At 43.0% G+C, this 72,089-nt stretch overlaps 2 long non-coding RNA genes across 3 annotated transcripts; one reads left to right on the top strand and one right to left on the bottom strand.

Annotated features, from left to right (window-relative positions):
* Positions 1 to 14,137: 14,137 nt before the first annotated feature.
* On the bottom strand, positions 14,138 to 47,766 carry LOC308584506. Of its 2 annotated transcripts, XR_014006855.1 has the most exons (5): positions 47,631 to 47,766; positions 46,901 to 46,960; positions 37,976 to 38,121; positions 15,722 to 16,509; positions 14,138 to 14,848 (listed from the first exon to the last, which is right to left on the bottom strand). It is a non-coding gene; the product is annotated as an uncharacterized lncRNA (long non-coding RNA). The 2 variants fall into 2 exon arrangements; XR_014006856.1 differs by lacking the exons at positions 37,976 to 38,121; positions 46,901 to 46,960; positions 47,631 to 47,766 and adding an exon at positions 31,789 to 32,126.
* Positions 18,490 to 28,835, top strand: LOC308584533. Its single transcript, XR_014006895.1, has 3 exons — positions 18,490 to 19,370; positions 23,183 to 23,260; positions 25,547 to 28,835. It is a non-coding gene; the product is annotated as an uncharacterized lncRNA (long non-coding RNA).
* Positions 47,767 to 72,089: the final 24,323 nt, after the last annotated feature.

Below are 72,089 nucleotides of genomic sequence, written 5' to 3' on the forward strand. Positions count from 1 at the left end.
GACTGGTTACACTATTTTCAAATAAGAGAGGTTTATAACTTGGATAAAAAAAAATGGTTTCCAGGTGGAAAAATCAAAGTTGGAAACAGAACTGTTAGAACCCAATGTAAAGATACTTTCGAGAATGTATAATCTGCTGTTGAAATGGAATACTGAGGAAGAAACAGTAAAATCGGCAATGATAAAATGGGCACAAGACATAGGTCATAACATTATGTTTGCTGACTGGGAGAAGTTGTGGACCACCGGGATTAAATTTACGGCATGTAATGCCTTAAGAGAGAATATTATGAAAATGATGTATAGGTGGTACATGACCCCAGTCAAGCTTGCAAAAATATATCATTTGCCCGATAACAAATGTTGGAAATGCAAAGAGATTGAAGGTACATTCTTTCACCTTTGGTGGACGTGCCCAAGGATCAAGGCCTTCTGGGAAATGGTATATAATGAACTGAAAAAGGTATTTAAATATACTTTCCCGAAGAAACCAGAGGCCTTCCTCCTGGACATAGTGGACCAATCGGTGTTAAAGAAGGATAGAACTTTTTTTATGTATGCTACAGCAGCAGCAAGAATTCTCATCGCAAAGCATTGGAAGACACAAGATCTACCCACCTTGGAAGATTGGCAGAGGCAACTAATGGACTATATGGAGATGGCGGAAATGACTGGCAGAATCTGAGACCAGGGAGAGGAGACGGTGGAGGAAGATTGGAAGAAATTTAAAATTTATTTGCAGAAATACTGTAAAATTTTTGAATGTTAAGGACATTGAAATGAGTCGCAGGGGCTTTAGCAACAAAGTAAAATGTAAGATTGGATTAACAATAGATAAATTAATAGGATATGAATTTGCTGAATTAATTTTTAAAAAGAGATCCAAGAAAGGGAGACGTGAGGAAGTCGGGAAAATAAGTTTATTGAAGATGAGAAATTAAGAAAGAGGGAATTTTTGGTTTTTGTTACTATATGTGTTTTTACTTCTTTTTTCTTCTTCCTTTGATGTGTTTAATGTTTGTATTTTTGTATTGTATTGTTTTTTGTGAATTTGTACTTTCTTTGTCTTTGTATGCTTTTTATTGTGAAAACTGAATAAAATATTTATATATATAAAAAAAGAAATAGTAACAGTGCCAGTGAGGCAAGGATTTCCTGATGGAGAGGCAAGATTGTGCAGCTGAATACCAGCTGCAGTTTCTTTTCCATTCACCAATTCATGTTTTAGGATTTCCTATCCCACTTTAGACTGACCTAGTACTAGTCCAATATCGGTTTTCGTAAAGAAGCTGGGTGTATGGATCATTCTTTCCTCAGCAACTTGGTGGCTTTGGAGGAAGGCTGGAACTAGGCAACTGTTTTATCCCTTTGCAAAGTTTCCCAGCATTTAAAAAGCCTGTGAGAAAATATCTCCCTATCTTCTCTTTTGGTGGGCAGTGCATCAGAGAAGAGAATTGATTTCTGGAGAACCCAGCAGCTGAATTGCACAGTCCCATCTTAAGTAATTTAAAAAAATTATTTACATTGTTTCACAAAGTGGGTGGTGTCATTCCCAAATCAGCTGCTGAATGCGCACAGAACTGTCTAATAGATGGTGTAGCTTGATTGATGCAGGGAGTCAAGTAACTCCCTGGGAGGAGAAGCCTGCCCTTAGACAGAAAGCTGGTCTGCAGACCAATAATCCAAGATTTTAAGGGAAGCAGATGACCCTTTTGACAGCATACACTGTCCAAGCTGCTCAAGTCTGGAGCTTTTCTGAGCAGGAAGCTATAAAGAGTATCAGCAGCCCTGAAAGAAAGCACCACTGTGTTAAAAGTGAGCTGAGCAGCCATAAACTGTGTGGCTTGCACCTTGTTAAGGGCAGCGCTTGAAGGGGTTCCCCGGCTCAGCCAGACAGAGGCTGGAATCATGGAAGCTAGTATCTGATCTTTTCTGTTCCGAACAAAAAATAGTAATAAAAGATCCAGAAGTTAGTCTATTTCTGAATCTTTCTTCATAACATCAACGAGAACTGGATTTGAAGTTTCTGCATCACTCGCTGGAGTAAAAAGGGGTTTTCCATTCCATCTGAACAAATAGCAATTAAGACAATGAGGGGAAACAAGAAATTCCTGGAAGTGTTGAGGAATTACATATCAATAGTGACACAGCAGAGGCAGAAAACTTAAACGCAAAGGTTTGCATCATAAAAGATCAACGCTAACATTTAAATGTAAGGTCGTCAAGAACTGTAGAAACGTAGAAAGCCAAATTTAAAGGACAGTAAGAAATTAGGAACCTGATAAGGAAGGGCTATTTTAATATTTTCTTTGTAATGCAGTTGATTATAATAAAAACAAAGCAATTTTGAAAACAGAAAAACTCAACAAAGCTTCCCCTTTCTCATCAACCCTTACACATAGCCAAAACTACCCCTTTCTGGTTGTTGTTGTTTAGTCATTTAGTCGTGTCTGACTCTTCGTGACCCCATGGACCAGAGCACGCCAGGCACTCCTGTCTTCCACTGCCTCCCGCAGTTTGGTGAAACTCATGCTGGTAGCTTCGAGAACACTGTCCAACCATCTCATCCTCTGTCGTCCCCTTCTCCTTGTGCCCTCCATCTTTCCCAACATCAGGGTCTTTTCCAGGGAGTCTTCTCTTCTCATGAGGTGGCCAAAGTATTGGAGTCTCAGCTTCAGGATCTCTCCTTCTTCCTTGCCAAAGGTGCCTCCTTCCCTTACACCAATCCACTTCTGTTATACCTCAAAACAAGCCACTCTCCCCAGAGCTCAGCAAAACTCCTCTTCTTCTCCTTAGATTTTCATTGAACCTCTGCTCACTGGCATGTGACATTCAGCTGTCTGTCTCCTGGACAGCTGATCACTCACTTGCTTGGATCCTCTGGCCTGTCATCCACTGGTTGGCCTCAACTGCCCACCTGATTCCATCTAGGAAATTGAATGCACCAGCGGATGTGGAGGAAATTAAAGCTGCAAATGGAGGACGTTCAAGTGACAGAGCACCAGGAACGGGTGGAATTCTACCAGAACTCTATAAAATAAAATAAAAATCTAATGGAGCAGCTTGCAAATCTTTAAACTTATATGATTAATTTAATTAAAATGTATTTTAAAATGCCAAAAAGCTGGGAGCGAGCCAAAATAGTAGTCCTGCCAAAAGAAAGTAAGGATCTATCTAAAACTCCTCCACATAGATCAGCGGTGTCCAACCTGTTGACCGCGATTGACAGGTAGATCGCCGGGTGATCCTTATCGATCGCGGGAATAGAAGCAAAGTATTTAGAATGTTTCCGCGCGCCTCGCTCTGTCCCTACATAGCATCAAAAGGGTGATATTTTGTAGTCTGCTGCCAACTTCTGTTGGCTTTATTGATTTGTGCGCTTGTTGTCATCGTAGTTAATAGTTGGCTGCTCCCCCCTTTAAAAAAGCTGGGAAACTCTCGCGTCGTACCCCCGCTTAGAAAAGCTCAACTCTCCCCTCCCAAAAAAAGCTCAACAACAACTCTGGCCTTTCCCCCCTGAAAAAAGCTCTGGGCAATCCTACACACTCACCCACCCCACGCACGCTCCTCCTCCCTCCAATGGCAATGGGTAGATCACTGCCAGTTTTTTTATATACAGTGGTACCTCGGGTTACATACGCTTCAGGTTACTGACTCCGCTAACCCAGAAATAGTACCTCGGGTTAAGAACTTTGCTTCGGGATGAGAACAGAAATCGTTCTCCAGTGGCGTAGCAGCAGCAGGAGGCCCCATTAGCTAAAATGGTGCTTCAGGTTAAGAACAGTTTCAGGTTAAGAATGGACCTCCGGAACGAATTAAGTTCTTAACCCAAGGTACCACTGTACTGGGAGTAGATTGCAATCTCGTGGGACTTGGATGTGCCTGATATAGACCATATAGTTGCTTCACTGTTATCTAAACATATGAGCTAAAGACAAAGCTAACCATCTAAATAGGGTATCAATATATGGAAAAAGAACAATCAAGCTTTCTAAAGAGTGCAAGGAAATTAATGTTATTTATAAGGTTAAAAATTAAAAAGAACCAGAAGCATTCTTTTTATGGATGCTGAGAAACTTACCACACTGAATGGCCATTTTTAAAAGCAGTATTGGAATTTTAGGGATTTGGTCCCATACAAAGACAAATGATAAATATAATCTGTAACACTCTTCAGCTATTATCTTAGTCAATGGATGTTTCTCAGATGAATTTATTCTCTCTAGAGGTATGCTATTATTTATATTATGATAGAGCCTTTAAGCTATACCTTTAAGATCTAAAATTGGAGTTAAGTTGCATACAGAACCATCTAAATTATTATTATACGTGGACAACATAGTTTTGACATTACAAATTTCTCAAGACAGGGAAAAAAATATTCCTGGCCCTAAAATCGGATTGAGATAGACATATAAGAGGCTCAAAAGGTGGAGGGATGAAAAAATAGCTGACTATTTTTAAAGTTTATTGACAAGATATCCCTGAAACTTAAGAAGTGGACTGACTTAAGATTGTCTTGGGTGAGTTGAATATGAACTACAAAGTTGAAGCTGTTTCCCAAAATGTTATTTCTGTTTATGAATCTTCCATTAGCTGTAAAGAAAAATATGTTGAACAAATGGCAAGATTTATGTTTAAAATTTGTATGGAACAGTAAAAAAAAATGAAGAATTGCTCTAAATAATATATGCACTCCTGCAAAAAGAGGAAGCCTGTCAGTGCCTAATATTTACTTATATTATGCATGCCGAATTAACAATCTATCAGAGTACATGACATCAGATGAAATGGAAGAATTTGAAAGAAGATCATATCCAGGGTTGAAGGATTTGATTTCGTATACAGGGGGGAAATCAATTATCCAAGAAGAACAAAAACCAGGTTTACAATCCATTTTGATGTATGGCTGAGGCATAAAAGGAATGCTCCTGGATTGTCCCCTTGTACGTCATGAAATTATAACAATCAAATAAGACAAATGGAGAAACTGGGAGATATGAGAGAATGGGGAAGACAAGATATCTATACTCTGTCAGACTTTTTGAATCTTAATAATGAGGTTATATCACTGAAGCAATTAAGAAATAGAATGTTACCTTTTGTCCCTCAAAAAGGTTTAAATATTTCCAGAGGAAGCCTGCCATACATTTTTTCAAAAGCAAGTATGGAGCCTAGAGGAAGCTATTGAAAAAGGGAAATTATAATTATAATAAATGACTAAGAGAAGAGGGAAGGTCAGTAAAATTGACAGACTGCTTTTTGAACTTTAAGGGAGAGAAAAAAGGGCATCATGGAAAGCATGAGAGAAAGCTCTTGGAAGCAAAAAGGCCGGAGTTTGAAAATGGAGTACAATGGTACCTCAGGTTAAGAACTTAATTTGTTCTGGAGGTCCATTCTTAACCTGAAACTGTTCTTAACCTGAGGTACCACTTTAGCTAATGGGGCTTCCCGCTGCTGCTGCACCGCCGCACGATTTCTATTCTCATCCTGAAGCAAAGTTCTTAACCCGAGGTACTATTTCTGGGTTAGCGGAGTCTGTAACCTGAAGCGTCTGTAACCTGAAGTGTCTGTAACCCACTGTATAAAGTGGGTATAGAGTGAACAAAGTATTACTAACAAATTTTAAAGAAAATTGCAAAAAGACCTTATATCTATGCTATGCAACACCTTACAAACCAATTTTTTAATGTTTATAATAAATAATAAAAGTAGCCACAGTTCAGCTTTCATCCCTATGACCAAGGCAACCACCTCAACCAGGTTATGCAATCTGTCTATTCATCTATGTCCATTTCTGTCTTGATCTGGGACATACACTGATGGTACAGTGTATCCCCAAATCACTACCTCACCTGGCTGACAGCTCTGCACCATCTCATGATCAATCTGCCTATTCACAATTTCATGGATGGAAAGGAAATCCATTAGGTGGCTGTAGAGGCCATAGCAGTTTGTGTTGTCCAGGTTTATAGGGCTCTGATAGATGTGGCCAGCTTTGTTGCCATTGGTGGGTGTAATGTATCGGCTGTAAAGCAACCTTGTCCCAATAGAATATTGACCTTGAGGATGATGATGGTGATGATTTATATTTCCATGCCACTTTTCAATCACGAGTCACAAAGCAGCTTACATATCATAAATAATAAGATAGTACAGTGGTGCCCCGCAAGACGAATGCCTTGCAAGACGGAAAACCCGCTAGACGAAAGGGTTTTCCGTTTTTGAGCTGCTTCGCAAGACGATTTTCCCCATGGGCTTGCTTTGCAAGACGAAAACGTCTCGCGAGTGTTCTGATTTTTTTTTGCTTCCCCCCCTTTTTCTAAGCTGCTAAGCCGCTAATAGCCTTTTAGCCGCTAATCCGCTAAGCCTTTAATAGCCGCTAAGCCTTTAATAGCCGCTAAACTGCTAATAGCGCTAAGCCGCTAATAGGGTTGCTTCGCAAGACGAAAAAGACCGCTAGACGAAGAGACTCGCAGAACGGATTAATTTCGTCTTGCGAGGCACCACTGTACAACATCACAACCACAACATATATCTTATAAAATAACGTAATAAACAAATTATCAATAAAACACCGTTGACAAAACAACTTTAAAAAGAGGCTAAACAGCACAGCCATAAGAAAAGTCATATTAAAAAATTCACAAAGCATTACAGTACTCAAATCCACAAAACAGTATTAATAACATTAACAAACTAACAGCCAAAAACAAGCACTGCTTAAATCACGCACACACACACACACACACACACACACACACACATACTTCCCTTCCCCATGACTCATACAGTTGCAATCAAAATTATTCAGCACACCCACCCCTGTTGCAAATAAGGTTATTATCAAAATTTACAGACTTTTCAGCTGTTTGCAATGAACAAATCAAACAAAAGCAATTTGAATAGCTCAACACAACGGATGCTTCAAGTGGTTTCCTCAAACTTAGCTGAAAATGCAATTTATATTAGCTTCTCCGGTCCCACTATTATTCAACCTTGTGAATAGAATCCCTCACAACAGCACAAATACAACACGCCTTCTTCAGCGCCACTCATGGCAGATGCGTTGTCTTCGTCGTCACTCAGTCTGTCATCTTCAGATCCATCTCGTGCGTTCGAAATTCCCATCTTCTTGAAGCTTTTGATGACTGCTTCTTGTGGTATGAGGTCCCAACTCAGAATTACCCACATGCATATCAGTGGGTAATATTAAGCACCTATATTTTGATAGCACGCCCGGTCTTATGTTCCACATGGTTTTCATCCAGTCAGCCATGAGTTCTAAGTCCATCCAACCCTTTGCTTGCACCTGCACAATAATTCCGCAGGGGAATTGTACTTACCCTGAGGGGTTGCTTTCCTCTTGAAAAAAATGTAAGCCGGTAACTTCCTTCCATCAACTGTAATGGCAAGCATTACTGTACACCAGGCATGTCCAATTTCAAGTAGGCTGTGATCTACTATCCAGAAACAAAGACTGGTAGTGATCTAAAACACTCTCCCATTGTCATTATTCAACTTTAACATACTATATTTGGCCAAGCTTATGATAAAAAAACAAACAAAAACAAGGGACACGGGTGGTGCCTTGGGTAAAACGTCAGCGCCTAGGACTTGCCGATCGCATGGTCAGCGGTTCGAATCCCCGCGACGGGGTGCGCTCCCGCCGTTCGGTCCCAGCGCCTGCCAACCTAGCAGTTCGAAAGCACCCCCGGGTGCAAGTAGATAAATAGGGACCGCTTACCAGCGGGAAGGTAAACGACGTTCCGTGTGCTGCGCTGGCTCGCCAGATGCAGCTTGTCACGCTGGCCACGTGACCCGGAAGTGTCTGCGGACAGCGCTGGCTCCCGGCCTATAGAGTGAGATGAGCACACAACTCTAGAGTCTGTCAAGACTGGCCCGTACGGGCAGGGGTACCTTTACCTTCATGATAAAAATAATAAATGATCATCGCTTCCATAAAACCTGAAAGGTTTGTTATAAATCAATATATTTTAAAAAAATACATGCTTACCTCTGTCATTGGTGTGTCACTTGGGTCTGGATTTTGTTCACCATCTGTTGAATATCAAGTGATTACTGGGTGAGGGCCAGATTCAGAGCCCTTAAGGTGTTCATCTGTCATGTTGGAACATTCCTTACTCTTTGTCATTTTTAGATGTGAAAATGCAGATTCACACCAATAATTTGAATCGAAACATGAGTAGAATTTCAATGCATCTTCTCAAATTTGGAAATTTTTGTCTAGGCACAAACTTTCAAAATGATTCTCCTGCATGGGCCTTCAGAAAAATGTCATTTTTCAGAGTTAATATCTCATTTTCAAGAGATGGTTTGCTCAATGAGTAATATTAACAGAAAATGACTGTAATTTCATATGTCCAAATCAGATTTGAATGGAAATGACATGTACTCTACAACTGATTCAGTTTTGGGAAAGTCACCAAATCTCTTTTCAAACTCCCGAATAACAGAACAAATTTCGGCCACATACTTCTCTATTTAGAAAACAAAGTCAGGATTTTTTTCCAGATGGTCCCGCATATTGGGAAAGTTAATTGTAAGGTCAGTCATCACTAGCTTAAATTTTGTTTTGTAGGATGAAACTATGCTCACCGTCTCTCCATTGCATTTACCTTTACCTTGTAGCGTTAGGTTCATATCACTAAGCTTACCTGTGAAATCGGCAAGGAAAGCCTGATCAAACAACCACTCCTCATCTTCTGAGCGTAATCATCTCCCCTCTTCTTCAAAAAGGATATTATTTCTGTCAACAAACTGCAAAATCTGAGCAAAAATTTGTGCCTACTGAGCCACCTTACATCTGTGTGTAAAATTACTTCCTCAAGTTGCCCTTTCTCAAGAGTGAGGTTGAAAAGCAGCCTTTGAAGTGATTTTCCACAAATTGAGTTTACAATTTTAAAAGCTATGTCCATGACATTCTTTGTGTTCGGTCTCTTGCTTGCCAAAACTTGCTGGTGAATGATACAGTGGTATGCAAGGAAGTCAGGGAAATCACCATGCTGTCGGCAAAGGGCAATAAATCCATTAGCGTGACCTGTCATGGCTTTTGCTTCATCAGTAGTGATGGCAACAAGGTTGTGTAATGGTACATTAAGCTTACATTAAGGAATAGAAAGAATTAAATATTTCTGGACCTGTAGTTCTTTCTTTTAAAGAAACCATTCCAAATAGTTCTTCTTTGGTGCTGAAATCTTCAATAATCATATGAATAAAAACTAGTATATGAGCCATGTCACTGATGTCTGTAGATTTGTCCAGTTGAACTGAGAAAGCAGCACAATTGGACACATCTTTCAACAGCTGTTCATTTATATATTTACACATTTTCCCCATTCGCCGCACGACCATGTTTCTTGATAGTTGAAGATCTTGGATAGCAGCTGTGATCTTTTTTATTTTTAAAGCTTTCAAAAAAGATTATCGGCTATTGCAAGAAAACACTCTTTTACAAACTTTCCTTCAGTGAAAGGTTTGCAATTTTTAGCGATCAGGTTGTTCACCTTGAAGGATAAGATGGCTGCATTGTTGGAATGTGAGCTGGATTTTGCCCGTAATTGTTGCTGAGCAGCTAATTTTGATTTAAGTTCTTTGAGCTTAAGTTTACGGATTTCACTTTTGAGTGGAAAATCAACATCAAATTTATTACAATGAAGAGCATTATAATGGCGTTCCAAGTTACCGTTTTTGGTAAGGACACAGAGACGTCACAAATTAAACAGCAACACTTGTCTTTCACCATCACTAAGAAATACTCAATTTCCCATTTGTTGTGAAGAGAATAAGTTTTGGGCATCTTTTGGGCACTCATTTTTGTACAATAGGGCCAATAATTAAATAATTGATTTAAAAGCTATGGCTGCACAAAGAGCCTACTGTGCGACGGTAACAGGAAACTACGCCTCAGTTTAAAGCTCAGGGAATCACATCTTCCCTTTCTGGGTTTCGGAAATGAGAACGGTGTGTATTAGTTCCCGAGTCAAGCAGTTGCGGGTTTAAAGTAAACTTGCAGCGCCATAATTACGGCTCAAAAAATTTCAGCTTTAAATATTACTTTTAAAATCACTCAAAAGTTGTGTGCTTGACCGAAAGCCGTAAATCTTTACAGAATGGAATGGAGCCCTAACTGCAGTGAAAAAAGACACTCACAACTGATTTCCGAGTGTAACGCAATTGCGGCCTTGGAATTGGAATACGGCTTTCAATTCCTATGATCCATAGTGTGATTGACCAAAATCCATCCAGCGATCGACCAGTCGATTGCGATCGACACGTTGGACATGTCTGACATAATTGATTTGTATGCTGTCAGTGGGTTCTTCTTTTCTTGTTGGGCTGTGTATGTAATGAAGGAGAGCAGTGGCGTAGTGTGGGGGTGCAGGGGGGGCCGGCCACACCGGGCGCAACATCTGGGGGTTAGGGTTGCAAATCCACGGGTTAGGGGTGCAAATCCACGGGTTAGGGGGCGCAAATCCACGGGTTAGGGGGCGCAAATCCATGGGTTAGGGGGCGCAAATTACTTGCCTTGCCCCGGGTGCTGACAACCCACGCTACGCCACTGAAGGAGAGCCACACTGGGGTGAAGGCATTCTTTGCCCCCATACTAGTTTCAACTAGCTTATCTAGTAGGGCTGTTTCCCCTTACACACGCATGTGAAACTCACTTTAGCTAACTAAAATCAACTAGCCATGCCCTGGGGCCCCCAACCTCTTGCACCACCAATGAAAATAACAAATGAATAGAAATAGAAATGAAAAGCAATAATAAATGAATAGAAAGAGAGCCCAACCACATGACGCAGACAGATACATCACACATACACTACATAAGAGATTGAAAATGTACTACCCCAACCTTCTCTTCCACTTCTCCACATAAATCATTGTGCAATTGCTGAACCTGCAACCAGTAAAGTCCCCGCCCCCTGGAAGTGATTTCTTAAGAGCTAATTTTGGGACACACAAGTGAAGACAATGAAATGAATAAAATTGCCAGAAGCTAAAATCTGGCATCCTTCACTTTTTAAAGCCTCCCTTAGCGTGATGGTCACAACTGTGGACCTCAAGTGTCCTGCTGCTTTTTCTCTCTCCGTTGCTCTCTTCTGGAATAGTTCAGGAACTCAACTGCCAGGTTTTCTGCTGTTGCATTTTAATAAAAACACCAGCTCTGGCATACTTCTGAAGTCACAGTTCTTATTTCTCACTTGGAAAACTTATGCAGTTGCTCTGCTATCCAGAGGAAAGCCTCTACCTTCTCAGTGCTGTGTCCCTGTTCATTTCACCCAGCTGTGCTTTTTTCTGGGCTGGCTCTCCTTTACTGACACAGACATAGAGCCAGCAGGAAGGAAAAGGTTCCCCTACTACCCTTCTTAGTTTTCCCAAGCATCCATTGTCTCCAAATAGATTGTTATTTTTCTGAACTTTGAGATAGGCCTCAGACAGTTGGCTGAAATACCTTTCCTAAGCAACCTTAGTGGCTAATACTACTATAGAAGGAACATCAGCATGCTGAAAGGTTTTGTACCTTGGCTGTCCTTTGAAAGATGGGTGTGGCGTTCGTACAGAGCCCCCGGTCATTTCACGGACTATTGACCTGTACACCACGCCACATCCCTCCCCCCTTAAAGAACTTGGGTTCAGGATGGATAACTGAACAGAGTCACACTCCTAACCAAACTGCATCTGACATGCACAGCAAAACAACACATTAATACTTACATTATACATGCTTAATGTATCCTTGTCAAACCATTGACCCTTCTGAACTTTTCCCTTAGCTGCTCTGAGGTGATTCCAAATCGTGTATAGATTAAATGTTTAAACATGTCAAAGTTTCTGGACTGGTCTTCTGGCATTTGTGCATATCTTTCTGCTAAGGTTCTAGCCCTTAATATTACCATTAATATTCTAGACCTTAATATTACCATTTTTCCCTCATCCTTTGCTTGGAAATCATTGCATGCTCTTTCAAACAAGATGAGGAAAGCCTCTGGATTATCTTTCTCTTTGAATTCAGGGAACTACTTGAGATCTACCCTAAACTGGCTTTGGTCACTTGCACTATTACTATTATTTTGGTTTTCCCCAGCGGCTAGTTCCAGTCTCCGCATTTCTAACTGGAATTCCATCTCTTTTTCCCTCAGACGGTACTGCTCCCTTTCTTGTTCTGCTTTGTCTCTCTTTCCAATTTAAATTTGTATTCCTGTTCCAATTTCCATTTTTAAAATTCTAAAGAGTTTAAAGCTCTACTGCCTCAGAGGGAATTTCTAATATTTCTTCTAAAATCTGCCCCTCTTCCTGAGGATTCCCATCCCACCCCCCCCACCCCCCTTCAGAGTTTTCATATGGAGTTTCCCTAACAGGATTTCTAGGCTTTTGGGATGGCATTTTGAGTGAGATTTGACAGCAAAACAGGGTCAGATAGATTTTTTTTTTTAACCCACTGCTATTCCCTCCAGCGCATGTGGCGCTGTGGGTAAAACCTCAGCACCTAGGACTTGCCGATCGCATGGTCGGCGGTTCGAATCCTCGCGGCAGGGTGAGCTCCCGTCGTTCGGTCCCAGCTCCTGCCCACCTAGCAGTTCGAAAGCACCCCTAAGTGCAAGTAGATAAATAGGTACCGCTTTATAGCGGGAAGGTAAACGGCGTTTCTGTGTGCTGCACTGGTGCTGGCTCGCCAGAGCAGCTTTGTCACGCTGGCCACGTGACCCAGAAGTGTCTGCGGACAGCGCTGGCTTCCGGCCTCTAGAGTGAGATGAGCGCACAACCCTAGAGTCTGCCAAGACTGGCCCGTACGGGCAGGGGTACCTTTACCTTATTCCCTCCAGCTAGGTTTCCTTTTAGACTCTGGCCCAGAAGTCCTGCACTGGGTCTTCACACTGACCCTGCAAGCTCACTTCACCCAACCACAAGTCTAAACCTCTGCCAGAATAGCTTCAAGTTCTCTTTTCGATTTATTACTTTGGCCTCACTTCACACACTGGGTTTTCCACAAATACACCAGTATGTCTTCTCACCCAGGATAAGGTGGTCATTCCTCAATCTACCTTTCCCCTCACAGGTGTATTTATCCCACCGCTGCTGCCAATTTTGTGGTGTTTGTACAGAGCCCCTGGTCATTCCACAGACTATTGACCTGTACACCACTGCTTTATTCTTCCGCTGCCACCAACTAGGTTTCTTCTGGTGCAATACTGAGTCTCAGTCAGGTTGTAAAGTCAACAATGAAGATTAAAGTTTATTGAAGAAAGAACAAGTTTTAAATATGTTCAGAATGGTTTCTCAAATGTGTGCCCTTAACTAGATGTGGCACTATCTCACACTGTCACACTCTTCTCCTTCAGTTCTATCCCTGTTTCCCACTAACTCTCACAACTGCTAAGTTCGACTTTTACTGGCTTTGTCTCCCCTATCTCCCAATGGTAAAACCCCTGGGCTGAGCCTCAAAACCAGGTAGGCTGCGCCTCTGAGCCTTCTCATTGGTCAATCTACATTAATCATTTCCATCCCCCTGTACAAACATAATCACAAGGAATGGGCAAACGCCACATCGGGCCCTGGGAGGCAGGAAGGGGAGGGAGAATGGGAGGGGAAGGTCTCTGGGAGGGGTGAGACCTTACTTCTTTTCCCAAAGTGGGATAAGACTTTTTGCAATCTTGAGAGCCTGGAAAAGAAAGAGACAAATGGGACCCAGAGCACTCTCCTGATCTGTATCCCAAGAGGAATCCACCATCTTATTCATGGATCGTTCCTGAAACATTTGTAGACATTTTCAATTCTAACACAAAGTTGTCCACTTTTATGCCACTGGAGGGGGGACGTTAGAGCAGTCTCCAGATTGCAGCACAGAAATTTACAAGAGAAGGACGGTACATCCATGGCAATATTTCTCTTCAGAAGCACTTACTTGTCTACCAATGTTGGAATTACTGCTAGTGTGTCAAGTACTATTCCATCCATATTACTTTTTTTCCTTCTTTATGTGGCCCCTGCCAGAGGTGCCTCACTGGGTCCCTCGGGTGGCTTCTGGAGTCTGATACAGGCACTCTGCTGTAGAGGGGTGCAGGTGTCGTGTGGAGAGCCACACCCGATCACCAACATGGAGTTCCGGCCTGGGTCTTATAGGTGTCCTTGGCCTGGCGTAGTTGCTCCATCAGAAGTTGCTGTTGGGATTGGAGCTCCAGCAGCCAGTCCGTCACTGCGGGAACTGCAGACACCGCCAGCACGCTTGGGAACAAATGCGGGTGGTACCCATAATTGTCCTGGAACAGGGGCTGTTGGGTGGAAGCGTTCACTGCATTGTTGTAGGCAAACTCGGCCAATGCCAGATAGTCGACCCAATCGTCCTGGTGGAAACTGCAGTAGCACCGGAGGTACTGCTCCAACTCCACATTTGCCCATTCGGTCTGTTCGTTGCTCTGTGGATGGTAGGCCGATGATAGACAGACCTCTGTCCCAAGAGCCTGATGTAGGCCATGCCAGAAACGGGAGGTGAACTGAGCGCCACAATCAGAAATCGTTCTGAATGCTACCAGCATTCTGGTAGGCCAGGCAGGCAAAAAACGTCAGTGGGTTATTAGACCCAGGGGCTGCCTCAGCCTCCCCTGACCAAACTGGTAGTGGAGCAGCTGTAAGTGATTACCCAGCTGAAGGCAATGAGGTAATCCCTGCATCTGGAGCCAGGGCAAGCTCAGGCCCCTGACTCGGCCCGCTGGTGTTTGTTGCAGGGGAACCTGTGCAGACTGTGACTCTTCAGGAACAGGCCCCAGACTTGGTTCAGAGGCAAAGGATCTGGTGCAGACTGAGACTCCTCTGGTTCCGATATCTATGAATTTCAATAAAGTATATATATTAAAAAGGACATGTCTAGTAACCAATGAGCTGGCAGAGGGAGGTGTCACAATGGAAGGCATGTCACAATGACCTTCACAACCTAGCAGCTCCTCTGACACTAGTAAGTTTGCTTATATGGCTTTTAATGCATGTTCAGCTTTTTAAAAATATGTAAAATGTGCCTGTTCCTTTATATTCAAGCTGCAGTTATCCCTGCACCTACTGAGCATTAATGTCATTCTGTATTGCTGTATGTGTCATTGGAAACAAAGAAATTGCCCCTTGCATATTATTCATTTTATTACCGTCCTTCACTAGCTGGTCCCAGGGCAGGTTACAACCATCTAAAATTATGCATTGAAATAGTTAAGACCAATTACAGTCACCAGAACAGTTTGAATCCTAAAAACACATATCTCAGATGCCAAAGGCCAGGTAAAGAGGTGTGTCTTCAGCATATGCTAGAAACTATATAATGAAGGTGTCAGATGCACCTCTGGAAAGGGAATTCCTCAACCAAGGCGCTGCCACAGGGAATGCTCTCTCCTGGGCCACACACACCAAAGCTTCTAAGGTTGAGTAAGGGTGGCTGTGGGGAAGGAGGCTTTCATTCAATGGTGTACAGTGACATTTTTTGTAAGGGGACAGTTATGGCTAGTTGCCTTGGGAAAACCACACCACTGGATAGTATCCAGCAATTACAAGCTCCACCCAACTGTTGGCATACAGTGGAACTGCTTTTACACTATTCAGTGTGTCCAATATTTGGCAGGTAAAAGTATTAGAACAGAGTGATCACACCTTCCCAGCACTCAATCACTTAAATATGATAACATGCTAATAAAACAAATGCAGTTGATCTTACCTTCATTCATAAGTTAATGCAATTCTCCTGTCTCCTTTCTGTGCATCATAGAAGCTTCCTTGACTTTGCAGTTCAGTTATAAGAGACTTTTCGGTGGATATGAGAGAAAGTTGGGAAAGCCGGTCTTCACTCTGCATGTTTCGAATGTAACTTTTTACCCGTTTTAGGCAGCGCTCTACAGTTCCATATACCCTGATAAAAAAAAGTTAAAGAAGCACAAATATCTGAACATGTATGTATGTATGTATGTATGTATGTATGTATGTAAGCATGACTGAAGTAACCGTCTTCCCTTTATGGAGGTGGGATAAATTGACAATTGATGGCCTTGGGCAGATCGTGGTGAGGAATAAAAAACGAAGGCTCCAGAGTCTAGGAGAATTGGCCAGAGAACAGGAAATTGACAGAAAAGCATCCAGGATTCTCTCTACATTGACAGGGATTGTGGAAGTACATGTGTGACAGGAGTGTGGCTCTAAGATTGTTTTTATTTTTATTTTTATTTTTTTAAAAGCTGGCTATTTCATTTGAGCTTTGGTTGCCCTAATGAACCAGCCTCTATTGGAGACACCTGTCTATTTTTCTAGAAAACTATTGTCTATTCCCTAATCCATATAAGACTGGTTAACATGGGCAGCAATCCTTACCCCACTTACCTGGGAATAAGCACCACTGAATTCAATAGGACTTCCTTCTGAGCAGACATGACTAGAATTACGCTGTTAATCATAGTAGCTATATCCTGGACTCTGATAGATTTCTACAATCTATCAGTTGCCAGTTTGTACCTGTCAATAAATTGGTTATGTTCTTTTATCATCCTCCTTACTAGCAAAATAAGCCAAATTAACAGCAGGACACACATTAATTAATGCAGGAGGGTGTATGTGCATTTGTCAAAATACCCAACCTGTTTCATAAATATTATTGTCTGTCTTTGTGTGCTGTGTTTCCTATGTACAGCTAGTTCTTTTTCACCCTCCCACTCTTAAAAACAAATCTTTGGTTTGGAATTATAGTTTCAGCATGTTGTTGGGTTATCTTTCTTTTCTTGCTTATCCTTCTTATACGTATATTTTACTTTGTATTATACTTAAATCATTTTAGCAGTAGGAAAAGGTCAAGTCAGGAGTTCAGATGCCATGTTTTCCCGCCATTTCAAAAATCCCACAGGCTGGGCCAAATCTGGCACTACTTTCAGTATAGCTAGTCCATTTGCAGGGAATACAGTGGTGCCTCGCAAGACGAAATTAATTCGTTCCGCAAGTTTTTTCTTCTTGCGAGTTTTTTGTCTTGCGAAGCACGGTTTCCTATAGGAATGCATTGAAAATCAATCAATGCGTTCCTATGGAGACCGTCCGGGGACAGAGGGGAAGCGCCGCTCTGTCCCCTCTTTTGAAGCAAGGGGCTGCGGGGAGAATATAGCTTCTCCCTGCAGCCCCTTGCTTCAAAAGAGGCCCGGGGACAGCGGGGAAGAAGCACTGCGCTTCCCGCTGTCCCCGGACCTGGGGCTGTGGGGAGAAGATCGCTTCTCCCTGCAGCCCCTTGCTTCAAAAGAGGTCCGGGGACAGCAGGGAAGACCCGCTGTCCCCGGAGCTTGCGGGGCAATCTTCGTTTTGCGAAGCAAGCCCATAAGGAAATTCGTCTTGCGAGGCAACTCGAAAACGAAAAAACCTTTTGTTTTGCGAGTTTTTCGTCTCGCGAGGCGTTCGTCTTGCGGGGCACCACTGTACCTTTCTGTAGCTTTCTCTGTCTATAAAGCATGCTATTATTAGGTGCTGTTAGAGCTAGAAGTAGAAATCCCTGGCTCTTGTGAGCCCCTGAGCTTCAGATTGGTGATTCTCTCTAGGCATCAAAGAATTCACAGGTACCAGATCGATTCCACTTGCCCAGTTTCATCATTGGCTCTCTTCAATAGGAAAAGCTATAAAGTCTTCAGGCTGGGACAGATTAACCTGGGCAGTCAACAGAAGGAAACGACTGGCTTTGGGGTTGCTCACTGATCTGATCTCTCCATGTTCACTCGTGGATCCCACCCCACAGTACAACTCAACTTTAAGGGTAGAACAGAAATTTGATTTGGTTCAAATTTAAGCACAAATCTACCTAATTCACACTAGAGCACAATACAACCATCCTTTGACATTCTTGCTTCTCTGAATTTTTGCAGTCAGTACAGTTCTCCAGCCAAGTAATGTGTGTGAAAATGCATGTATTAGTCAAAGTACTGTACAAACAAGTGTTCCTTTAGCTGTTGCTTTAGTGGAAACTGCTTTGCAAAAATGTATATATGTTAGGCAGAATTGCAGACAAGCATTTATATATTAGGAGAAATCAACCCTAAAATGCCAATGTATCTTCATAAGGATTTTTTAAAAACAAAAAAACCTGATGTGGAAATGTGGAGAACTGAATTTAAGGTTATAAAAACAAAACACTAAGATAAATTGAAATTGACAGGAGCTAGCTAGGGCTGGGGGGGGGTTATACTCTTGCCCCTGCAGCCAGGGGGGCCTGGCTTAATAGACTACATTATAGTATGAAAATAACTTTTATATGCACTGGGAAACAAACAAAAAAATGTGTGACTCTGTTGTGATAATCACTTTATTGTGGTGGTCTGGAACCCAACCTCCAATATATCTGAGGTATGTTTGTATATGTAAATGAAATTTGTAAATGTTAGAGTAATTTTGTTAAACCTGTATGTGATAGTATGTATTGTGTTAAATATGTAGGTAATTATGTTAGATTAGAGTTAGGTTGGGAGTGGAAATGTGCAGAAACAATATTATTAGCGGAGCACTTTGTTTTACAGTAGCATCGCTGATATTCTTGGCTACACTCAACCATTGCAGCTGTGCTATTTCCTTCAGAATTCCCTACATCTTTCATCTGCTAATATCTTTTCAGAAAATATTGAAAACCAGTTGTGAGTGGAAAGCTAATTCACTTTGGTGCCTAGTTGAAAATACTGTCCTTCTTCAGCTGACACAATCTCAGCCAGCCTATTTCTTGAATCATTTTAGCCCTGAACAACTCTGGTACATGGAACGCTTTTGTAGCACCAACATTACCAGGTTGAAAGTAATACTCTCAAACAATCATATTTTTGCCTGCTTCGCCCAAAACGTGTATGGTATTTTATTTAAGAATTGAGGGGGCTTTTAGTTTCCAACCCTGTAAAAAGCACCCTCTAGACAGATTTTTCTTTTCTCAGGAGAGTGGCAAACAAACACAAAACTGTTCACATATTCAAAGTGAGGGGAATGATTTATGCTGTCACTCTGAATTGGCTTTGCGACATTGTCACATGTCCAAATCTAATTGGCTACATGGTACCAGGGCATACTACTTAATTCCTCATTGGCTGGGCTCACAAAGACAGCATGAAGAAAATGACAGTGTTTTTAAAATTGCACTAAAGCTGATGTCAAGGTGGGGGTGAGCACTGAGACAGAGGATTGGGGAACATTCAAACTCCTTCCAAACTCCTTGACTGCTACAAAAATATTTCCTGGTGAATATTTAGGTCAGCAGTAATAATTTCCCCCTTTTACCCACTTGTGACTATCCCAGGGCCAGTCCAAGATATTTTGGTACCTGAGGTGAACCACAAAATGGTGCCTCCTTCCCCAGGGAAGAAAGGGTAAGTGAAGATCTACATCAGGAACATGGGGGGAGGGGGATAAAAATCTACATCAGAATCTGTTGCCCCTGTGAATCTTGCCACCTGAGGCAGTCCCCTCACCTTGCCTCATGGGTGAGACTATCCTATGCATCCATACTCTTATTACATATGATGTTCACTATAAACAAATACTGTCATACTGTGAGCACTGATGGGTATTTCCACACATATATACATATATCCACATGTTGTGTTCATTCACCCGATTCCCCTGTCCAATGACCATTTGTAGATTCTCTTCCATTTCATTCTATCATCCTTATCAATATAGACATTATAAAACTGTCTTCTGTTCACTGGCATCAAAACAGTAGTCAGGTGAATTTTTGCCTTAAGAATTATTTAATAAGTAACATATGTAAATCAGTTGGCTCCATCACATACAATATGCAGCCAATACTAATTGAAAAGACAGCTTTCATCTGATTCTTTCCTTCTTTTTGGGCAAGAAATGTGGGTTTCCCCCCCTCCCCCTCATTTCCATTTTTTTGGCAGCTCTTCGGCAGCAGTTAATATCAGTGAACATCTGTCCAGCAGGCAAGTGATTATTGACTCCAGCCAAGCATTAGCTTAAAGATTTGTAGGAGATAACTCCCTTGTCTTTTTAACTCTCTAAAGAATGTCCCTAACGCATACAATATTGGCTGAAAGGGGAAATCTGCAAATCTGTTTCTTTTTTCAATTTTTGGAATAGACATTATCATGGCAGCTGTTAAGACAGCATGGATGCTTCCAGTAAGCGGGGCACCCCTCAGCTTAAAGGCACTTAAGATGTTTGTTTGTTTAGGATTTATATCCCACCTCTACAGGAGAAATATTCAAGGTGGCAGACTTTACAACAGAATTAAAACAATATGTTAAACATGTATTGCTAGTTTTGCAGCAGGTATTCCAGAGCAGTCCCATCACATCAGAGCTGGGTGCCATTTTGGTACCCAGCGCCCTGACATAGTACCAAGAGGAGAGAAGCGCTTCCAACCATTCTGAGCAAAGTGTCTCTGTAAATAGTATACATTACAGCAGAAGCCCTGTTCACACAACAATGGTGTGTAAAGCGAACACATGATGGAGAGGGGAGGGGAAATAGCATCGCATCTGCCAGCTTTGCTCCTAAACTCCATGTGTTCATCCAGAGGTCTAAAACAGAGTCTCCATGCCTGTACATCTATTCACTGCATGCCTGGAAGTTTAAGTGGTGAACTAGTGGTACCCCCATGGGTTCTGTATTTAGGCTGTGCTGTGGTTTGCAAGAAGCTGAATCTTAGCCTTCTTAGCAAGAATATTACTGGCACAAAAATGGAAGCAAGAAGAATTACTGACGAAAGAAGAATGGAGGATGAAATTGATGGACTATGCAGAATTAGATAAATTAACAGGAAGGATTCGAAACCTGCAGGACCAGAGATTCTTAGAAGACTGGAGTAAATATACGAACTATTTGAAAAGTAATTGTAATGAACAGATTAACGCTAGTAGGACTGCAAGAAGTTTTGTAAGGAGGATTATCTGAAATATTGCAAGAAAGACTATGAAGAGAATTATTAGTTAATGATAATTAAGAGTAATAGAGAAATTGACTTCCGGGTTGGCGCCATCGCCAAATGGCGGACTCCCTCCGAGCTCCGGAGGGAGTCTGCTCGGCAGGGGCTGGGTCCTACCGCGCCGGCGATGCGGGGACCCTTAAAAACCACGGGCACGGAGCCTGTGGACATGGTGACTCGGCTGGCACCGATAGCGCCCTCCCGACTCGTGAAGGAGCCTTTTTAAAGGCTTCGGATCGGGTGCCGGGGAGCGGCGTGGTGCTGTGAGTCCTCCGCTTCCCCTGCCGAGCGCAGCCGCATGCCATTCGACGGAGAGTGCTGGCTTCTTCCATTGGAAATTCGGACTTTTAACAACAACCCGTGAGTAATTGGGTAACCGGGTATAAAAGGAGAAAAAAAGAAATTTTTTTCGGATTCGGCACGAGCGGGGGCGATCTAAAAAGGAAGTCAGTCCCCCCCTGATTGTAAACATGCTAAAACAAGGACTGGGCAACCAAGATCGATCCAGAAGTTTATTGCTGATAAAAATTATTAATTCCACGATGCGAAATTACAAGAATTGTGCTGGAGGAGAAAAGTGGAGGGTGAGAGGAAAAGGCAACCCCCCCTGGGAACCGGGGCGATTCGTAGAACCTGGCGAAGAGAGACGGAGAATTTGACAGCTGTCAAAGTAGCTGTCAAATCTTGAGAATATAAAGAGGACTTTGTTACAAGTATTTTGCTGGTTAATTCTGTTACAATTTGATATAATATGGATACAAACTGTTGGGGGGGGGGAGAAACAACAATTTGACTTTTGGATTAGAGGATACAAAGTTACTGCAATCCCCCTAGAGGGGTTTCGGGACATTACAAGCGGTCGTATGTGGGAAACTACTCTGGGATGTGCACAGGTCTTATCTTCTGGGAAAGCTGCAAAACTGAAATACTATTTTGTCTACAGAGGTGTTTATATCAGTGTTTCCCAACCTTTTTTGGGCAAAGGCACACTTGTTTGATGAAAAAAATCTCGAGGCACACCACCATTACAGCCCCGTGACGTCAGCGCGCAGCGTCACGCCAGGAGGGACGCCCGACTCCCCCGCCTCCCTCCAGGCAACATCTCGCGGCACACCAGGCAACATCTCGCGGCACACTAGTGTGCCGCGGAACAGTGGTTGGGAAACACTGGTTTATATTAAAAGGAGACAATCGAATTTTCTATTGAAGAAAGGAAGGGACTGGACGTAAGTTTTTGTTCCTGAATAACAAACCTCTGTAGAGATACTAGATTTTGGAATAAGAACGTTTTAGCAGCTGAACAAGACAAGAAACCTGAGAAAGTAAGGAATAAAAAGAACAAAGGACCAACTACGACACGGAAAGAACAATGGGAGGAGCAACAAAGACCAAGGAAACTAAAGGCCTCTATTAGACTGGATTTTTGAAGTTAAACATCAATAAAACAAATAAATTTAAAGAAAACCGGCAAGGTGGAATGAGAAAAATTTGGCTGTGGACTTGAGACCTCCAGGCCGATAACACACAGACTGATGGACATGGGGAATTCAAACCGGGGAAGGGAGGGGGAATCTTGGAATCCGAATGCTATGTAACCAACTTTTTGAATCTTCTTATATCTTTTATCTTCTATTTCTTTATATAACTTTGGTATCTTGATTTAACATGTTTTCTTTAAAAAAGGGGGGAATTCGTGGAAGGAAATTGGGGCAGATCTTGGGGGGAAAATCTTTTTTCTATTTCTGTTAAAGATGAGGAGTGATGGTAAGATTGTATAAATTTAAATTGGCTAAAGGGTTAAACATATTAGGTTTTAATTGGGAATGAGAGCTTGTGGAACCAACCCAGGGAAAGGGGAATACGGTCGGGAGGGGAAGGAGGGAGTCCTGGAAAGAAGGTTATGAAAGCAAGAATGTAAATTTGTCTTTCTTTTTCTTTCTTTTCTTTATCTTCTCTATTTTTCTTATTCTGTTATTATTGGAAATGCTAATAAATATGATTATAAAAAAAATAAGAGTAATAGAGAAATTAAGAAATGCAGAATAAGTGATAAAGAACGAAAAATCATCAGAGGTGTTGATGGAAGTCTAAAACATTGTATAAGATAAGAAGTTATTATATATGATTGTTGGAAATGATATGTTAAAAAAAACAATTAAAATGTATATCTATCTATATATATAAGAATCTTAGCCTTCTCTTTCAATGTGTTTGCTTCCAGATGTACAGATTTCTGAGTGGTACCAGGACCCACTCCCAACCTTGGCTCTCTGAAAACATTCCAGTGATTAGAAATACAAACAGAAGGTAAGAGAGACCAGGGTGGTTTTCTCTCTACCACCCCTTGAAAATATCTGTGCTATGCTTTGTAAGAGCTCAGTTTTTATTTTTCAATATGTCTGTTTCCAGCTTAGCAGCACACTCCAGTTTATTCCTTTATTTTATTAAGAGATTTTGGTATCACACTTCACCAGAAATGGTCACAGGGTGGTTTACAAAAATAAGATAATATAAAAACATAACACATAATAAAGAGAAATATTAAAACAATTTTCATAACTTACATAATTAACATCCTAGAAATGGCTTAACCCAACAGCCTCTATAAACTTGACCAAAAATGAGATTTATTTTTTAAATCTGGCATCTAAAAGAATACAAGGTTGGGGTGAGACTCTTTTCAGTGGCTATCACTGAAATGGTTGTTCAGTGGGCCCAACGCTACACACCATTTAACAGAGGAAGTATCAGGAGAACTTCCTCCGCATATGTTAATACATGGTCAGATTGATACAGGAGGTGGTTTCCTCAAAGATATTTGCTTCAAGGCCATTCAGGGCTTAAAATGTCAACATAAGCATTTTGAATCGAGCCTGAAAGGAAATAAGCAACCAATGTAGCTGTTTGAGAATAGGGATTATATGCTACTGACCCACTGTTCCCATCAACATCCTGGCCACTGTATTCTGCACCAGTTGCAACTTCTGGATCATCTTCAAAGGCAGCCCCACATAAAGCACATTATGGTAGTCCATCCTGAAGGTTAGTAGAGTGTGAACAATTGTAGCCAAGCTATTACTGTCCATAAAAAATAAAGCTATCTCGCTATCCAAAACCAAGCATAGGAATGGCTAGATACTGAGGAGTGGCGATTATGGTTCTAGGACAATGAATTTAAGACTATGAACCAGCTCCTTCAAGAGCGGTGTAATCCAAACCAGAACAGGCTGTTCCACCAAATTCCACATTTAGTAAAAATCCAACCACAGAACTTCAATCTTATTTGTATTTAGTTTCAATTTATCAGTCCACATGCAGCCAACTACCATCTATGGGCAATGATTCAGGACTTTCATTGCCCCTCCTGATACTGATGGAACAGAGAGGTGGAGCTGGGTGTCATCGGCATATTAATGACACTTAGCTTCAGATCCCCTGATTGTTGCTCCCAGAAACTTCATATAGATAATGTACAGCACGGGTAAAATGCCTGATGACCGTAGGACCACATAGGATAGTTCCTACAGGGTTGAACAGAAGTCTCCAATGCTGCTTTCTGAAAGCACCCTTGGGGACAAGAATGGAACCACCGCAAAGCAATGTCCCCAACTCCCCGAAGCTCATCCCAAAGATGCTGTGGTCAATGTTAATAAAAGTCCAAAAGAATCAACATGGTTGCACTCCCCCTATCTCTATCCCAACAATGGTGATTGGTGGCAGGCAGCCATTGACTAGGACTTCAGTCCCTAAACCAGGCGTGAAGCCAAATTGAAATGGGTCTAGATAATTGTTTTTTTCTGAGCATTCCTAAAGCTATTCTGTCAAGCCTTTCTGAGCACCTGACTCCTTTAGCATCACTCATTAATAAACGTGCCATAGATACAAGTTCAGATGGTACTGTACAGTGACTCTGTGTTCTCTTAAGGGTCTATTTCTATAGACAGCCATGAAGTAGTGTTATGATATTGTCGGGAGTTGGAGTCCAACAACTTCTGGAAGACACTACATTTGCTACCTCGATCTAGCCCTAAGCAAGTCTTATCAGCTTCAACCAGCGTGGCTTGTTGGGCAAGGATGATGAGAGTTGCAATGCTTGACATCTGGAGGGTGGTCTGCTGGCTATCCCTGGGATAGAGTTCTGGAGTTTGTCTAGGATGATCTAAGCCCAAAGCCATTAAGCTTTACATTTGTTGCCGGAATAAAATAAGAAAAAGCCCCCTGTGTGCAGCTGACAGCTCTTTAGAAGGTTAGAAAACAACTGTAATAAGCAAATAAATACTAGTATTTATGGTTGTCTAGTAGGACAGTTGTAAATGCTGTTAATTCAATATGAGCCAAACGCCCACTGGAGCATTTGTTCCAACTGGAGTTCACTTAGTGCTATCCTAGAATAAGTTGATTTCTCATTGGCTTTCCAATATGCTTTTCACCAGCAAAATTATTTTGACTCTTACTCTTTACAGGGAATGTGGTAACATGATAATTACTGTAGTTATGTCTGTCAGCAGACTTCTTATGAGGCAAAAGCAACCTGGTACCCAGTGGGTACAATTTCTTACCTATGAAATCCCCTACTTCTGCCCTTTCTTTCAGGTGACAAGAAGCAACTTGTGAACTATAGTTTTTTTTCAGCCTCCCGAAATTGTCAGCAACAGCAGCCATTAATCCACCAGTGCCTGCGAGACTATTTCTGGAAACAGAGCAGCCTCTCTGAAAGCCTGGGCATTTCTAGGAATCTTAGTTTGAATGAATAGGCATTTATGCAGACCCTTCAAGTGTCACTATTTTCCAGGGACGTCCCTGATTTAGAGAAGCCATCCCGGTTTCTGATTTGATCCAGGTATGCCCCGCTTTTCCTTAAGATGTCCCTATTTTCACTGGAGATATGTTGGAGGGTCTGGAGTTATCTGACCCCCGAGCCGTCCGAAGGCAGCCCTGTACAGGGAATGTTTAAGGTTTTATTATGTTTTTATATATGTTGGAAGCCACCCAGAGTGGTTGGGACAACCCAGTAAGATGTGTGGCGTATAAATAGTAAAATTATAATTATGGAATGGGAAGTCCCTAGTTTCACTGGGAAAATGTTGGAGGGTATTATGTACGCTATAAGAATGCTATTGAACATGGGTGGCGCTGTGGTCTAAACCACTGAGCCTCTTTGGCTTGCCAATTGGAAGGCTGGCAGTTTGAATCCCCGCGATGGGGTGCGCTCCCTTTGCTCTATCCCAGTTCCTGCTAACCTGGCAGTTCAAAAGCATGCCAGTGCAAGTAGATAAATAGGCACCGCTGTGGTAGGAAGGTAAAATGGCGTTCTGGCACTTGTCATGGTTTTCTGTTGCACCAGAAGTGGTTTAGTCATGCTGGCCACATCACCCGGAAAGCTGTCTGTGGACAAATGCCAGCTCCCTTGGCCTGAGAAGCGAGATGAGCGCCACAACCCCATGGTTGCCTTTGACTGAACTTAACCACCCAGGGGTCCTTTACCTTTACCTTTGAACATGTGGCAAACAGAACGTTGCCTGAATATTGTCTCCTTTGACTAAGGGGACTGACCTGCAAGTAGAAAAATGCTGTCTTCCTCAGGCTACTGAGCTTAGCTGCACTGTTTTTAGCCAGCATCTGTTCATCAGATTTTAGAGAGTGCTCAAGCTTTTGCCAACTTGCTTCCACCTTTCAAAACTCTTATTTCAGTCAGCTCTACCATTAGGCAAAGTGAGGCAGCCACCTCAGGCAGCAGAGTTTGACTTTCGTGAAAGGGCAGCAAATTATATTCCCATTTCATACAGTCTCTATCAGGTTTGAGATTAATAATATATACTGCCCTAGTCAGAATCTGTGCATATCATATATGTGAGAGTGTTATGTGTGGCTTTTTCTTGTTGTTTAAGAAAACCTATTTCACTTTGAACTTTAAATAAGAGTCATTGATTTTGTTCTATTTCATCTCGACAAAGAAAAATCTCTATCCGAAGAGAAAGGTTGTTCACCATTAAGTGCAAGCAAAGGGGCTCCTTGACCTCAGCCAAGTTGTTAATGAGGAGGAAGCTAATGGGGGGAAATTGATCTCTTCATAATTTATCCAGGGAGACAGGGATGTTGCAAATGTGAAATCTCATTATTATCACAGTTTGGGGGAGTAATTTTTTTTTTATAAAAAAAACAAAAACCTGGAGAAGTCAACATTATTACGTTTCTTCCCAGCCAGAAACTTTACACTGCAGTGGTGGCAGTTCTGGCCTGTTTTAAATCATTTCTGCACGCCGAGTTCTCCTTTGCTTCCCTGGTTAAAACTACTGCTATAATAAAGCAATAGTCATTCACTAGCAAAACTTCCAGCTCTCCCAAGAAGCTACAGGGCCAGCCTATGAGAATAAAGTGGTGAGCATTATTATCCCGTTTGGGCTAAGCTGATCTTCCTTTGCTGGTGCTCTTGCTTAAACAGCAGCTGATGCTCTTACCCCTTCGGCCAATGGATGGGGCCAGAGTATCCTTTCCCTTTGTTTCTGCTGTCTTAGTTGAGATGGGCGTGTAGGGTGAGGGCAAGCCAATGGTTGGCCAAAGCACATCTCGTCATTCAGCATCAGCTGACAATGTGCAGGCACCATCTAATTAGGAGCTAAACTTGATTCCCCTTCATGGCAGCCAGCTACCCACCTCCACCTTTGGCCTTCTTGCCGCCTTATCTGGGCTGATGCGAAAGGACAAAGGAGGTCCTTCTTCCCAGAGCCAGGTATTCAGGGAAAGGGCCCAGGAAAATGCCTTCAGTTCTTAGAATCTAAGCTTAAAAAGTGTTTGTAACTGCAGAGCCATGGCAGGCATTCTTCCCAAGCCACGTTGCCCCAAATTCCTCACTCTGCAGGACCCATTTGGCCCTTTCTCGGCCCCCGGGTGGCAGTGGCTCCCCATTCTTTTTGGCCGAACATAAAAGAATGGGGGCAAGGGTCCAGTGAGCAAGGTCATCAAGAGGGGGGAAGCAAGCTCCTTGTTGCTGCTTCTTCTCTGGCCAAGGGACAAGGCCAAGCTGGTCTCCACCTTGCTTTGACATTGCTCCTGGGAGGTAGCAGGCACAGCCTCTCAGTGACTCGGTCCCTTGGCTGTTGGCTTAGGCCCGAGTAATTTGCTGCTTGGTTTGTAATCAGTATTTATACGATGTGTGGATTAATTTTATTCACCGTTTTGTACAACACCCTGGGATCATTTGACGAATGGCAATTAAGAAATGCTTTACATGAATAAATAAATAAGTATAAGGCAACCACACCTTCTCCCCATCGATTGATAATGAAGCCAAGCTAAGAGGGAATGGATTTCCTGCATTCATGAAACCAAAGTTTCCGATACCGCCTCTCTTCTTCAATACAGTAAAACTGCAACTAGCACGTATTTAACATGTGTGATATCAATTTGATGTGGTCGAAGGCTGGCTGGTTGAAATTACATGAATTAAATGCAGCAAAGGGGGAGAGCTTAAAAGCTCTTCTTGTGCAGGGTTTTCCAGGCACGGAAAAATCGTTTAAGCTCTGCGCCTTCCTTGCTTTCCAGGCTCTGGGGTGCTCTTGTGCAGGCTGTGGGTGGTCTCCCGAGACCTCGCAGGAACTTGGACAGCCCCATGAAATCTCGTGCAAGGGCATCCTGGAGCCCATCAAGCTTGGGGTGGGTGTGTTTGCAAGGCCTGCTTGGTGCACGGCTCCAGAATGGTAAGGATAGTCGTTTAGTCATGTCCAACTCTTCATGACCCCTTGGACCAGAGCACGCCAGGCACTCCTGTCTTCCACTGCCTCCTGCAGTTTGGTCAAACTCATGTTCGTAGCTTCGAGAACACTGTCCAACCATCCCGTCCTCTGTCGTCCCCTTCTCCTTGTGCCCTCCATCTTTCCCAGCATCAGGGTCTTTTCCAGGGAGTCTTCTCTTCTCATTCAAAAGTATCAATTCTTTGGTGATCAGCCTTCTTTATGGTCCAGCTCTCACCTCCATGCATCACTACTGGCAAGACCATAGCTTTAACTATATGGACCTTTGTCAGCAAAGTGATGTCTCTGCTTTTTAAGATGCCGTCTAAGGTGCAGCAATTACAGCCTGACCTCAAATATGAGCTGGACATACACACAGGACTTTTTTTTTCAGCCGGACCTCTCAGGTGGGCACCATTCCCATTATAATAAGAGAACAAGGGAGGCATTCGTGGTGAGCTCCGGCACCTCTTTTTCTAAGAAAAAAATAGTGCCGTTATATATATATATATATATATATATATATATATATATATATATATGTATGTATTACTGTGCTTGAAAACTACCTCAAGATTGGTTTAAAGAGCTTTTTATTCCTCAAAAGTCATAGGGAGAAGTCATGCTTCCTGCTTCTAATTAAGTTGATGTATCGGACGAAGGATTTCTGCATCCTACCTTTTTCTCAGGTTAGCTGTAAAAACCACTCAGCCAAGTAGTGAGACAATGAGAGCTAATTAAAAGCACCAGTGTGGCAGTAGTAAAGTAGCACAGTATGCAGACAAGATCCAGCTCTTCTGCGCAGATATTTCAGCATGTGTGCCCTGAATTAAAGAGCTTTCCTGTTTTTAATAACTCGAGGAGATTAGATAAACAAATAGAGATACATTCTGATAGATAGATGATAGATAAAGATGGATAAACACAGTGTAGATAGATAGATTCTATTTATAGCCTTCTCTTCATACAGATACCAGGTTTATATGAAGACACACAGAGAGGCAGGGTTGACTGTGTAAGTACATAGGTGAATGGATGTAAGGATTATACACATTATGATTACAGGGCTCCATATAAGGATTCTACGCATGCATATATATATATATATATATATATATATATATATATATATATATGTAACACATAAGCATTATAATTCTAAAATATAATGATCAATATAGCATCTTTTCCTTTAATAGGTCCAAGCAAAATTAAACGCCCAGGGATTCATTTAACCTCATGTGACTTGTACATGGAAAAAAGCAAATTTTGTCGAGATAATTAATCAGCCTTGAGCAAAGCATGCATAAGGGTACCTTTATTCATTAGCTCACTGGAAGGAGCCAATAAAACATAAATTGATTACTTCGACTGCATTATCTTTTCTAGTTGCTGCCAACTGTGGCTCCATCTTGCTTTCATTTAGTGCATTAAGTAGAATCATGATTTCTATTATTTAGGATGGAACAAGATAGAGAAATGAGACAAGTTTCAAACTGATGGAGAAAATGCAAAGTAGCCCAAAGGACTGGCTAGCCCTTCTTTTTAAAATCGGGATCATGAAATTCAGCCAACATACACACACAAAAAGGGGAAGCGTCTGGCACCTTGAAGACTAACAGATTTATTGTGGCATTAGCTTTCATGGAAAAGAGCCCAGTTCATCAGATGTTTAACAATATTGTTGTTATTGTTTTGCTGTTTTTGTTTTCATTATTTGTTTTTATCCTGCATCTTATTTTGCGAACCGCCCCGAGATCTTATGATGAAGGGTGGTGTTTAAATCTAATAAATAAATAAAAATAGTAACTAAATATCATCTTAAGGTACCACAAGACTTTTTACTTTTTTGCCATAACAGACTAGGGCGGCTGCATCCTCAGGACAAAATTCAGCAAAAAATGTTTCAAATGAAGAACATTGAGGACATGCACACATGCAGTGCTATAGCCTGGAATCTTGGGTGCAGTTACATTGACTAACAGTGGTTTTCATCTACAAAGCTTGCCCCTTATTACGTATCAGCTGTCCTGTGCATACCCAGCCAAGGAAGGAATTCTTTATTGACAAAAGCAGGCACTTACAGCATAGATGCGCATTTCTAGCATCTACAGTATGTGGCTATTTTCCAACTGCCCAGCAGAGCAGTTGAAGCAACACCTCCACGGCTTATGTGCCCTCGTCTGATGGGGTGCATGAATGCAACCTGAGACTTCCTGCATGGAAGTCTTCATTGTACTTCCCTCTTCAAGCACCTCCTGGTTCTAGGGGACAGCAGAGCAGGGGACGGCAGGGATTTGACCAGCTCACCCACCTGAGCAGCCTCCTCTGCTTCTCACCCATCTTTAACTTCTGCCTCTGTCTCTGATGGCTCATAGCCTTCCATTTCCCTGGCTCCTACCAATCAGATGGCACCAAACGTCTCCTTGGGCCACCTCCAGCCCTCCTGCCTCCATCACACCCCCTGTCCCTGACATGAGCCTACGTAATGGATGGATGGATCATAGAATTGTACAGTTGGGAGGGACTCTGATGGATGAGATATTTGACAATAAAACTTGAACCATGGCCCCATCTCCATCAGGCCTTCCTCTGCTCCAATGGCCCTCAGGGCATGGCCACTAATGACCAATTTCTTAAGAAAGGATTACTGGTATCCCAAATACGGAGATGTTTCTAAATTATTGACTATCTTGGCACCTTAAGCTTTATCTGGGCTAAGGGTCTAGGATTAAGACAAAAGTGTCTGAAATGGACTTAGGCAAAACTGACAGCACATTTTCATAAATAGCAATAACTGCATCTCTTTCATCAGAAAGAATGAGTTTATGGAATGAAACTGTTGTAGGAGGTGTATGCTATAGCCCCAAATTAGATATTTTAGGGAAAGAATCATATGGACATGTGATTACAACCTTTGTTTCCCTCTTCTACCTTGGGGGGAGGGGATTGTATTCAATCTGCATCTTAGTCCAGAAGCGATAATTTAACATGGCTGTGCCATTCTCATAAACCACAGCTTGTCAGTTTGCTGAATTATCAGTACCAAGTCAAGCAGTGCAGTAGAAACAGATCGCATGTGCCAATTTTCCTTCATTTGCTTACCATTTTCCAGTCACTGGAGGAAACTGCAAATGCCAGTCTTTCTCTTGCATGATAGAAGTGCGTCGAACTCAATAATTTAGCAGATGTTCATGGACAGCAGGTGGTCCAATGAATTACAGCGAAGACACAAGTCATTAATGTTAAGGTTGCTAGTCATCAAACTTGTTAAACTTATACTTTACAAGTGTCTTTTAAACTAAAAAAAACCAAGAAATTATAATCCCCTATGTAAGGGGCTGCAGGAAAGGTTACAACATGGGGCTTTTTAGTTCAGAGGGTGAACTCAAGGGAGATGTCTAACATTATGTGGTGTGGAGAAAGTGATCAGGGAGAAGTTTGGTATCTGAAGAAGTGTGCATGCACACGAAAGCTCATACCAAGAACTAACTTAGTTGGTCTTTAAGGTGCTACTGGAAGGGATTTTTTTATTATGGAGAAGTTTGTTCTCCTCTCATGATACTAGAACTCAAGGACATTCAATGAAGATGAATATTGGAAGATGGACAGACAAAATACTTCATATAGCACAAAGTTAACTTTTGTCAGGAGATGGAGTGAAGCGTAGGTCAGCAATCAGAGCAAAACAAAGGAGACTTCTCCTCTCCCAAGCAATCTCAGACTGCATCTCCGCACAAGTAATTTCTGCTCTGCTCTTTTCATTTCTCTGTGTGTCCTAGACTGAGGAAGGGGAGCTGGTCGCAGCAGGATGGAGAGACACCCTGGATTCTTCAGTAGCCTGCTCCTCTGTCTCCTGGCCCCCTCCTCTCCAGCCTCTGCTTCTGCCTCGGAGTCTGAACTGCTGTCTGCCACAACCTCTTCCTGCTCACTAAACACTGTTGCCTCTTCAGCTTCTGACACCTCCTCCTCCCAATGTGCTCCTTCTTCTCCCTCTGACCACTCATCATCATCCCACAACCAATCCCCTGGCTCTGGGCCTTCTTCCCCTGCGGTGTCCGTTGAGGGTTCCCCAGCTGGCGCTTCCTTCAAGTTGAGAGAATAGCCAATGTGAGAACAGATGCCAGCCTAGATGGGCCTTTGGACTGATCCAGTAGAGCTATTACATGAAGAGACACATCACCATGATCTTAAGTAGGAACACAACCTCCTTTATTAGATTCTCCCTCCAACAGACTAGGAAGAATGAAGGACCAGAACATTATAATTCTCCACACCACACATAACAGCAGAACACACTGCTTTGAGAATGGGCTTTCCCCCCTACAATGTAGATTTACTTCAAAATGATGCCTCAAATCAATAGGCAATCTGGCGTGCCGCTGTAACATGACGTCACATTACGTCATGCGTGCCATTGGGCACCCATAATCTGGGGTCCAATTCAGCACCCCTGATCTCTGGGGTGTTCAGCATTTTTCAGAAATGGAAGTTCTGTCGCTTAGGCCATTTTGTGCAGCACGTGTGCCAATTGGAACTAAAAACAGTGCCAAATTGGAAATCTTTACCAATGTACACAGGTGACAGCCTTTTAAAATCCATTTCCCATGCTCTTTTAAGAGGAATAATTGACAGAACAGTGAGGTGCAACACACTGAAGAACGAGGCTCAATAGCAGCACTTAATTTGGCTGCGAGAATTTGTCTTCTCAAGAGCGTCATCGTTTAGCTGCAACCGTCTTCCGATTTCTAGATGCTGGTTTCTGAAAAATGATGATGGCTTGAATCTGCTGCAGTAGTAAAAATGCTCAGGGAGCTTAAGTCACCGGGTTGAAATGGATATTCTTAAGAACAGAGGGCTCTGCCTTATACCAAATCAGACCATTTGTCTATCAATCTCAGCTTTGTCTACAGTGACTTGTAGTAGCTTTCCTGTATTTCAGCCAGAAGTTTTTCCTAGCGCTATTTGCAGAGGTGCTAGACACTGGACCTGGGAGTTTCTGCATGCAAAGCAATAGTGCATTATTTTATTCTAGAAACACTGGTGCAAATCTACCTTGTTCAGCATAAATATTGCCGGCACATGTAGCCACCCTGACCATTCTCATCTGATCAAAGGCAATGATCAGGGCAGGAAAATTCTGCAATGCATTTACGGTATTAGTAAACATATTAGGAGGAAGTGTGATGCTGCCAGTTTAACTCTAAAAGGGAAATCAAGTCTGCACTATGGTTTCCTGTGTGTCGTTAGATTTGGGTCGAATAGACCTGGCTTCATGGCCATGCAGGAACTGTGTGACTTTGGACCAGCCACATACTTGGAGGGTTGCATTAGAGGCATAAATGGCATCATCCTGTACCCTGCCAATATTGCTAAAAATGAAAGACTGCTCGCTTCAGCTAGTTTCTCAGGGGAAGTATGCCATAAATTTGAAGAGAGCCCTGCACGTCTCCAAAAGGGAAAAGCAACCCAGGACTGATGAAAAATGAACTCGAGCTGAACTCTCCCAGTGGCAACTCAATGAGGAATAACAATGAGATATATGTGAGGATAATGGTGTGAAATATTCTATGAGACACAGAAGGGTGACCTAGTGTTCCCGTGCAAAGGAAAACAAGGATCAGGTCTGACATGCTAAGCAACCTGTCTCCCTGGCAGCTCATATATAAGGAGGAAATTATGTTCTCCATATGAGCCTCGTCTAATTTAATAACAAATGCTCACACTTTCAAAATGCTGCAGAGGCTTTCACAACTCTCTTAATGCTTACAAATTACTTCTAATACTGTACACTAAAAATAAAACATGCCATTTGCTGATTCATTCATTAATAAGTCATATAAGGCAGGTGAAGGTACACATAGCAATTCTCTGAACCTTTGGCATTAGTATTCAAATCTCTTCCCTCCCCCTCCCCCCAAACCCACCCATATTGTATTTAACATGGAACACAGCAGCTTCTTTGGGGAATTTCTATATTTATTGAACATTTCTAGCCCAAAGGCTGCATAGCGCCTGGAAATTTCCAATTTCCTGAGACATACTCTGCCCACCAACACCCTTGCAATGTCCAGTGAGCTCCGCATCTCATGCCCTCAGCTATGGCAAACCTTCAAAATGTAGCAAAGCTCTCCCCCAGAAATAGTATGACCAAAATTGCAAACATATTAAGGTTATGGAACCCCTGCCTGTGATATACAGTAGATGACAATCACAGCGTTTAGGTACAGAATTCTAAGCCACCCTGACAATTACATTCCTCACGTTCTTAACTCTTTGCCTAACCTTCCACCCTTTCTGCTCAAGCCCTCAAAATTTATGTTGCATTTCTTGCTTCAAGTACATGTCACATGAATATTTGTCTTGTGATCCTGGATTTTTAAATTTATTTATTTCGCCTTCCCATGTTGAATGTTGCTTGGCTTGCTCCGCTGAAACACTTGCAAGCAACCAGCAACTCTGCCTGACTGTCTGTGGCTGTAAACCAGGAATCTTCAAGACCCAGGAGCCACTTTTAACCCAAATATGCATTTGGGGATCCATTTCTTAATCTTTTACCATGATTTACACGGTAATAGTGCTCCTGTTGCGGCCTACCTTGGATCCGGCCACAACCCACCAGCTGAAGACCGGTGTTCTAAACTACTCTACCACAATGGGATACAAATCAAGGAAGACTTTAACAAGTTCCCTTGAGTTCCCTTAGGAAAAATGAAATGAAATGAAATACTACAACAATGGTAGCTCAGACGTCAGAACGGAATCCGTTCCGGAAGTCCGTTCGACTTCCAAAATGTTCGGAAACCAAAGTGCGATTTCTGATTGGCTGCAGGAAGCTCCTGCAGGTGATCAGAAGCCATGGAAGCCCTGTTGGACGTTGGGTTCCAAAGAACATTCACAAACCGAAACACTCACTTTGTGGCGTTCGGGAGCCAAAACGTCCGAGTACCAAGGTGTTCAGGATCCAAGGTACGACTGTACTTGAAATTCAATAGATCCTATAGCTGGAATTACATACAATCTAACCTCTGTTTTTAAGGGGTTATTTTTAAGATGGTTTAGGATAATTAGGCCTTTTTCTAGAAAAGATTAAAACAACAGCATGATTTTTATCACTAGGCATTGAGGGTACAGTCTTTGGAATTTTGGGGCTAAATAAAAATATTTAAATAAAATAAAATAAAAATATTTCAAGGTAAAAGGAGTAACACAGAAAACTTTTGCTTGCCAACCATGAGAAAGAAACCCAAGTTTGATGAGCCAAGGATTCAAGTATTCAAGTTTGGCATCACAAATGGCAAAAAGGTTTGCATTAAAAAAAAAATGTTTAAACAAAATATTCATGGAATAATTTCAGGCAACAACCAAATGTGTAAATATGACCATCTGCTTGTGGGCCGATGAATACAAACAACAGCAACACATGCCACCGACATCATATGCCAACCATCACCTTGATCATCTTATGTTCGTTCTTGTCTCCTTCCTCTCCCTGAACTGTTGCATATGCATGCGCATATAAAAATCACTCAGCACAGTTGGAGCCCAATCCTTACGGGAGCATGAGGTGCTTCCCTGGCATACATGATAGCTAATCACAACACTCAAACATCTCCAAAGAAGAAGAGGGGCTACTACAAACCCAGCTCTAATTAGAACACAAGACTTTCCGGCCTTCCAGTGCCCAACATCTCTGCCCACGTGACCGAGCACAACGGCCTGATGCGAGGGACGTTCCTTTTTTTGAGAAATGCACAGCATTGGCTGCCACTGCCCATTGCAAAAAAAACAAAAAGAAACCTACACAGGAAGCTGCAAACCTTCACAGGTTATATAATAATAATAATAGTAATAGTAATAGTAATAATAATAATGTATTATTTATACCCCGCTCATCTGGCTGAGTCTCCCCAGCCACTCTGGGCGGCTCCCAATCACATGTTAAAAACAATACAGCATTAAATATTAAAAACTTCCCTAAACGGGGCTGCCTTCAGATGTCTTTTAAAGATAGGATAACTGCTTATTTCCTTGACATCTGAAGGGAGGGTGTTCCACAGGGTGGGCCCCACTACCGAGAAGGCCCTCTGTCTGGTTCCCTGTAACCTCACTTCTCGCAATGAGGGAACCGCCAGGAGGCCCTCGGCACCGGATCTCAGTGTCCGGGCTGAACAGTGGGGATGGAGACACTCCTTCAGGTATACAGGACCAAGGCCGTTTAGGGCTTTAAAGGTCAGCACCAACACTTTGAATCGTGCTCAGAAACGTACTGGGAGCCAATGCAGATCTCTCAGAACCGGTGTTATGTGGTCCTGGCAGCCACTCCCAGTCACCAGTCTAGCTGCCGCATTCTGGATTAATTGCAGTTTCCGGGTCACCTTCAAAGGTAGCCCCACGTAGAGTGCATTCCAGTAGTCCAAGCGGGAGATAACTAAAGCATGCACCACTCTGGTGAGACAGTCCACAGGCAGGTAGGGTCTTAGCCTGTGTACCAGGTGGAGCTGTTAGACAGCTGCCCTGGACACAGAATTAACCTGTGCCTCCATGGACAGCTGTGAGTCCAGAATGACTCCCAGGCTGCACACCTGGTTCTTCAGGGGCACAGTTACCCCATTCAGGACCAGGGAATCCTCCACACCTGCCCACCCCCTGTCCCCCAAGAACAGTACTTCTGTCTTGGTTGACTGTGAATGCCCAAAACAAGATCCTATGAAGTCCTCTTGTCCCCAGGCCTAGGATGGATGGCATAGCAAAGGGCATAACAAGTTTCTATTTCTGTCATTGAAACATTCAACGCGTGGATTACAAGTGGAAGATGAACAGTAGTCTAATCATTATGTTCTTTATATTGAAAAGCCCTTTAGATGCACCATTCTGTTTTTATACAGTTGCTAATAATGCGTAAAAGAAGGCCATGTTATCCTTTGTGGTAATGAGTCTCGGTCTGTGGGAAACCTCATTCTGATGACCCCAGAAGCAGAAAGTCGGCTGTGGGTGGTTGCTAGGGAACTAATGGCATGGTTTCTCTGGTGAAATTTTCAATTTCATTGAAATTGAAAATAGAAATGAGAGAAATCCCCTGCTGGAAAAGACCACAATCTGTCAAGTACCCATTTCCAGAAGCAGCCAGCTAGTTGCCTTCAGAATTCACAGGAAGGGTATGATCACTATCCCCTTTTTCCTTTCTGACCCTCAGAGGTCCACTGGTGCTGGGTGTGCAGTCTCCATTCACCTATGAAAGTCTAACAAAGGTTTTTCAGTGTCATCTAAGATGATGGCTATTGCTACTTACGTTTTCACGCCATCGTGTCCAAGATGTGCAATGAGAAGATGTAAAAAAAAAAAAAACAGCTGGAAAACAAGACAGGCCGCAGTCGTCTCTGCAAACTCCCACTGTCCACCATTCAAGGACGCTGACTTATGATCCCAGCATGATACCTGCAAATAGAGGGAACCAATGAACTCATAATGATAGAGGCACAACCCTCTGCATCACAACTAGGGAACGGAGAAATCATGATTCGGTTTGCATTTAAAGGCAAGCTTACCTAATTCTTTGTGGCAACAATGGAAGGTTGCCGGGGGGGGAGGCAATTCAGTCCCAATCCCTGAGAGCAGCAATATAGGATCTAGTGGATCCCAGGCTGTCTCAGCCCTGGCCCATCCTCAGAACACTCCATTTCGCAGCTGTCAACTGGGCTGTTTTGGCTGGCCCATCACTGGTGGATCTTCCACTTATCCACCAATTCAACAGACAGTGGGAGGCTTGCTAAACCAGCAGACGTGAGCAGAGTGATACCTCCACTCATTCCAACCCCCCATAGTCCCTACATAAGGGGGGGAGTTTGGATCACAGCCTAAGAGTTTTATAATGTCAGTGTGCAAGCAGTGTCTCTGAACTGGTTCAAAACCAGTTTGAAATGTCTAAACAGAAACCAAATCAGGGAGTTTGTTAAAAAAATAAATAATATAAATAACAATTTGGAACCATCCCCATGTTTTTCATGGTTCAACTCCCTGATTTCCAGTTCTGTGTGTGGCTGGCCTTGCAGGCGGGGAGAGGGGAAGCAATTGATCTATCAATTAAAGCAGTATTGGAAAAGAAAGGAAGAAAGCCATTCACTACTGGCATATAAGTGCCTAACGGTGTAACTATGGGAGAATCTACAGTTCAAGTTTACATCATAAAATGTTGTTGTTATTATTGTTATTTGTACCCTAGCCATCTGACTGGGTTGCCCCAGCCACTCTGAGCGGCTTCTAACATATATAAAAGCATAATAAAACATTAAACATAAAAAACTTCCTTAAATGTTTTAAAATATGTTAAGCTATTTCCTCCGACGATTCCTGCATACCAGAGCCTTATATCACTGTTACTTCAAAGCCAAATATTTTGAAGCATGCTCCTGACTCACTAGGAGAAATCACTCATGGAACTAGCAGGCAAGGTGCCATTTGTACCAAGTACAGAACACCCATACTGTGCATACTGAAGAAGAAAGGCAGAAATCCTCTGAAAGTATAGCGTCATATGACAATACAGAGAGACTTGTCCCTTTGCTGTCTATGGGCTGTGTTTTCCTTCTCTTTCTCCTCGGGGCTAAATGAGATGCGGTGTCGGCAGGCTCGTATGTTTGCATACAGGTCGTGCCCTGATCGCACATACTGCCGTGTTGAGAAAACCAGCAAAAGGGATGTTTACATGAAGTGAGCCTGCCTATGGCACTTTCTCCCAGCCAAGCACACTCTTGGTATATGAGTTCAGCTCAAGAGAAAGGGCAAACGAAAGCAGTGAGAGACAAGCTGGCATGGGGAGGGTTCTGAACTCCTCACCCATAAGCCACCACCATCCAGCATTTTCCTCCTTCCTGAGAAGTCTCTGCTCTTCCTCGCTGCTCTGTATTCTTGGAACTGTCTCCCAGATCACCTGCACAATGCCATCTCTCTCAAACGCTCCTTTTTGTGGGGGATAATCAGTCTCATATAACCAACATGCCTGTCTAATTGATGCTTGAAACAGTTAAGACCATAGAGAAAGCTGTCCTGCCAGGCTTAGCTCACCTTGGGAGGGACTAGGTCATCAAGTCTTTGTCCTTCCCATCCACCACAACCCCCCAGTCTACCAGAGAAACTCAGCGTGTAAGGAGGTCTAAGCTGGTTGCTGTAGCTCATACGGCATGGCTCTTACAAGCCACTCTTGAGTTCCTATACCAATAATTTAGGAACTTTCGTCACACGCTCAGGGCTGATTAGGCTGTTGTCTCTGCAGGGAGGACCCACTGACAGAGGGGCCCCATATTAAGAATGAGGGAGAAAGATGCGCCTCACCGGGGGGGGGCATTCCAAAAAGAGGGAACCATCACCAAGAAGACCCTATCACAGGGCAATGCCAACCAGCCGGCAGCCAGCTGCACAGGATTGGCTCTCTGGTATCACCTGATTCCCAGGACCAAGAGAATTCTGTGCTGTGATGCTAGTAGCTTAACTTGAACTACCTGCAGTCCCCCTTCTCTGATCCATGCCTCTCTCACATCTCCCACTTCAAGCCCTGCAACACCTGTCGAGAAGCCCAGCTGTAGCCATAGCTGTGTGTATGGGACTCCTTACCCTTAAATTCTGTAGGCTGTATCTCAAGTCTAGTTAAATCAACACTGTTCTATTGACTTCATCTTTGAAATTACACCAGCTGAGGATTCAGAGACATATGTTTTACACACACACCTGCTAAAGAAAGGATTATTTCTGGAGGAAAGGAGCTTAGCTTTTCTTTGAATTGAAGAGTTTGGGGGCTTCTGAAAGCTGCTGTGGTTGCTGAATCCCAAGAGCATCGTCTCCTTTGTGGCATTGTTTTTCTTTTAAACGGAAGATCTTTTCCTAACCAGAATAAAAATGGCTTGTCATGTTGAAGCGTAACATCTGTGGGTTTCGCTTTTATGAAAGCAGAACCGCACATCTGCACTGTAAATACTCAATAATGCTTACATACATTAATCTGTATTCCCAGCTATGTCTTTTCGCCCCACATTCAAACCTGGAGACAAGAGATCTCAGAAAATGAGAACCTGGCTTTAAACAATGAAACGGGGGGAGGAGGGGTGTTGAGAAAGAATCCAGCCCAAAGAAGGAGCATTAAATTCTTTTGCTAGGGAGGAAAACTGTGCTGAGAGTAAGTGCATTTGGTTTAAAAACTATTCTGAGATATTTTCAGTCAATGCAGGTCAGAAAGATGGTCTGTGGATTCTGGGAAAGGAGATTTGAATACACTATTCAATACAAATCAGATAACTTAAAAATCAATTTTGTTCCAGGGAAAAAGTTCTCTCAAACCAAAAGAGACTCAACTAATTACATCAAGCAAGGAGATGTAATATAGTCTATATGCACTTCAATAGATTTTTGTCTACGTGCAGAACAGGCAGCTAGAAAACCATGGCAGCAGGGGCCAGACATGCTCAGAATGTTTAATCTGGTGTCTTTTGCCTAGAAATGGAGTGCGCATTATTAATGCCACAGGGACTGCACTGAAAGTGGTCTCCACATGGTGGCCCATAACAACATAGGGGCTGTGGACATCAGTAAGAACCTGGCACAGGGACAAGGGGATCAAAGTACTTCCACAAACGCCAGCTTATGGTGGCATCCTATCACAACCCAATAAAATCTGCTCTGGATCGTAGAAACAGCCATGCAGTTCTTACAGCACAAAACAGAGCAAGTGGTCATTGAACACATGGTTTGGCACACTGGGCAACATCCTTGGTAGCGGCTCTTCTGAGCATGGTTGCCATCACATTAGCCACCCAGAAATCCTGGGAAGTGACAGCAAGGTGGAATGTTTCCATTTTCAGCTCACGCCCAGTAAGGGATATTTTGAAATAGTCCCTTACTTCAATTCCTGGATGCGCCAGTACAGTGGTACCTCGGGTTAAGAACTTAATTCGTTCTGGAGGTCCATTCTTAACCTGAAACTGTTCTTAACCTGAAGCAGCACTTTAGCTAATGGGGCCTCCTGCTGCTGCCGCGCCGCCGGAGCCCGATTTCTGGTCTTATCCTGAAGCAAAGTTCTTAACCTGAAGCATTATTTCTGGGTTAGCAGAGTGTGTAACCTGAAGCGTCTGTAACCTGAGGTACCACTGTATACAGAGTGTGTAGAGAAATTCATAAGAGGAGGGAAAATAACATCTGTATTTCAGACAAACTGGCAGGGTTTCAAATGAAGGCTTCAGGAAAACCTTATCCAGCCTTCCTGCAAGTTATTCGTGCTCCCAGTGCTGGAATTCTAATGTTTGATCTTTGAGAGCTGAGAGCAATACTAGATGCGACAATGGCAAAATATGGCGAGGGCAGCTGATTGAAAGATCGCAAAGGTCACACAGGGGAGCACTCCCTGCCTGCCCACCACAAAATCCAATGGGTCCTCCTTGCAGCCAAGTTTGCTCCTGTTATCAGAACCCTGCTGAGGGGAAGGTGACATTGGAGGGCAGGGTATGGGGAGGGGTTCTTTCTACAGTTCCTTGTAGGGGGGGAAATGAGTAAAAATACATGCGGAGCTCTGTGTTTTTAGCCCTATATAAGCTGAAAAGTCCATTAAGGTATGCCAGAGAGTGTCAGGTTTCCACCCATTCTGCGAGCAATTCTTCAGAAACTACAGTGCAGAGCCTTTACATTGGTGGCCCTGTCAGTGTTCCACACTACAGCATAAACTGCTGTGCCTGATGGGCATTTAGTGCTGTGACTTGTCAAGATTTGCTTTTGCATCTTAATATAGTGGAAGGTTTATTGATTTGTCATGTGTTACGATTTGTTATGAGATTTATTAGCTGCACTGCGTTTCTGAAATGAATCAATCAGGATGTATTAGTAAGCAGGCCATAATACAAATGAGTCAGGGTATTCAGATAAATTGAGTGTGACTCCAGCTGTTTAGCATTTCTCTATTCTTTTAAGAGGCTGCTTCTGTGCTGGGAATCCATGCCTGATTTTGTTTTTTCCAACATCTGTACGTGTAACAAAAGAGATGGACACACAGTTGTGAAAAAATTTGAAAAAATCCCTTCGAGTAGCACCTTATGAGACCAACTAAGTTTGTTATTGGTATGAGCTTTCGTGTGCATGCACACTTCTTCAGATACCAGTTGTGACAAGTAATGATCTATGTGTGGTTTTTCATCATAAAAGTACTTTTAAAATGACTTTTGAGCTAATGGCTGAGATAAGAAAACAAGATTCCTTATCTCCAAATAGGATACTGAAGCCAGAACAGGCATTTCAAACCAACCAGAAGTAGTCTAAACAGTGCTACATGGGATGCTGCCGCCTACCAAATCAGACCACTAATTCATCTAACTCAGTATTGTCTCACACCAAGGATGGCGAACTTCCAGATGCTACTGAACTACAACTCCCATCATTCTGACCATTAGCAGTGCAGCCTGGAGTTGATGTGTATTGGAATCCAGCAACCCAGGTCTGCACTCTCTAGGGTACAGGGATCTCTCTCAGCACTACCTGAAAATGCCAGGGATTGAACCTGCATGCACAATATGAGTTCCACCACTGAGCTATGTGGCCCTTCCCATGTGCCTGTCAAGATCCCACCCAACCGAGATCCCAGGAAGACCTTTTTGAAAGAAAAGGGTTAGGAAGATTGCAGAAAACCCCCTACAGCTGAGGACCTGGAGGAACCCACAATTGTTCCCAAGACCGCCTGAAATGCCCTGTGTGGCGTTTGCCTCCTAGGTGGATCATAAGGAAAGGGTTAAATGAGTGTGAAGTGATTGGCCAGTGGGAACCCAAGGGGAGGAGTTAGAGTTGGAGTTGTTGGGAAGTCAGTTGGGAGTCGGAGAAGGAAGAGGGAGGATATGTCTGTGGGTTGGTCAAGTTGTGTTGTGAGAGAGTGAGAGAAACTGTTAGGAGTCAGATAGACAGTTGGGATAATCAGTTTGAAGTTATTAGGAAGGTATAGGCCGGTATAGAAACTAAGGATAAGAAACTGACAAGAAAAACTAACTGAAACCATAAACTTGTTCATGCTTATAAAATAAACTTGATTATTTGTTTTAATGTCAGCAACTGTCTGGACCCAGTGTGTACCTGAGAGAAACGGGTTGGTGGCAGCGGGGAAGTGATGATAGTGGTGGCACAGGGATCAATAGACCGTCAAACGTCTGGGGACCCTGTGTGATCGCCACACCCTGTCTAATGCACACCTTGCATGGACCCTACCCATAACCCTCCAACTCAAGCCCTCCTCAAAGCTGTATCTGCACCAACCACAAGAAAGAAATCATTTTGCTTGCCACCATTCCTCAACATTTTTAGCGTCCCCCTCCAGTGATAATCTTACCTTTGCATTCTGCACCATGGCCACCCACAGCACATTTTAAGGGCAAGTTTATTTTGACGGAGTTGTTGTTCCATTAGGTGTTGCTGTTCATCATTCATACAGCACTTGTAAAGTGCAGAGCACTCTATTATCAACACCAGGTAAGTGCCTTTTTCTGTACTTCTCTAGTACAGAGGCTGGAGGGAGGGTCACGGTGCATTTTGCTCCCATTTGACTGACCTTAAGGGAATGCTGAGCACTCTTTTGAGGAACAACTAGTGAGCTTGTGATGACTTAGCAGAAGTCAAGAAGGAGTTAGCTGTGCCTTTTAAATGGCCAGGTAGATCGCACGCCATCTCACGTCCCCAAAGCATTTGGTCTCGATATGCTTCTGTTTGCAAGTGTCCCTCTTTCCCTCTGATCCATTTGTACATCTGCAGATCGTCTGTCGGTCTCACCTTCCAGTTCTAGAGCTGCTTAAATAGATCATGTTGAGCTGCTGTTCTAACAGCAGTTCCCTAAAGCCCTGCTAAACAGATGAGCCACAGGACACTTGCAAACACATTGCATCACAATGCCCTGAACTTTTTCCCCCATAATGCACAGGTGTACCAGAGCTAATAACTGAAACAGAAACAAATAAATGCACGGTTCTGGGCAGTCCAGCACCCATTCACACCCAGTTTTAGAAGTAGTTGTTGTTTCAATGCAAATTACACTTGAGTGGTGACTCACAATTGGGGTAAACTGCACAGGGGAACACGTAAATGGTGACTTTGTGCTTACAACCAGACAACACTTATGCAGAGGCACTGATTGTCAAAACCAGTTGCCTCAATTTGTGGACACACAGCTACTGTGATTTGTGCCTGGGAAAGGATTTTTTTAAAAATCATCAATGGATAGTCCAGCAGCATATGTGTCAAAAGACTGCTCTTCATTCAAGAACCTCATTCTATTCTTTTTAAGGAAATGCTATTGAGTTGTGGCCAGACTTAGTTGGCATTTAAAGTAGACCCATTGAAGTCATGGGGGCTTAAGTTATACTGTAACTAAAAAATCCCTTCATTTCCACGGATCTAATCTAAGCATGACTTGATCTAGATCTAGCTCCTTCGAAATACACCTAAAAACACAAAATTCCACAGCTGAATTCGAAATTCCTTACATCAGCCAACCAATAATGTTCCCCATCCTGGGCATTTTTGCCTGGCTGGAATGTGTCCTTGACCTCTGGTAATTCTTCTTCCTTGTCTGGATGGGGCACAGAGAGGGGTGTGCGAGTGTGTGTAGAACAGCGGTCGGCAACCTAAGGCCCATGGGCCACAAGCAGCCCATGGGGGTCATTTAACCTGCCCATGGGCCCCTGCTGCCCACTCGGTAACCTCTGCCGCCCACTCGGCGCGGAGCTGAGCGGGGACCACCTTCCGCAAAGCTGGCCGGCTTCCCATTGGCTGCAGGAAACTCCTGCAGCCAATGGGAAGCTGTGCACACCTCCACGCCGGAAGGAGCGCCGGAAATAGCGTTTGTGTGTGTGCATGCGCGGTATCTGCCAACCCCTGGTGTAGAAAGTAACCTATGTACAAAGGTAAAATTCACATCCATTGCTCAGTCTGCTGTTGCCTTTAACCCTGCCCTCCATGGGGATGTGGCCCACAGAAGGTTGCTTCAAAGGGGCAAAATCCCTTAGGCTGAAAAAAAGAGGCTAAATCTCTTCCTCTCTCAGATACATGTCCTTGCTATAATAGTCCAGGTAGCAAACATTAGTGCCTTGCTGACCAACCTGGCTGAAATGTAGTGGTGGGGGGCACAGAGGTGGTTGCCCCAGGCCCAAATTTGCTAGGGGGGCAAAATTTCAACATCCGGTGCTGCCTCTGTACAGCTGTTCACTTCCATTGCTGGGCTCCATTGAAAACAGCTTTTCCATGTGAACCAGGAAGTGACCTCTGCAGACAATGGAATAACTTTTCTTTTCTTATCAGCAGCCATCTCCTGGGTGTCTGTCTCAGATGCTGTTAGGCAGTTGAATGTGCATGTGTACTCAGTCCGTTTCCCTCCCTCCCACCCACCCCTCCATTCAGCCCCGGGTGCTGGCAACAAACGCTATGCCACTGCTGAAATGCATGGCCTTCTGTCATTTCCTTATTTAACATCTCTTTTACTTAAGAGAACAAACTACCTCCAGGGCCTTAAAAAAATGTCTAGTGTCTATTGTGTATAGAGGACTGAACTATGGGAAGGCAATGAAAGAAGTGTTATCTTAAAAGCTACGGACCAAGTAGCTGTTTAAATCTATTCAGGTGTCTGTTTAAAGTTTGTTTTAAATGTGCTTTCTATACAGCAAAAAAAGTTCTTTCCACACAGTTTATTTCCCTGACAAAAGAACTGTGTTTTTTTAAGCCAGAAATGCCACGCTGATCTCTGGAGCAACGTAGCTTTTTCTCTTTCAGTTGTGGTTGCTTCTTAGCACTGTAATTAAGTTTGAATAATGCTGCCAAAGTAAAATCATGCATTTTGCACAATTACTGTATGGCATGTAAGGGGGAAAATATGATGTGAGCTTTGTTAAACTTATAATACACTTGGCAATCACTTAACTTAATCAGCTCTTTTCTCCTTCAGGAAGGAAAGAAAACCCTGCAAGGTTGTTAAAGATTACTCCTTCAATTGCTCCAGAGTCAAATGCTATTCCTCAAGGCCTAAATGAACATGAGCTGGCCCAATACTGGCCATTCCATTGTTTTTAACCAGTTGTATTTATAGGGATATAGAAAGAAGGACACTAGATTGCTAACCAGGAGCTATAGGATTAGTTACTGGTCATGCTTCTAACATCCTTCCTGTCATGTGGGACACTTCACATGATACAGCCTCAAAAACATTACTTACCCTTTCCCAACAAAGGTGGACCATGATGAGATTTGGGACCTCCTTTCTGAGTATCCGCATCTGCAGTGCACATTTTAAAACATATATTTGTTACTGTTTTTGTGTGGCTAATACAGGGGCACACAATAATTGTAAGTTATGAAGCAGCCTTGGCATGAACGATGTGTCTTGCCTGGTATTTTGATTCTGTAGTCTTTGGACTCCGCAGATCGTGCTGATGAAAAGATGTGTCATTAATATTACCGTGGGCGCAAATACTTAGGACTGCCCCAGTATAAACTGAATTCTAGGTCCTTTGGGTTTATGCACTAGACCAGAGGTCAGGTGGCCCTGTAGATGTTGCTGGGTTGCAGCACCCATGTTTTCTGGGCATAGACCATGCCAAATGGGACTGATGGGTTCTGGAGTTCACTGGGAGGGCCAAGGCTGACCATCCCTGCACTAGACTAAAACCTCCTATTTTTCACTGTCATTAGTGATGCTTAATTTTTATTGATTGTTTGATTGATTGAATTTATATACCACCCTATACCCAGAGGTCTCAGGGTGGTACAGAACAAAAGCAAAATATAAAACCACCATATAGTCAAAATAAAAACAACAACCCAATAACACCCCACCCCCCAAAAGAGAACCACATTTTAAAAGGGTATAGGATGTCAGTGTTTCCTAAGACTGTCGGGAGCATTATCTGCAGAGAATGCAGATGCTGCTGAGAAAGTCTACTTACATCTCCATCCACTTTCTCTCTCACTTGCTGTATGATCAAACCAAAGGAGATGGCTATGCCTCTAGAGCCCTAGTGACCAAGGAGCCAGCAGAGGGAGGTGTCACAATGAAGGGCGTGTCACAAGGACCTCCGCAACCTAGCAACCACCAGCACTCAACTGACACTACTCTCAGCTGATACTACCAAGTTTGCTTATATAAAAGAATAAATTTCATTTTACATACTTGCAAAAAGCTGAACATGGATTCTTTTATATTCAAGTAGTCCCATCCTTCTTTTCGGTGTCGTCCTATATTGCTGAACACTGGAAAACCAGAAGTCACCCCTTGTGTGTTTATTCATTTAATTACCCTCCTTCACTAGCAGGTCCCAGGGCAGGTTACAACCATATAAAATTATTACTGTTGTTGTTATTAATTAAATTTGTATACCGCCCTATACCCACAGACTTCATGGCAGTTCACAGGATAAGATCACAATAGAAAAACACAAAATACATAATAAAAATAAAAACAACCCAATAATGTGTCCCCCCCCCAAAAAAAAACACACCACATTTTAAAAGGGCATTGGATGTCAATCAACCAAAGGCCTAGTTAAAGAGGAGCGTTTTTGCCTGTCTCCTAAAGGTACATAATAAAGGCGCCAGGCATTCCACAGAAGGGCAGCCATGGCAAAGAAAGGCTTGTTCACATGTTGCCACCCTCTGGACCTCTCAAGGAGGAGGCACACGAAGAAGGACCTCAGAAGATGATTTCAGGGTCCAGGTAGGTTCATATGGGAAGAAGCTGTCATTGAGGTTTTGCTGTCCTGAGCCATTTAAAAGTTTATTGGTCAAAATAGGGCCTGGAAACTAATTGGTAGCCAGTGCAGTCAGACCAGTGCAGTTGGACGCTTCTTATTTCCTCTTAGCCTTACATCCTCACATCAACCAGTAATTGCTGATTATCCTTCCACTTAGTTTATGAACATGATTGTCAACAAGGGGGGGAGGGAGGGAACGAATGAAAAATTCATTCAGGGCGATTTATCAGAATACGAACTGTCACTCATACGGTTTTCAGCTCCTTTAGTAAGTGGCACTAGTGTTAGCTCATCTAAACATGCAATTACTATAGCTGTATAGTAACCCATTTATACATCATCCTTACTAGGGATGAATGGATCTGTCAATTTCACTTTCTCTTAGTACCTCATTTTTACTATCTTACATTCAGTTCTCCATATTTGAGCATCAGTTTACAGATTTATTTATTTACAAAGACCCCATGAAAATTCACCAGCATTTCCACACATATTCAGTATACCATTTTTTGTACGCAACTTTGCCTTATATACATTTTTAACAAGCAGTTTCCTATACTATAATGCATGTTTATGTTTGTTTTCACTAATATTTATACACACATCCATAATATGCAAATATGTGTATGCATTATTTGGGTGAAGAAGTGCAGATCTGGAAGAAGAGCTGCATTTCAATATACATGCATTTGTTTTGGTCAGTGCTAAGTAAGTACAGTAGTACCTCGGGTTAAGTACTTAATGAGTTCCGGAGGTCCGTACTTAACCTGAAACTGTTCTTAACCTAAAGCACCACTTTAGCTAATGGGGCCTCCTGCTGCCGTCGCGCCACCGGAGCACGATTTCTGTTCTCATCCTGAAGCAAAGTTCTTAACCCGAGGTACTATTTCTGGGTTAGCGGAGTTTGTAACCTGAAGCGTATGTAACCCGAGGTACCACTGAGGTAGAAAGTGAGCACCTCACAACAAACTGTTTGACAGCTGATGTCATGTGACATCACAGGAAGTCCCTTCCCTGAGAACCATGATGCCATGTAGTTTTACATTACAATGCAAACTGAACCAAATCCCACACACACACTTTCATTCTCCTGACTTCCTCTGTCTGGGTACCACATACCAAAGTCATAGGAGAAGAACGGGAACCCCAGACTGGAACATGTTATTTCCTTAAGGGAATGGCCATATCAGAAGGGAATTCAACAAGAGATGGGAAGAGGAGGAGAACCCGAGTGCATTCATGTTAATGTACATTTTTTCTTGCTAGAAAGTAAATCAATAAATACCTGCCTAAATCAATTTTCTGTCATATATTTGCACCACGCTGAGGAAACGCAACAAAGGAATCATTTGCAACTGCAGCAAGTAAGTATAAAACTGGCATTTAGATTATCACCCAAGCCGCTGTTACTGAGTTTTGAACAACTGGGATTTTTATTTTTATTTTAAGGGAGGGAGGAGTTCATCGATAAATCCAAACATGCAAGTAGCCAGGCTCTATAATATCCCGTACATCACCAGCTCTTTATGTTCTCTATCAATGAAAAAAAATGTTGTGTCATTGAGATCTGAAGGTATCCCATAAACTGGGAGCAATCTATTTATGGGAGATGCAATACCTGCAGAAGTTGTTTACTAAGGTCATTGATACAAAATGTATGATGGATGCAAAGGCGGTTTATCATGTCGACAGCACTCAGTGATGCAGGTTTCCAAAAGCGGTCAGTTTTTTGGTGTTAAAGGCTGTTTTTGAAGGGAAGGCAGCAAGACTTTCTGGATCAAGATTCCTACCTTAAACCTGGTCAGATTACTTGTCTCTTTAGCTCATTATTTTATATTCTAATGGACAGCAGCCTTTAGGTCAGATTCCAGCAGAGGAAGGGAGGCAAGGACCGCCTTGGGGCCTGCCGCAGATGAACTCCCATTTGTTCTCCCATCAACTGTCCTGAGGGGGAAATCCCTGGGACTTTTCAAATGTTCTTATTGTTTATGGTGGTTTGTTCAAAGTTTCATGTAACTTGTAAAACCTCCTTGAAAGGATATGTATCCTGAAAGGTGGGGTATAAATAACGGTGATAAATGAATAAGGGGAAACTGGTATCCATCTTCTAGAGATTCCTAAAATACTGTTTGGCACCTGAGCTTCAGCTATAAATTGTTTCTTTTAACTTTCTTTTAAAAGTATCACTTCTCACTCAGCGTCTGGGACTGGGCAGAGGAGGAATGGTGGAGACCACCTTCCCATCCTGAGCCTTCCAGGGAGGAGGAAGAGGAAGACAATTACAACAGAGGTTTGAGGGAGGTCACAGTTCACAGGCAGATGAGGGGGGAAGTTGGGAAATCATGGGAGAGCCAGAGCAACACCTGGCTGACACATCATTAGAAAGCATTCCAGACCCTCCATCTCCCAGAACCCGGCGAGCCTTAAAAGTAGGAGAGCAAAGAGCTCAAAGACAGAGGGCACATAGCTGCAACCGTAGAGGAGATGATGATGATGATGAATGAGGGACAGGGGAGGGTGGAGATTCACTCAGGACAACGCCGTTATCCAAGAGGCTGGGTTCTATAGCCTCTCTCTGTAAAGACTTAAATTTTAAAAAGGCTGTAAGAAACTTTTCCTTGTCTTTATAATTCCTGGGCAACCAGCCGGGAGCCGCTGGCAGCATTCTGACACTCAGTCACTCAGCAGTAAGGATGGGGGAGAAATTTGGTTCGGTTCTTGGGTTTAATATGAATCTACTCGGCAGTCAGGAGTCGGATACAGCAGGGTATAGACACTCTCCAGGTGTCCCTCAGAACTCACACACAGATATTCTCATGTGTGTCAACGTAGAACTGTGTTAGGTTTGGACACTGGCAAGTCTTGCTGGGAAGAGAAAAGACCAGGCACTCGCAGTACCACAGTCAGGAGCCGCATCTCGGTTCTCTTCCCCCCACATCAGTCATTTTAATAATCAACTAATTAAACCGAGGAGGAGAATATTTGGACAGGTGACCTGTCTTCTGCTATCAACAGCTGGTGCTGTGCTCTTTCCACCTGAGATGGAATATCTCCAAGCAGTCAATAAGCCTACGCTGCTTTGTTAGAACCCAGTTTGCAGGAGTAGATAGTTTGACTCAGTAAGGCAATTCTTACATTCTTAGGGAACAGATTTACCAGCACCTTAAACGTGTCAGGGCTTATGGAGGCGGGCATCTATATGTTCTTCTACCCCCTGCCCCTTTTTAAAACAACTGCCGTTCTATATATGATGTACAATGATGGCAGGGACAGACTTTGGCCTTTCTCATTTCAGCGGCGACCCAAATTTCATCACCCTCCCACCTTCCGTTCTGCTCAATTCACTATGTCATAGTTGCAACACCCTGCAGCAGCCCCTAGACTCAGCACCAGGTATGGTAGAACCAGTCACGCTGCTCTAAATTCACCTCTGGGTGTGGGGTGGGTGGGTGTATTTTGGTACCATCTTTGCCTTTCACCATTCAGACTTGTACAGAAACCATTGAACCCCACCTGTAGTAAGTTTGTCTCTTGGCTTCTTAATACATGGATGCACAAACAAATATTTAGGCTGCTGCGTAAGACAGGTTGCATGATCCCTTGGTGTTGAGCAAATGTTTTGAACCCTGCAGTGTAGCACGTCTAGGTTTTGATTCATTAGTGAGCATTAATAAATAAAATAAAAATAACTTATTTGACTGGTTAGTCTTTTTCTTGCCCAAAGATGTGTATCACTAGGTAATTCCAGGCACATCACAGGAAACAGGATCCACTGAAAGAAATGTTCCTGGTTTGCTCACCTGTGTTATGTTTTATAAGTATCTTGTTTACTGAAAATAGAATTCAAATGGAAACAGCCCAGGAGACATGCCCAAAGCAAAGAATAAATCAATGGTAACATGGCTCTGTAAAACTAAGGCTTCCAATTCACCTCGCCACTAGTGTCTCAATGTTCGCTGTTGATATATGGAATTTATTAGAATTCTGCTTCATCTCCATAGAAGGTAAAGTTATCTATGCCACGTATTTCAAGCAAATAGTCCATTCCAATAAAAATTAGTTCCAGAGAAATAAACGTGCTTAAAATTGGGAAGATGGGAATCTATACGTCTTAGAAAGTGGAGCAGGGAGACCGAGGAGATAGACCCTGATTGAACTGTTTGACTGCTTCCATCAAATACATTTATTGCGACCATAAAGTTTGGCTTGGCAGAAAAGGCATTAATAATGGAATGGCCCTGCATACTAAGGTCAGTGGCTGTAGGAAAAGGCTCCTGGTCCTGACATGTGTGTTAATTATTTGCGTAGCAGAAAACGGGCTGCTTAGCAATGTCATTGCCGTAGCTCCCATTCATATATAGTCAGGAAGTGCATTGAAGCATGCTAATTTGGAAGTTGTACTAAAATCAATGGGGCTTATTTATGTCTCTTGGTGGCTAAAGTCAGGGTGTTAAGCCTCATCAAAGCCAATGAATGCCTGTGGCTGAAATAAATAAATAACTAATCTTTATGTTGACTCCCCAACCATTCGTTGGCCTATTGTCAACATAGCCTTTGATGGAAGGGCACTGAGGAGCTTGCTGTGCTGCAGATTCAGACATACTCCAACGGATAGCTCAGCTGGTAGAACACAAGACTCTTAATCTCAGGGTTGTGGTTTCAAGCCCCAAACTGGGCAAAATATTCTATCATTGCAGAGAGTTGGACTAGATGTGGTCCCTTCCCACACTACAATTCTATGTTATCTGGCGCCTAGAACCCTTCCTCAGGGACTCTGCCCCTTCCCTTTCTGTTGAGTCCTGGTAGTGCAACTCCTTGGAGATCATCTTCCTGTCTTCTCTTCTGAGAACTTCCCATTTTCTCCTACTCTTGGCTTCTCATTGTCTAACCAGTTATCAGCTGATCCTCTTAATCCCAGGACTGCTGTTTGTTTTACTTATTAACATTTGTTTATGACCCAATCACTAATGTTCTTGCCTTTTATAGCCTTCTTGACTATGCTCATTAACCACACTAGCATCCTCCTGGATTTGCTGGGTGAGTTTCCTAATCTGTGGAATACGTTCTAGCTGAGTTTTTATTATCATGATTGTAAATAGCCTCCAAGTGACTTGGAAAGATTTCATCCTCTTGGCTCAGTTTCCTTTTAATTAATCTTGTGTTTGATGTCCTCCCCTTCCCCTTTTTGGAGTTAAACGCTACCATACTGGTCATTCTGGGCAACTTTCCAGGGCCCTGGCATACTGGACACTGCAATCTGTTATTACGTTGCTTGACTTTTATATACCATTATGTTTTTATAAATTACCTCAAAATCACCACTTAATGAATGAACCAACAAATGAATGCATTTGGAATTCTAAGCCCTGGGGAGATGTCTCCTGCAAGGCTTCCCTGTCATGTTCATTTAAACTGTTGATCTCTTTCCTGATCCCACTGGAAGGGATAGGAAAAATAAATAAATTAGTAAGAGAACCTGGAAAGTTTTTTGTTTTGCTTTGTTAAATTTGTACTTATGGAGCAATGGCCCATACGTGTTGGATGGGAAGTCCGTCACTCAAGGTCAAAGGCATGTTTACAGCTTTGCTCATTAATTGAAGCTCCTCAGTTAATGGTCAGTGAATTTTGGGTTAAGGAATATGAAAACAGGATAAGGTGATTAAATGTGTGTTGTGATAAATATGTCCCAAAAGTTGATGTATTGGTTTTATGAGACTTATCAAAAGTGTATTTAGAGCTAACGTTGTCTGGAAGAAACATATATATGCTTCCTGCTTATGTTAACATTTTGGGAATGTTTAAGGGTACTAATTTACAGAGTAGTTGTAAGCCTTTTGTATATTTCAATCACTTGGGAATGTCAAGAAAAAATGAGATGGTTCATTTGTGAGCTTAACAAAGAGATGGTTAAGACTGTGAGCCAGATATGTGGGACAATGAGATTATCTTTACATGATAAGATTCACAGACACTGTATAAATATGCTCTGAAGTCTGAACGTATTAGCTTTCTGTCATCTAAAGGTATCTTGTCTGTACCTAAGTGGCTGGTAGCATCTTAGACAAGAGCGTGGAGTGTGCTGTCCTGGAGTGTGCTAATTAGGCTATATGTTTCATATTTTGATATATGAGTTATTAGAAGTGTATGTTTCTTCATAGAAATAGAAAATTATCTCAAAGATTCTCTTGAATCTTTGGTACCAAACTAAAACTGAACCCACTATCAAAAACCTTTATAGCTGTATGCTTTTTTGAACTGAACATAGATGGCATAGTGGCAGCCCACGTCTTCTTAAAGACAGGAACTGTAAGTTGATAACACTAACAAAGTCTAAATCCATGACACCACCACCTTCCTGGTGCCTCGGCTCAATAAGGGTGCAGTTTTAAATGAAGGGTTATACCCTGAGTGGTCTCGTCCATTCATTTCTGTTCGAGCAAGATCCCCCCCATAGTGATCTTGGGCCCAGAGTATCCAATGGAAGCCTAGAGCCAGCCTAGAGCCAGTGGTGCAGTTGAGTCTTCCTGAGCCCTACTCAAGAGAAAGATGCCTGACTAGACATGCACTCTTACTCAAGACCCTAATGACAGTTCAGGAAAGGATGGGACATTGACGCATCTATAAAGCTACACAGTTGAAGCCCAGTTAGTACTGAAGCAATACCGTATTTTTCGCTCTATAACACGCACCTGACCATAACACGCACGTAGTTTTTAAAGGAGGAAAACAAGAAAAAAATATTCTAAATGAAACAGTAGATGTATGATTTTTGTGGTTCATGCTGTGGCCACAGACATGTGATCTGATGGTGAGTTTGGGGTGACCCAGTGCAAAAATCCTGAGGATCCATGTGGATCCGTGCTTTGTAACCACGTTTTAAGTGGGGAGGGAAGGAAAAGCACTCAAGGGATAAGGAGCACGCGTGGGGTGGGTGGAGAAGCAGCTTTTCTGCGAGCTGAGCAGGGAGGGAAAGAGCACTGTTGCTTTAAAGGTATACTTAAGGTATTTGCCCTGTGCCTGGGGTTTTTTCCATTTAACAGTTTGCAGCCTTTTTCTTCGCTCCTTGTTTTGAGGCAGAATAGATTTGAGCAAGTGAGGAGGACTTGGATTGCAGGGGATTTGCTATTAGCTGTGTAAAAGCTCTCCTCCTTGCAGCCTTCTACTTTGTTTGTACAGGTGGCTACTGGTATCAGGTTCAGTTTGAGTGATAAGCAGCCACCAGCAGCAATACAATGGAGCACAAAAAGCAGTAGGGGCACTAGGACCCAGACAATGCTCAAATCTATCCTGCCTGAAAACAGCTGAGAAGCGGGGGGGGGGGTAGACTTTTCTTTTACTTCCTGGTTTTCACTGCGCTCGTGGCTCAGAGCTCCAGGTTGGTTTTGGGTTTTTTTTGCTGCTGGTTGCTTAAACTTTATCCTTCCTGATCCAAGCCCTCCTGTCCCTCTGCAGCCTCATTGCTCCATTTAGAGAGCGCTGGGACCTTTGCTAGCTGAGGCTGCAGCAGCTGTTACCGGCTACTTTAAAAGCGCCTGCTGGCTTTGAACTGCCTGCCTTCTCCCGGCTTGCTATGGCTCCCGTCTGTCCCTCCTCGCGTGTAAGCGGCTGCTGCCCGCTTTGCTGCCATGGCTCTCCTTCCCTCCCTCCTCCTCAGCTCCTCCCCCTCCTCCTGGCTGTAAAGCAAGCAAAGCTAGAGCCGTTCAAAGCCCTGCAAGCGGCTCCGCTTTGCTTGACTGACGGCAGCCATGGCTCCGGTCGAGTGCATTCGCTCCGTAACACGCACAGGCATTTTCCCTTACTTTCTAGGAGCAAAAAACTGCGTGTTATGGAGCGAAAATTACGGTATTTAATCTTGTTGTGGCCACTGTTGGACAGCTCCTTGCTTGTCCTGAATCTCCTGATTAGGTGGGAATTGAGCTATATGGGACAAAAAGCATATAGAGAAGAGATCTTGATTGACCATTTACAAAAGATCTACAAGAGATCACTCTTTAAGAAGCCAGGGATAGTTTTCTTTCATGCAGAAGCTACGCTTATGGTGGAATTGCTACCACACTGTTAGAATCTAAATGATAGCAACTTAAAACACTGCTAACAACCACAAAAGCTTTTATTTATTCATTAAGCTGCCACTGTTCCCTAAATAATAGCTCATACTGTTGTATATAAGTAAATCAGATTTTGAAAGAACTAACACTCTAAACAACAAAATAAGTAAAATAATAGCAGCTGATTGCACCGAGCTGAAATGAAGGCAGAGCAAGCAAAGTGATCAAGGCTGATGCTGGAACACATGAAGTAAGAAGGGGGAGGCATTTAGTAGTAACTGATTTCAATAATGTATTTTTGCGTATGCCTGACCTGGAAGCTTGTGATGAAGGGCAGGTGTTGTTGTTGTTTAGTCGTTTAGTCGTGTCCGATTCTTCGTGACCCCATGGACCAGAGCACGCCAGGCACTCCTGTCTTCCACTGCCTTCCGCAGTTTCCTCAAACTCATGCTGGTAGCTTCGAGAACACTGTCTAACCATCTCGTCCTCTGTCATCCCCTTCTTGTGCCCTCCATCTTTCCCAACATCAGGGTCTTTTCCAGGGAGTCTTCTCTTCTCATGAGGTGGCCAAAGTATTGGAGCCTCAGCTTCAGGATCTGTCCTTCCAGTGAGCACTCAGGGCTGATTTCCTTAAGAATGGATAGCTTTGATCTTCTTGCAGTCCATGGGACTCTCAAGAGTTTCCTCCAGCACCATAATTCAAAAGCATCAATTCTTCGGCGATCAGCCTTCTTTATGGTCCAGCTCTCACTGGACCATAAAGAAGGGCAGGTAAGAAACCTAATTCACTATCATAATCGTCTGGAAAGACTTGCAAGTCAACAGCACTGAAACATAGGAAACTCACTTATCCTGAGTCAGGCAACTGGTCCATGTTGCTCACTATTGTCACAGTGACTGGCATCAGCTCTCCTGAGTTTCAGACAGGGAGTCTCTCTCTGCCTTTCATGGACATGCTGGGGACTGATCCTGGAACCTCCTACAGGCAAAACAGATGCTCTACGCTTGCTTTTAGAAGTGCATATTAAAAGAGAAGACCGTTCACAGTCTAATAATCACAATGCAAAGGAAGGAAGAAATGGGAAGAGAAAAGGAAAGCAAGCAATGAAGCAGTTCTGCTCCATCACTGGCCAAGAGATGGGCAAGCTCCCCCTTGCTATGATGTTCTTCCTAGGAAAAAACCAGGAAAGCCAGCTTTTCAGTAGCCTTTGGTGTCCTGGCTGGTGGCAGAAGCTGAAATATGCTTCCTTCCAGAAGTAGTTCTGGGGAAAATAGGAGAAAAATTAAATAATGTGGGATACCTTGTTCAAAAGCTTTTTCTTTTCATTAAATACTGTATTTTTTATGTACAGTAGTACCTCGGGTTACAGAGGCTTCAGGTTACAGACTCCGCTAACCCAGAAATAGTACCTCAGGTTAAGAACTTTGCTTCAGGATGAGAACGGAAATTGTGTGGTGGTGGGAGGCCCCATTAGCTGAAGTGGTACCTCAGGTTAAGAACAGTTTCAGGTTAAGAATGAACCTCTGGAACGAATTAAGTTCTTAACCCAAGGTACCACTGTATAAGACGTTCGTTGCTAAAAAAATGGGGATGGTCTTATACATGGATAGTGAATGGGCGATTGGCGGCAAGTAGGTGGGCAGATTAGCAACTGGCACAGCCTCCCCCAAAAAAGCTCAACAACTTGGGGTGATCTCCCCCCCCCCAAAAAAAAAGTTCAACAACTTAAGAAATATTTTGAGTTCAAAAATAGGGGTTGTCTTATATATGGGGCGTCTTATCGGTACTATCTAAAGCAAAAGCAGGCAAGATCTTGGCATTTTTGCCTATGCTAAGTATGAGCTTGGCACACACAAGTTACAAATAACCCCCCCATACACACACCACTCTTCAGCTTTTGTTACCATCTCCATGAAGATGAAAAGGATCTGACTAGAGTTGTTTCCCAATGCTGAAAGGCTGCACTTGCAACATCTGAAAGCTGCAATTAAGCGATGTTATGGCAGTGACACAAACAAAATGAAATCAATGTGAAGACCGATGGCCTTTCTCTGTCGTCCTCTGTTGGGGCTTTCTTCCCCACTGTGGCGTGATGAGATAAAGACAGACCCACATTCCTCCCTTGCATTATATGACATGAAGCCCATTGAAACAGCTTGCTTTTGGATGCAATTAGCTAAGGACTGAGCATCAGCCTGGTGTCTGAACGTCTTGGCGCCTGGCTGGCTTGAGTCACTAACTAATGAGCGTGGAAGCAGTATTTTAAATATTTAATTCTAATAAAGATGTCTCAGGACCTCAGCAGCTATTGATAATGTGTCATCTCAGAGGCAGATGTGTCCTGATTTGTGCAAACTAGGGATAATAAGTGATGGATGCGTGTGAAGGATTGAGTCCCCTAACCTCTTCCCATATGAGGTCTTCTGGGTACCAAAATGCAAGAGGAGGGGTGGATGGGGGCCCACATTTAAGTCACTTTACAAAATGTTTGCCGCACGAAGCCTCCAGATGGACCTCATCTACTTTCCCGGTTATTGACTTTTAAACACACTATGCTGTAGAAATTATTTTAAAATGGGGAATAGAAACTGAGGGCAATTAATGGCTCATCCCAAAGGCTATTAAGCGTTTGGTGATATAGTTTGGACCAATATGTATAGTTCCAGATTCCCAGGACCATTGCTGATGGTGGATATTGCCCTGCTTTCTGAAATCTGGTTGTTGTTTTTTAATGTAATATAGAAGAACAATAAGGATTCCAGCAACATGTACTGTATAGCAAAATTGTAAATAATTAAAAAAAAAAAATCTTCCAGCTATGAGTTTACGAGTCATGCTGGAATAGAATGTTTCTTCTACCCAACTTGGCGGGGAGGAGGGATGAATCTGGCCTGCAAAAGTAAGAAAGAAAGAACAATCTTCCAATAAAAACATCACTCACAGCATTATCTTATACGTGTCTCCTCAGAGGTAAGTCTCGAGTTTAGTGAGGCTTACTTCTCAGCTAAGTATGTATAGGCTGGCAGCCTCAAGTTGTAATTTTAAAGTTAGCTGGCATTTTTCCCTCAGAGTGCAACCTCTTGTCGAAGCTGCTTTATTTTACATGAGAATATATACAGAATTAAAGTTTTCGATTCCTTCTACATGTCCCTCTGCTCTGTGTCTATTCCTCCAAGCATTAATAACTAAGTAGGAAAACTGCAAATATGCATAAAAAAGAAGAAAAAAGTACACACAGCTGTTTATAACAGCATGCTGTAAAACAGCCCTGTATTTCAATAAAACTGAAGGCCATAATTAATTTCCTAAGATTTTGAAAAGGTTGTTTCCTTTGTTAGTCTAACAGAGTGACTAGCTTCCCTCCCACCGTAAACACAGGCTTTAAAGGAGACGTATTGTGATTATTAATAGTATTTCAGCAACAAAGAGGCCAAAGATCGGAACCTCATTGTGTCAAGAACTGCATAAACAGAACTGCAAGAGGTGATGCATCTCCCTGAAGGAAAGGAACACAATGGGTGGGAGGAACAAATACTAAACACCTGCTTGTTATTCTGGAAGGCTACCAATTGTGCCTTTGAAATATTCCATGTAAGGAGTCAGCTCTTGGGTGGGTGGGTGCTGCTTCGTACAAATGGCCTCAGTGGCCATTTGGGGAGGCTGAAGGGTTGTGTGGCAAGTTCCCACGCCCCCCCCCCAGTGGAAATAATGACTCATGACATAATTATTAAAGTTAATGGGCTAAAAAAGGCCACAACTTTATTGGTTACAGGTGATGAGCGGTACTGGCTTAGGCATTGGTCCTAACCAACTATATCCAACTTCAGCCCATCCGCTTGAAGTCCGGGAAAGGTTAACCACCAGTAGAGGGAGTCCTGCTGATGCACATCAACTAGGGGTCACCGATAGAGGCCGTGCCTTAGGCCCTCACTTCCCTAGGCTTCGGACAGGGCCACGCCCCCCGGAATCCTTTCCCGGACTACCCTTCAGTATTCGGGGCAGGTGATGGCGTTACTTCCCCTCTTCCATCTACAGAAATATAGCAATGCCTAACCGCCAATACCCAGAAAGTTGTGACGATTTGCTATGAGGTAGGCGAAAACCAAGTGGCTAGTGCCAATTTGCCAAGTGGAAAAATTCCTACCAGGCCCCTCAATGGCGACCAACCAAGGTCCATAGCAAGGTCAAAGAACGAAAACGTTATAGGGCGGGTGGGTGGGAAAACAGAACAGCTGATGAGCGGCAAGAGGGAGATCCCCGGCTGCGTCCTGCCTTTACAGGGCAGGCCACGCCCCCTGAGCCAGCCGATTGGCCGGCCAGGGGGTGATGCAGCCGGGGATCTCCCTCTTTGCCGCTCATCAGCTGTTGTGTTTTCCCACCTCCTCCGAAGGGCAGAAGTGGCTCTATGGTTGCAAGTCCATTCTGCCCCAATATCACGCTGCAGCAGAATTAGGACTATTTCACATGTGGCATATTAAATGAATATTATCTTGCAGAAGGCAGCGGGGAGCCTGCAACCACATAGAATCATAGAATCATAGAGTTGGAAGAGACCACAAGGGCCATCGAGTCCAACCCCCTGCCAAGCAGCTTGTTTCCAGCAACCTCTCAACCATGTGCTGTGTACTATCAAGAGCTTGGTAAATCCTGTTTCTTCTAAATTGACTCAAAATGTTGGTTTCACCACCTTCTCAAACTGGTAATCTCCCCCCCCCAAAAAAAAAAAAACCTGAGAGACCTTTTTATTTTAGGAATAACAGGTTCAGAAAACTAAAAAAAAAACCTCAAAAAAAAGATGATTAACTTATTTATGTATGTAACAACAGCAGCTAAAATGTTGCATGTGCAGGACCGGAAAGCAAAGAAAACACCAACGAATGGACTTTAAAGCTAATGGACTCTGCAGAGCTGGCGAAACTAACAGCAAAAAATAAGAAACCAAGGTGATGGACGATTTATGGGCGAATGGAAGCCCTTTTTGGAACATCTGAAAAAATATCATAACCAGGCAAAATTGCGAGCAGGATGTGAAATATGAGAGAGGTAGAAAATTCACAATATATGAAATAGAAGAATATGTTTTAGGGCAGTGCTTTTTTCTGGGGGACACAGGGGGACACATACCCCTAAACATTTTGTGAATCTAAGTTTGGCCTCATTGAGGGGCAATATTTCAATATGAGTAGGAAAATGAGAGTACCCCTAAACATCTTTTTTTAGAAAAAGGGCACTGTGTTTTAGGTGAATAATGCAGTATGTAAGTTAGATGGGATTAAGAACAGCATGGAAGGAAAGATGAAAAGTCAAAGTTTAAAGAGAAATGTATAACAAATTTGGAATCTGGAATTTATATGTAAATATTTTTAAATTTATTTTTCTTTTAAAAAGAACAATGTTGGTTTCACCTTGCCACATGGTCTTAAAATGTCCTCAGTTTTTTTATTCCCCCTCTGTAGGTTAATGGTGGGAGTGTCAGGACAGATAAAGGAAATTACATCTTTTCACAGAAGCCTGGTACACACATAACATTAAATTGAGGTTTATTAAACAGAGGCTTATTAAACTATGGATTCGTGTTATGTCTGAACACAGAACCCACCTGCGCAGCTTACCAATAGTTTGTTTACTGCCAACAAGCCATGATCTGAACCTCACAGGAAACGGCAGTAGCTCAGTGACAGAACATCTCCCTTTTATGCAGGCCCCAAATTTAATCCTCGGCACCTGCAGGTAGGGCTGGGAGAGTCTCCCTGTCTGAACCCCTCAAGAGCTGCTGGCAGTCAGTGTAGACAATACTGAACTAGACAGTACTGGTCTGACTCAGTACAAAGACACTTCATAGGTTTCAGAGTTGTTGGCTTAAAAAAAAAATCCTTGATTTGTTTTAACCATGGCTTGGCAGCATGTGGAGGGCATCAGTTTAGGGGAGACTGTAGCAGGCATGCACCAGTGACTGCTTCGCATTTAGAAGGGTTCCAGAAATCTCAGCATATTATTTGCATTTTTAAAACCTTCAGAATCTTATCTTTCAGGCAGTCAGTGTTTCACACCCAGTGTAATCTGAAGGGGCAGAGGGGGAGAAGCCAGAGTAATTTAACTGAGCGAGTAGATAAAGAGTATCTCTGCCTGTCCAGCATGTAAATTTGAAGAACTGCCTTTATTATGCTTGCCAAATTTAGTGGAGGAAAGTATGAAACTAACTGATAAAAACTGGAGAGCTTCTATGTTTACCCAATGATGGGGGGGAGGAGAGAGAGAGAGAGAATTAAAAATAATGCAGAGTAGATACAGATCTGCATCGTACCAAAGTAATATGCTGATGGGACAACCAGGTCTAATAAATTCAGGCATGATGTTATCTTACAAAAACTTATGGAATGTGCAGAAATGGCGAAACTTACCTGAAAAAATAAGAAATCAAGATAACAATTTATATATATATATATAAAAGAATGGAAGTGGTTTATTGAATATTTACAGATAAATTATAAACAGATAAAAAACATTGGCTGGGTTATTGTAATAACCTGCAGTTTCATAAGAGTATACAGTATTTAGTTAAAGAAGATGAGTAAATGAAGTTAATTTGGATGTGCAGAAGATATTAAAAACAAATTTAAGGAACTGCTGGAAGAGGGGGAAAGAAGCCAAGTTTTGAAATGTCAAAATGATTGTAAAATTACTGAAATGTATAAAATTGGTGAAATGTATGAACTTGAAAAGGTTAAATAAATGAATGAATAAATAAATAGGGGAGGGGGGACGTAACATAAGAAGTCGCTGACCAGTGTGTTCTTACAAAGTGTGCGGGGCATATGCTAAATCAAGTCGCTTGTAAAATGTGCTGATAGAGTAGGACTCTGAGAGCCCATTTTTAAATGTTACAGCCACCACCTGGAGTCTCCACAGTAAGCTGCGGCGTCTGTAAAGTTGTTGTTGTTTTTTCCTGCATGCTCCGGCCTGACCACATAGAAAAATCTCTGCTCAGTTCTGATTACACGTCCGCTATACAGAAGTGTATTTTTCATGACCTCCATGTGGAGACTGAAAAGCATCCCTTAAGATTTCATAGGCTGCAGAAACAACGGGCACCACAGTACCGCTCGCAAAGAGGAATCTCTGACTTTCTTGTTCCCTCAAAAACGCATTTCAGAGATGAGAAAGAAGGGTGACCGTATATCCTGCCCATTTACATTTGGCATGTGGTAAACGCACAATTGTTACTCATTTGTTGTCGGGGATCATTCTCGCTGCCGAAGTGCTTTCATTCCCACCCCACACCCCCATGCTCAAGCTACAAAATGGAAAACAAATTTCTTCCTCCAGCTAGCACACAATACGCTCTTAAAACTGCCAGCTGGGGTGCGATTCCACAAGTGTTACAGAAACCAGTTGTGCAGGGTCTGAGAAGTCTCTCGTGACAAATGGGTCCAGAGGGTGGCAACATGAGAATGGGGCCTCTCTTTTTTAAAATATTTATATTTTGTTGGAAATATTTCCATTCAGCAACATGAAGCGAAAAAAATTAAAAAAGGAAACAAAAGGTGTTTTAAAAATACAAATAAATAAATAAATAAATGGTGGGTGCTATTATTCCGTACCAGTCCTCCCCTCTCGCTCTGCTTTTGGTACTGCTGTCTCTGAAAGGAGAGGAGAGGTGTCAGGCCATTTCTGGAAAACCTGCCCCTCACTGGTTTACAGCCGCTGGCCTTGACACTGCACTTCTGGGCGGTGTGGGGAGATTTTTTTAACAAAAAATGCTGGATTGATGTGAATTGTTTTTGAGCTAGGCAGGGGGTACTGATGTTGAGTTGTTATTTTTAAGCACTGGTTAGTGGGTGGGAGTGTTGTTACGTTTACTGTTTGCATGCTGCTAATGTTTTCTAACACCCTTATGTGGGGGCAGGTGTTTAGTTTTTTCTTCTTCCCCCAGTAGGTTATATGGAATATCAATGTGTTATGCGATTTAGCTTCCCCATTTTCTATGGTATAATGTATTTATGCATATATATTTTTTAATGTGGGTCGCTTGGAAACCCGAATAAATTTAATAATGAGTAAGTGAAGGTATGGAGGAGTTAGTAAAGGTAAAGGCACCCCTGACCGTTAGGTCCAGTAGCGGATGACTCTGGGATTGCGAGCTCATCTCGCTTTATTGGCCGAGGGAGCCGGCGTACAGCTTCCGGGTCATGTGGCCAGCATGACTAAACCACTTCTGGCGAAACAGAGCAGCGCACGGAGATGCCATTTACCTTCCCGCCGGAGTGGTACCTATTTATCTACTTGCACTTTGACGTGCTTTTGAACTGCTAGGTTGGCAGGAGCAGGGACCGAGCAACAGGAGCTCACCCCGTCGCGGGGATTTGAACCGCCGACCTTCTGATTAATTGGCATTGGAAGTGGAGGGGGTGGGTCCGAACTCCATCAAGCAATCTGAGTTGTACTATAGTAATCTCAGCATTTGTGTTAGGTTCGCAATCCACAGCTTAGAAGGTTGGCTGCACAATATACTTCATAACTTTCTTTCTAGAAAGGCTAGAGACTAAAGGCTAAAGAAAGCTCAGAGTCGCACCCCTATTCAGGGGCACCACACTGGTGGCCCCCACTCTAAAGGACCAGCCTGCACCAACTTTAATTGGGGAGTATTATTATTATTATTATTATTATTATTATTATTATTATTATTTACATTTGTTTACTACCCTTCATCCATAGATATCAGGGTATTTTTGCAACATAAAATTACAATTTTAACACAACATACATAATGAAGATAAGAACAAACCAAAATGAAACTGCACCCCAGCCACAACACATTTAAAAGGGCATTAGATGTCAATCAGCCAAAGGCCTGATTAAAGGGAAACCTTTTCGCCTGGCACCTAAAGGTGTATATTTAAGATGCCAGGGGGTAGGAGAAATGAAACAAACTACACAAGTAGAATTCAAATGTATCCTTTCAGTTAACAATGCATACTAATAACTTGGGGGGCCCAATTCTGCGCAAATTGCGCATACGTATAAATCCGCCACATGGACTTCTCCAGGGAATCGTGCCATCGCCACCAATGTTTCAGACTGTGCAATTATCCCTGAGAAGTGCAAATATTATAATAAGGTATTAAAATAACTAAAATGTGTTTTCTTAACATGCACAGCTTTTTTTGCACTTTAAATGTTGACTCTGTTCAAGAGCAGGTCTTTGAGCCCGGATGTAAACCCCGCTCCTTCTCTCAGTCTGACACCCACAGACAGTGCCGGATTACCAAAATAGGCACTGGCCTATGAGCTCCATCCCTGCAACAATGGATCAAAATAATATTGATTTGATCTTGAAAGAAAATGCATTAGGAGATGATTTGCAAGGGGGTGCTATAAGATTTCAGCTGCCTAGCTGCCTCCACAAGGTTTAATCTGGCACTGCCCACAGAAAGAATAAAGGCGCAAACGTATTTGTCTCTACCCCTTCGGAAACCAGAAGGTGCCCCAGATTTCTAGGGGTCCTAGGAAAAATGTACCATGGCAAACCCCTTCCTCTGACAGTGAGGCCTGGTGGGCTTACTTTGCATGCCCTCCAACATTCCTCTGATGAAAACAGGGGTGCCCTATTCCATAATAATAATTCTATTATTTATACCCGGCTTATCAGACTGGGTTGCCCCAGCCACTCTGGGCAGCTTCCAGCATATATAAAAACATTTTAAAAGTAGACATTTTTTAAAAAATCCCTTTAAAGGGCTGCCTTCAGATGGCTCGGGAGTCAGATAACTCCATACCCTCCAACATTTCTCACAGACCTTCCAAGTGTCGCTATTTTCCAGGGATTTAGAGAAGCCATGCCAGTTTCTGACTGGATCCTGGAATGTCCCACTTTTCCTTAGGTAAAGGTAAACGGACCCCTGACCATTAGGTCCAGTAGCGGATGACTCTGGGTTTGCTGCGCTCATCTCGCTTTATTGGCCGAGGAAGCTGGCGTACAACTTCCGGGTCATGTGGCCAGCATGACTAAGCCGCTTCTGGCGAACCAGGGCAGCGCACGGAAACGCCGTTACCTTCTCACCGGTAGCAGGGACAGAGCAACGGGAGCTCACCCCGTTGCGGGGATTCAAACCGCCAACCTTCTGATCAGCAAGTCCTAGGCTCTGTGGTTTAACCCACAGCACCACCCACGTCCCTCACTTTTCCTTAGGATGCCCCTATTTCCACTAGAGAAATTTTGGAGGGTATGGAGTTTATGGAGTTAGCTGGCCCCCAAGCCATCTGAAGGCAATCCTGTATAGGGAAGTTTTTTAAAATGTTTAATGTTTTATTATGTTTTTATATATGTTGGAAGCTGCCCAGAGTGGCAACCTAGTAAGATTTGTGGGGTATAAATAGTAAAATTATCATTATGGAATGAGGTGTCCCTTATTTCAAGCGGCGCACGTCCCAGGACATGCGCGGCAAGCGGCAAGTGTCCCGGGGATGTGCGGTGAGCACCGAGCATCCCAGGGGGCAGGGGCGGCCGCAATGTCACCCCCTCAGATAGCACCTGGGGCAGGCCGCCCCCACCTTTGTCCACCAGTGATCCTAAGGAAAAGAAGGCCATGCCAGGATCAAATAAAAAACCAGAAAGGCTTTTCTAAATCCAGGACTGTCCCTGGAAAAAAGGGACACTTGGAGGGTATGATCTTGTTGCAGGGCATAGCAGTAGTGTATGTAGCAGTAATGTGTAGCAGCAGTCAGTTTGTTTCGTTTGTTGTTGCTTAGTCGTTTAGTCGTGTCCGACTCTTCGTGACCCCATGGACCAGAGCATGCCAGACACTCCTGTCTTCCACTGCCTCCCGCAGTTTGGTCAAACTTATGTTCGTAGTTTCAAGAACACTGTCCAACCATCTCGTCCTCTGTCGTCTCCTTCTCCTTGTGCCCTCAATCCTTCCCAACATCAGGGTCTTTTCCAGGGAGTCTTCTCTTCTCACGAGGTGGCCAAAGTATTGGAGCCTCAGCTGTACGATCTGTCCTTCCAGTGAGCACTCAGGGCTGATTTCCTTCAGAATGGATAGGCTTGATCTTCTTGCAGTCTATGGGACTCAAGAGTCTCCTCCAGCACCATAATTCAAAAGCATCAATTCTTCTGCGATCAGCCTTCTTTATGGTCCAGCTCTCACTTCCATACATCACTACTGGGAAAACCATTGTTTAGTTTATTAGATCTATAAATCACTTCTAACGACAAAAAGCCCTGAATTGATCTACAAAACAAGATTGTATTAGAAATACATGAACATAATGAAAAACATAATCAGAATAAATACGTTGACTCCTTGGTGCTGTCCAAAGGCCCAGGAAAACAAAAACTGCTTTGCCTGGCTCCAAAACAATGACAAAGTTGATGCCAGGTGGGCCTCGCTGGGAAGAGCATTCCATAGATAGAAAAGGCCCATTTTTTATCACCACCACCATCCAAATCTCCCTTGAACGTGGCATGCAATGGTTTGAGCATTGCCAGGCAGCTGGGTCTCGCTATTATTGTAATTTTCCATAATGCCCTTGAACAATGTTATGTTGGGTACTTTTGCGGTCAACTGAATTGGCAGCTAGATCCTGTCTGGAAGATTATTAGAGATTAAGGGAAGTCTACATCTGAAACAGCTATGGGCCTTGGCTGGATACTGGGAGGCCTAGCTGCTACTCAAGCACACCAGATGTTCAAGCCAGCCTTGAGAAATGGCATTCATGTTTGAATGACTTTGGTTATCGTCACTCAAAGGACTGGATCCAGAAGTTTAAGCATTTCCGAAGCATCCTTTGGGAACATTTCCTTTCCTTTTTTTCACTTGCCAAACATTGTGTACTGGTATCCGTTTAAATATCCAGCTGACTTAAGGCGGCTTAGTTTCCTATGATTTGCTTAAGGATAAAATGGGTAACTCTGGAAACATTTAATTCCTTTCCAGTGAAGTCCTTTTTCACTTTTACTTGCAGAAGAAACGGCGGGGGGGGGTCTTGCTTCCTGGCCAGTCATGCTGCCCTTTTCAAAACCTGTGCACAAAGTAGGATGAAGAAACAGAAAACAGAGGGTGCTATGCCAACAAAAACTTCAGTTACAAGGAGAGGAGGGAGTGAAGCCATGTAGCAGACTGGCGTTGTGTACAGACCCTCCTTGTCAGACCAATAAGTCTTTGAGAGCTCCTGGTATGGCAAGCCAGAAGGGCCAATGGATTGCACTGCATTTCCAACCATTGATGGTCGGAATGAGATGTTAATATTATGAATGTGAGTGTTCATATTAGTGATGCATTCCATTCTCAAGCACAAACAGTCTCTAAAGACATATTATATACAGTGTGTGTGGAAAATCATTCCATTTGCAAAGAAATTAAACATTTCCTGTACAAAGAAGGTCATGGTTACAATGTGGATTCCCGCACCAAACTAGCCCCAACTCTTGGAGATCAGAAGACAAATGTGAATGTGGAAAAATGGGGTACAGTTAAAAGTTCAATATGTGTTATGGCTTTCCTCTTGAAAGCTGGAGAGCTGACATTTTCTTCAAATGAAATTACTGTCAACGCTGCCTACTCAGGTTCACAAAGGGGCTTGTTTAAAGCTTAGTCAATTAAAGATTCAAGTGAAAAGCACTTCAGACATCACTGACCCAGATTTTCTGAGGCATTTATATTCGAATGAGAACAGAAATGTGGACACGACGGCTTGTGAGGGGAATTCCCAGTACAGATGGTTAACTTGCCACTTTGCCCTTCGATAGTTAAAATGCCAGAAAGGTGACAGAGTTTGATGTAGAGGACTATTCCCTGAAACAATTGTATGCTATTTTAATAACCATGAGGTTGCTGAGGGGGATTATTTAAGAAGTGGCCCAACTGGGTTATTCTACTTTCACCGAGATTAGTTGCATAAACTTGTTAGGATTGAAAATGGGCGCTTCAACACCTTTCCCCCTCAAGTATCTTCCTCAATGTGAGTGCTCACTGGAAGGACAGATCCTGAAGCTGAGACTCCAATACTTTGGCCACCTCATGAGAAGAGAAGACTCCCTGGAAAAGACCCTGATGTTGGGAAAGATGGAGGGCACAAGGAGAAGGGGACGACAGGACGAGATGGTTGGACAGTGTTCTCGAAGCTACCAGCATGAGTTTGACCAAACTGCGGGAGGCAGTGGAAGACAGAAGTGCCTGGCGTGCTCTGGTCCATGGGGTCATGAAGAGTCAGACACGACTAAACAACAATCTTCCTCAAGCACCTTACAGTTCCTAAATTCATTATCAGACAGCAACTTAGGTTTGTGCTGTAGTTGTATTCACATTTCAGACGGCTTCACACTCTCACATTGCTCCATGCAATCCAGAAGAGCCTGCTGGGTCAAGCCAAAGGCCCAACTACTCCAGCATCTTGTTCTCAAAGTAGCCAACCAGGTACCTGTGGAAAAACCTGCAAGCAGTACCCAAAGCAAGAGCATTCTTCCCCCCCTGTGGATTCCAACAACTGGTATTCAGAAGCGTTGCTAGCTTACATATCAGCAATTGCAAAATGGCTCCCTTGTGGTTACAGCCTGGCGACTGCTTGCCTTTTTCCATACAGCCATGAACCCACCCACACACTTGCATGGAGGAATTTGACATTATGAACTAGCCCCGGGTCATTCCATTATTAAGCCCCTTGGCACTGGAACGCCTTGCTTCAAAGAGATTGTATGTTAAGCATCCGAGATTTCCCTTTCTGCTTCCTAGCATTAGGGATTAGAGATGAGCAGACTCTCGTGCTCACAGTAAAAGCCTCAAGGAGCCCAAGGCGAGGCCAGGGAAAGCTGAGAGGGAGCTCTCCAGGCACGCTCATTGTTAACTGAGCAATATATTTATATCATAGTGCCCCGGGTGGGTTAGGTAAAGCCAGGAGCCTAAATCTAAAAGAGCAAGCTTTGCTGGGACAGCATGTCCAGTCAAAATGATGGCTGTTTGGGGAGCTGGGTCCTTCAAGACAGTGAAATTTTGGGTACCTTAAAAAAAAAAGTAGGGGGCAAGTATGGCATAAGACTACTGAGTGACAAGAGCGAAATAAAGCAAATAGATCAGCACACGGGAGGATCCCGCACTTCCATCGCTAGACACACAAACATGCTTCTCAAAAATTCCTTCAGGTCAGAGCAGCTGCCCACATGCAGATTCCTGAAGGCTAATCCCATCATGGCTGATCCCAAATCTGAGGCACTGCACCAACTCCGTGGGGCAACTTGGTTCGGTTCAGACGTATTGCTCTATGTGTGAGAATGCTGGTGCAAAAATCCACCTTTCCCCCCATCTCAAGACAGTGATAAAGGCATGCAAATGAGTCGCAATTATACGCCATTGTCTCCCTTGGAAAATCGAAAGGTGGCATCAAAAAAACAGGTGTTAGAAGTCGAACAGGTTATAGGTAGACTGCCAACAGGCCCTATTACAGTTCTTTTAATAGCAGCCTGACTCAGAATATAAAACGGATGAAACCGTTCACATCGCTTTATTTCCATGATAGGAAACACTTTCCCTACTTAATTTCTGTATGCCGGGTCAAAAAGGCAGTTGAAACATTAGCAGCTCTGGGTTATGGTTACATCATAATGTGTTAGAACAAATGGAGCTGGAAAAGGACAGAGTTGAAAGGGGGTGCATTTAAGTTCAAAATCCTGGTGTGTTTTCTAAAAGTAATGTCCAGCTTTGCTCATTTAAGAAATGCCATATTTTTCTTTTAATTCTGTTCTTTGCCTTACGACAGCCTTCTCCAATCAGATAAATCCCTACAGATGTTGTTGGACTCCCATCAGCCCCAATCAATGGACAATGGCCAGGGAAGGTGGGACTTTAGCCCATAACATGCAGAGGGCACCATGTTGGGAAAAGATGACCTACAAGATACATATGAGTTCCGATTAGTGCTAAAGACGTTCAGGTCAAACACATACTTGTCAGAAAAATCCTGACTTTCATTGTTTGGTGGGTCCATATTTGTGCGCTTTCTAATTCTGCCTTGCAATCCTCTTCAGAAAGTCCAGATTTCTTTGTCCACTCTTGGGTTGTGCTTACTCAGATTTTACCGAGTTTTTCTGGGCTCTGGGCTCAGAGGCAAGAGTTGCTAAGGAAGACACTCTAGGCTTCCAGGACTTGTTGCTCATCGCTCCCTGTTATTAATAGGGATTGCTAAGGGCACTCTAAGCTTCGGGAATTAGTGGCAAACTTTGGGCTTTAAAAATTGCATTTGGGTCACTCTGTGTGACCCAAAATTTGGAGTGTGCCCCACTCCACCTCTTGCCTTCCGATGGTCATCATAGTTGCGCCCCCGCTCTCGGTTTGGCACCCAGTGCGGGCAAACCAGTCATACTCTCCTAAACCCACCTCTGCTGTCATTCTTAGTCCAAACTTCTCTCCCTCTCCATTCTCTAGAGAAGCCAGGTCTTTTTTCTTTTCTCAGAGGACATGTTCTGCAGTGATGCAGATGCCCTCCATCTAAATGAAAAGGGGCACTTAACATTTCATCGTTCCAGTGAGGTTTCTTCTAATATGCCAACACTACTTTCCCCAGGCCTTTGGTTGAGTGGCTGTCTTCCCTCCTCCTGTACTGCTGTCCTGTGCT

The sequence above is a fragment of the Podarcis bocagei genome (genome assembly GCF_964188305.1).
Source record: "Podarcis bocagei genome assembly, chromosome: 3".
Classification (NCBI taxonomy): Eukaryota; Metazoa; Chordata; class Lepidosauria; order Squamata; family Lacertidae; genus Podarcis; species Podarcis bocagei.